The 72,089-nt window shown below is 42.9% G+C and overlaps 1 pseudogene; it reads right to left on the reverse strand.

Moving 5' to 3' along the window:
- Nucleotides 1–35,087: 35,087 nt before the first annotated feature.
- On the reverse strand, nucleotides 35,088–55,283 carry LOC134399635 (zona pellucida sperm-binding protein 4-like; annotated as a pseudogene).
- Nucleotides 55,284–72,089: the final 16,806 nt, after the last annotated feature.

Consider the following 72,089-nt stretch of genomic DNA (forward strand, 5'->3'; position numbering starts at 1 on the left):
ATAGAAGCAGCAAGGCGAAAGGGTGAGGAAAAGTCAGGGAAGGAGGATTTGTGTGTGGGGGGGGGAGAGTAATTGTGAGGCAAAGCACAAAAAATACCATAAATGGAGCAGGGGACCTATCTATCTAAAATTATTTTTACACAAGCTTTCAGGATGGAATGCTCCCAAGAGGGTGGAATTGGAGCCCCCTTCCAACTCCTTCCTCTTGGGAGGGTTTCAACCTGATAGCTTGTGTAAAAATAATTTTAGATAGATAGATAGGTCCTCCACTCCATTTATGATATTTTATAGGCTCCTCATAGGCCTCTTCCAACTCTACGATTCTATAAGATAGAATACAATAAAAACAAACAATACAAAACAATAACATTCAACAAAACAGTGCTTATAAATAGAATCACCATCATCCCAGAGATACTTTTTGAATGCCAGGGAGAATAGGTGGGTCTTCAGAAGACCTGCAAAGAAAGACCTCACAACGGAGAACTGAAAGATCCTCATTAAGAAATTTCAACCTCTACAGTATATGCATATGTATTTTTTGTCTTCTGCTGTGCTTTTTCTGTTTATCTTTTTGAAATGTGGGGAGCAGAACTAGACAACACATTTAGGATACGTGCATACTTCTGCCATAAAATTACATAGTGCCATTCTAATATTGCCTGTGTTATTTTCTATCGTTTTCATAATGGCCCCTAGCACACTATTTACTTTTTCTTGAGGTTGACAGCTGCAACGCATTAAGCCATTTTCAGTGTTTTCAGCAACAATGACTTAAAATTCTCTTTCCTGTGTAGTAACAGCTAATTTAGAAAAAAAATATTGCGTACAGGCAAGAATATGTTTCCTGTGTGCACATTAATTTATACTTATCCACATTGACTTTGTCTGCCATTTTATTGCCCAGCCGTCTTATTATATGGGATATTTCCGTACCTCTTCATTGTCTATTTGATGCAACTATCTTGAATATATATATTTTTGTCTCCCAATTTCTCTGTCCTAACCATTTCTCCAGGCCAATGAAAGCCAATGGATAACAAGATAGGTGCCTGAGAGAGCACACTGGACATGAGACACAGGTTGAAATCTCATTTATTTAAATGTGTCACCAGCATATGGATAGCAACTTGCCCTAAATGGTAAATATGCCCTGTCGGTATGCCCCAGATCCAGTGCTGTCTGTCAATTCTATTCATAGCTACAGGATGCATATTTATTTATAGGTGTTTTACTCTACCTTTCTACTCTCTTAAGGAATGATCAAAGCAGCTTTCAATATTTAAACGAAACAGTAGAATCATAGAAATCCAATAAACTAAAATAATCAAACTACAACAGGGAGACTAAAACTCAAAGAGAAGGAAAGCCTTATACTGGTTTTAAAAAACCCTTCAAGTGATACCATCACTGATGTGTCAAAGTGAATCTCTTGGATTGGGCACTCTTGTTTCCAGAAATTGCAACTTAACTAGTGGTGGGCCATGCAGAAGTATCTTTCCTGCTGAACACAGGGGCCATGTAGGTCTATATAGCAGGAAGTGGTTCTTTCTAATACATCCAGAATTTTAGTGAACACTTTAAATTATGCCCGGAAATCAACCAGTAAAGCAGGGAAAAGGGTGGAGTGACATGCTCTGAAAAATTGGCCTCAGTCCAAAGTCTCGCAGCCATACTTTGAATCACCTGAAGTTTGAGAGCATTCTTCAGCGGCAAGAGCGCATATAGCATATTACAGTAATCTAGTCATGGTATCATGATGGCATGCGTAATCATTGCCAGATCTGCCTTTTGGGAATATTGGTGCACTGGTGCACCAGCTGAAACTGGCCAAAAACACTTCTGGCTGCCAGCAGCTCCTGTAAAACCAGTTCCAGATCAAGGAGGACCCTCAAAGAGTAAACCTGGTGAATGCCATCCTATCCAAAACAGGCTAAATTACGCCTGGATCAGCCAACCTACTGACCAGAAGTGCATCTGCTTCTTCTGGATTGGGTGTCACCTAGTTTGCCCATGTCTGCCAGTTTGAGACACGGGTTCAAAACTTCCACAACCTTTCTAGCTTGAGATGAAAAAGAGACTATGACATCAGACTTGGGAGGGGCTGTAGCGCAGTTGCAGTGTCAGATATAGGCCTTGTACCTAGTGGTTAGATTTATTAGGAAATGCTTTGAGAATGTCAGATGTTCCCTGCAAGCTTATCTCTGTAAGCAGTTCCCATGGGAGTTGCTGGTTCGCTCCTTTGCTTCGGCCTTGAAGTGGCTGGTTCTCTGGGAACTTCAGAGTGTTTTGGAAAAGGTGGGGGCCGCTCTTCGAAGTGGGTTGTAACATCCTGCCCTCTTGGCATGTGGGCAAGGTTTACAGGTCAGAGGACCTGTCTGTCAAGTGGCTTTGAATAGGTCTTAAAGGCTGGTGCCAAGCTGAAAAAGCTTTGCTAGGTTTCATCTCTCAACGCAACACCTGCTTTGGATTCCATCTCCGCTTGCGACTTTGAAAGCACTCTGTACATGGATGCTTTGCTATTTGGACTTTGGATATCTAAGAACTGTGCCATGAAAAGTAGTGAGGCCTTTCATAGACTTGGACTTGCATATGCTGTGGATTCTGTGTTCATGCCCAGACTCAGGTGGCAAGGAGTTCCCAGTCCTTAGCAGAAGGATGGGACTTCTGGGCCTGAGGCTTAACCTTTCCTGAAGCCATGGTAATGGGGTCAGCTCAGTAGTGGTAGGCTGAGACTGACAAGTGCATGACAGATCTCTCTGCCCAGCACTGGTGGCTCAGAGCAACCTTTCCTGGCACTTTGTTTTAGGAGATTGACCATGTTCCTTTGAGATGCCAGCATATGCGGCGTCTGGAGAAGCTCAAGGCGGTTACTGGCGTACCCTATTCCTTCCCACCCGAGTGTTTGCCTCGAGGATCGTTTCAGAAAAAAGAGCCTAAAGCTTCCTAACCATCATTCAGCTTTAAGTGTGTTTTAGAGACTCTGTAACCATTAAATTTGTCTACCGCGTGATTTCCTCAATAAAAGAAGTTTCACTGATGTGAGTGTCTCATGTCAGCTTTCCTGCATGTGTGAATGCCAGAGGGAACAGGAAAGAACACAACAGGTAGAGCATCTGCGTTGGATGCAGAAGGACCCAGTTTGATACCCGGCATCTTCAGGTAGGGCAGAAAAAACTCCTGCCTGAAACCTTGGGCAGCTGCTGCCAGCTAGTGTCGATAATACTGGGCAAGAGGGACCAATGTATGAACATCATATGTTCCTATGATGTCTCTGGACCACCTCCTCTTCCAGTGGTTTCATTCATGTAGACATTCAACAGCATATGGGGCAAGAGGAAATGCTATGGGAGAACACAGGCCAAATGTGCAACAGTCAAGCAGGAGACCTCAGCAACACCTTCTAGAATCTGCTCTGCAGGAAAGATGGGAACCACAGCAAAACAGTTCCTCCCAACCCCAAACCAAAGAGGTGAACCAGATGGATGCCATTGCTGATGGTATCAAAAACCACCGAGGTCCAACAGAACTCAGAGGGATACACTCTCCCTGTCCATCTGCTAGCATAAAGCATTCGCCAAGGTGACCAAAGCTTATTCAGTGTCAAAATGAAGCCAGGAAGCCAGGTTAAAATGGATCAAAATAGCAGTTCATCTGCCAGGATGCCAACTTAAATGGCTGGCAGTTCACATTGTCCTTGAACAAGTTCAAACCCAAGAAGTTCATAAATGGAGAAAGCTGCGAATATTTATTATTTTATTTTATTTAAAATTTTCTTGGCTGCCATTCAGGGCAGAGGCCCTCACAAGGTGGCTTACAACAATAAAATATATAAAATATTAAAAGCAATAGAATATTAAAAGCAATAAAAGCACGATCGCAATAAAATAGTAATTAAAACAATGAAACTGACAATAAAACTAGCAGGAACAACAATAGTAGCAATAACAGTATACATAATGGGAAGGCCATGGTAAAATAAAAATGTTTTAAGGCCTTGAAAGCCTGAAAGGATGGTGCACGGCGGACCTATGATGGAAGTTTGTTCCAGAGGTTTGGGGCCCCCACAGAGATGGCCCTCTCCCGTGTGATCACCCACCTAATTGCTCTCATAGGTGGGCAAATGAGAAGGGCCTCTGTTTCTGATCTTAAAGTGTGGGAAGGCTGATATGAATGAAAGCAGTCCTTCAAGTAACGAGGTCCCAAACCGTTTAGAGCTTTAAAGGTCAAAACCAGCACTTTGAATTGGACTCAGAAACATACCATAATATTTATGGTGAGCATGTCCAGCTGCCATTGTTTTGTCTCTAGATTGGGCTCATGTCTTCACCGAAAGCATTAGACAGTCCATCAACAATAACGATGGAACACTAGTTATTTTCAACCCAGGGGGTGTTTTTATGATGCTGCTTTGCTGCTTGTTTCCCACAATACCCTGCAGCATCACAGCTATGAGGTGGGAATGATAAATTCCTATGGCAAGAGGGAGCATGGGCTATCCGGCTGGAAAGGTCTCAGTGCCAATGGCCATTGGGTTCATCAAGCCCACCCCTTGCCCTCTGCCCTGCCTTCTTGTGCTTACCGAGACATACCGTGGGCTTTGATCCGCCCCCAGGGATGCCCAATGGCTCAACCTGAAGTGAGGTCAGCATCGATAGGCAGAGGAAAGAACATGGAGCAAAAGAAAAAGTTGCAGTACACCAACACTTTTTTAAAAGCGCAGTTTTGTGGGGAAAGCCCATCGTGACTGCGAGTTGGCGGCTGCATCATATAAACAACACAGCGCAACTGCACAGCCAGAATGGGCTAAACAGGGCGTACAGATCGAACACATTTATTACAATACATCACAACGACATTTTGTCATGACCCCCTTGGGGCGATGGTTTTGAGGAGTCAAAGGAATCTAAGTTCAGAGCTGAATTTATTTATTTATTTATTTATTTATTTATTTATTTATTTATTTATTTATTACATTTCTATACCACCCAATAGCTGGAGCTCTCTGGGCGGTTCACAAAAATTGCAGTGACACTTTGCGTGGGGCTGAAAAATACAAGGGAGAGTTTTAAAGTCTCGCTTGAAATGCAGAGCAATTTCTCCCAAAGCCACAAAACCTGAAAAACTCTCTCTAATGTTTTCTGAGGGTTTGTTACAGACAGTAATAGAAAAGGCAACACGTCCAACTATTTCATTGCTGATCAAAACATAAGGAATGGGAGTGCTATTGCTCCTCTGGTACAATTGAGGTTGACACAGCTTATCTCCTGGTCCCGGGCAATCTAATGCCTAAGGAATGGGGACAGTAAGGGGGCGTGGCATTTGCCAATCCCAATCTCGTTTTTGGGCTGTCTCTCCACTAAAGCTCCTATCCATTGTCACTTATTTTTACTCTTGACCATCATTGTTCTGGAAATAATCTTTGCACATCTCCCACTTGCATGTACTCAACCCAATAAATTTCATGTAATGTGCTAAAAAGGAGTGGACTATTGAGACAAAATGGAGAAATAAGGATTGGAGAATAGTGGTCTTTGGGAATAGCATTTTTAGCTTCTACCAAAAGATGAAATGAGTATGATTTCTAGGTCAGGGGTGGGCAGAAAGTAGATCTCCAGATATTTTATGTTTCAACTCCCAGCAATCCTGATCACTGGCCATCATTGGCAGGAGCTTCTGAGAGTTGAAGTCCGAAACACCAGAAGTTCTACATTCTCCCTACCCCTGGTCTAGGGGATGGGGCATAATGGCACAAATCAGCGCATATTAAAGAAAGAGGAAATGTTCTGAAGGAGGAGAGATGGGCAATGGTTAGGAAAGGAAAGTGTAAAAATACTAGGCATGTGCTCCGCTCCGATTAGAACCAGAGAATCAGAAGCGAATTGGCCTGCTCCGCCTTGCCCAGAGGCGGAGTAGAAGCAGACCGCGGACCCCTAGAAGCAAGGCGAAGAGAAGCACCCATTTTCAGAGCGATCCTCTTGCCGCGGACCGCTCCGATCGCCATTTTGAAACATTTCGCCCATAGTATTGCATTGCGGAAAAGAAAAGGGGATAACTGTGTTGTTTTTTAAGCTATCTTTCTGAAACTTCTTGGGCTTAGAGAGTCATGGCTGGGGGTCATTTTGAGCCTACTCTCAGCTCTCTGCGTGGTGCGGTTCGCTTGCTAGAATTTTTTAAAAAGTAGGGTAAAGGCGGGAAAAAGATTACCTTTTTGATTGCTGGGGGGCAGGGTCAACTCCCGGTCATGATCACATGATCCCAAAGTTGGAGGAGGGGATAGGCAAAACGGGTAACTTGGGATTCTGGGAAACTTCTCTTTCTACTCTGAACGGAGTTTTCCCAGTGTTTTTTTAAAACAGTAGCTCCACCAAATGCACAAACACAACCTGAAATCATACTAACAGATAGGAAACACACAGCAGTGCTACCCACCCTAACTTTGGAGAACAACTGAATACATGTGGTGCAAGGGGATGAGCTCCCCTAGGGCATGTGGACGTGCCCTCACTCTCCTGTACTTGGAGGGCCATCAGAGCCCTCCAAAAGAGTAACTCAGTGGAACAATGCCTATCATGAGTTGAAGTGAGTGTGTGCTTCTTAAAAGACTGATACCTAGACAGGACCAGTCAAATGGTTGATGCTTCCCCCTTTGGGCACGTCCACCCCCCGCTCTTACTGGTAAAAGACAGATATAGCCTTTTTAAAAAAGTTCTTCTTGTTGTTTATTCAGTAACACTGCTGCTTTTAATTCCACCCCTCCTTTGTTTATTTATTTATTTATTCCATTTTATATGCATTACTGGCTTATCCTTGGCTCACTTCCTTATGCCCCCAGAAATGTCTGCTGCCTGCCTGCCTTCCCTCCCTCCTCCCCTGCCCACCTCGCAGGGATGGTTTGTGTCTGGCTTTGACTCAGGGGAGAAGTCCTTCCTGCGCTCAATTAGACTTTTGGAAGTTCCAAATCCATTTTTCAAGTGTGGAAGAAGATTCATATTTAGGTTGATCTCTCTACTCCCCAATTCACGGCATCTTGGGATTTCCTTTGAAATGGCCCCATTGAGCTGTCTGCAGGTTTAAGCTCCGCCAAAAATCAGGGGATGATGAGATTGCCTTGTACCTTGGCATGATTGTGGGTTTAGATGGCATCTGTGAGTGTGCCCACTTCCCTTTTTTTAATCTGTCCAAATGTCAGAGAACAGTCCACGTCTGCAAATGGGGTGCCCGATTTTCATAAATTCTCCAAAAATCAGGGGATGATGGGGCTGCCTTGAGTCTTGGCATGCATGTGTATCCCTGGATAAGCTATCATGGTGGTGAGATTGAGGTTTTTAACGTGCAAATTGACGGAGCTATCGAAAGGGGTGTGAATGGGGTGCCCGATTTTCATAAATTCCCCAAAAATCAGGGGATGATGGGATTGCCTTGAGTCTTGGCATGCGTGTGTATACATCCATGAGGTGTCATGGTGCCAAACTTGAGGTTTCTAACTTTAACAGAAAAAAAGTTGTATACTTTTTAAGCTTAAAGCAAGCCTATGGGGGGGGGGAAACAGAGCTCTGATCCGGATCCGGAGCTCCACAGCGGAGCGGAGCGGACATAGGCGGAGCGGGGGTGGACCAAAGCGGGCTGATCCGCAAATCACAGATCTGGAAGAGAAACGGAGTGGGGGGTCCGTGCACACCCCTAAAAAATACATTATGGCCAATTGTGGCAAAATCTTATGTCTACTTGAGAATATAAAAAGAGCCCCACTTGATCAAACCAAAGATCCACCTCCTTCCACATTTTCCCTTCCACAGTGGGCATACTGTCTCTGAATATCACAACTAATACCCATTGATAGAACTATGCTCTGTGACTTTGTCTAATCCCCCTTTTCAAGACATCTAAACTAGTGGCCATAACATCTTCTGGCAGAAAATTCCATAAATTGATTACATGTTGTGTGAAGAAGTACTTTCCTTTGTGTGTCCTGAACCTACTGCCAGTCAGTTTCATTGGATTACCCCAATGAGAGAGGGAGAAACCTATCTCTCTACCCACTTTATCAACACTATGTATAATTTTATAAACCACTGTCATGTCCTAGCCTGTATCCTTAGTTTTCTTTTTCTAAACTAGAAAAGGCCAAATTATTTAGGCCGTTGCTAGATGAGGGTTTAGCCCAGGCTCACCCCTGCATCCCCTGTGCATGCAGATGACGCACAGGGGATCCCGGGATCAGCCTGGGCTAAACCCTCCCTTGACCCGGGATAACCGGATCTGCTTGTGGCCCTATTTTTCCGCGGCCCCGCAGTCTAGCTGCTTCCGTGGCTTTTCCTGGCTACACGGCTTGCTCCTATGGAGCGCTGTGCCCATCGGGCTGGGGGGGGATTGCGGGGGGGAGAGATGGGGGCCAGGGGGGAAGAGCGGACCCGGCAGGAGAGATGGGGGTGGAAGAGCGGAGCTGGGTGGGGAGATCACGGCCAGGGGGGTGGATGGGGCATTGGACATAGCGAGCAGGGGACGGACATGGCGAGCGGGGGATGGGCGGGCGAGTGAGCAGGGGGGGCATTAGACATTGTGGGGGGGAATCGGGGGAGTGGGGAACCCTTTATTTTTTTAAAAAAAAAACTTACCTTTTCATTGGTGTGCTCCTGCGCACATGGCCGCTTTAAGATAAAAAAAAATGGCCGACATGATGGGGCTTTCCCTTACCCCATCGCGTGTTACGTCTAGCTATTTTCGACAGCCCACGCTAGCTGCAGTGCAGCTTCGCCCCTACTCCCCACCGGATTATCAGGTAGGTCTAGCAAGGCCCTTAGTCTTTCCTCATACTGAATGTGGTCCCAACTCGTTGCTCCTTATCTTGCCCTTTTCTCCACCTTTTCCAGCCCTATGACACACTTAACGCTTTTCAAGATGGGATGTTCAAAACTGTACATAGTATTTTGAATATTGTATTGGTAGAACAATCCAGAAAGTGGAAGCACCAGACACAATTTGGACTGTCTGTCCTCAAGTAATTACCAGGTTGTATGAAAACATATGTTTCAAATTGTGATGTTATGTATATTTGCAAAAAGACCTATAAGATACTATATGAAGGGATGAGAGAAAATCTTTTTCTGATTTCATAGAATCATAGAATCATAGAATGGCAGAGTTGGAAGGGGCCTACAAGGCCATCGAGTCCAACCCCCTGCTCAATGCAGGAATCCACCCTAAAGCATCCCTGACAAATGGTTGTCCAGCTGCCTCTTGAATGCCTCTAGTGTGGGAGAGCCCACAACCTCCCTAGGTAACTGATTCCACTGTCGCACTGCTCTAACAGTTAGGAAGTTTTTCCTGATGTCCAGCCGGAATCTGGCTTCCTTTAACTTGAGCCCGTTATTCCGTGTCCTGCACTCTGGGAGGATCGAGAAGAGATCCTGGCCCTCCTCTGTGTGACAACCTTTTAAGTATTTGAAGAGTGCTATCATGTCTCCCCTCAATCTTCTCTTCTCCAGGCTAAACATGCCCAGTTCTTTCAGTCTCTCTTCATAGGGCTTTGTTTCTAGACCTCTGATCATCCTGGTTGCCCTCTTCTGAACACTCTCCAGCTTGTCTGCGTCCTTCTTGAATTGTGGAGCCCAGAACTGGACACAATACTCTAGATGAGGCCTAACCAGGGCCGAATAGAGAGGAACCAGTACCTCACGTGATTTGGAAGCTATACTTCTATTAATGCAGCCCAAAATAGCATTTGCCTTTCTTGCAGCCATATCGCACTGTTGGCTCATATTCAGCTTGTGATCTACAACAATTCCAAGATCTTTCTTGTTTGTAGTATTGCTGAGCCAAGTGTCCCCCATCTTGTAACTGTGCATTTAGTTTCTATTCCCTAAATGTAGAACTTGGCATTTATCCCTATTAAATTTCATTCTGTTGTTTTCAGCCCAGCACTCCAGCCTATCAAGATCACTTTGAAGTTTGTTTCTGTCTCCCACCCAATTTTGTGTCATCTGCAAATTTGATCAGCGTTCCCTGCACCTCCTCATCCAAATCATTAATAAAAATGTTGAAGAGCACTGGGCCCAGGACTGAGCCCTGCGGCACCCCACTCGTTGCCTCTCCCCAGTTTGAGAAGGTTCCATTGATAAGTACTCTTTGAGTCCGATTCTGTAGCTAGCTGTGGATCCACCTAATAGTTGTTCCATCTAGCCCACTTTTAACTAGTTTGTTAATAAGAATGTCATGTGGTACTTTGTCAAAAGCTTTGCTGAAGTCAAGATATATGACATCCACAGCATTCCCACAGTCCACAAGGGAGGTTATCCTATCAAAAAATGAGATCAAATTAGTCTGACAGGATTTGTTCCTGACAAATCCATGTTGGCTTCTAGTAATCACTGCATTGATTTCAAGGTGTTTACAGATTGACTTCTTTATAATCTGCTCCAGAATTTTCCCAGGGATGGATGTCAGACTGACTGGTCTGTAGTTCCCAGGTTCCTCCTTTTTGCCCTTTCTGAAGATAGGGACAACGTTAGCCCTCCTCCAGTCGTCCGGCACCTCACCCGTCTTCCATGATTTTGCAAAGATAATAGACAAAGGTTCTGAGAGTTCTTCTGCTAACTCCTTCATTACTCGTGGATGCAGTTCATCGGGCCCTGGAGATTTAAACTCATTCAAGTAAATTAGGTGTTCTTTGACCATTTGTTTATCAATCTCAAACTGCAATCCTGCCCCCTCAACTTCTGCTTCACTTTTTCCAGGGGGGTCATAGACCCGCTTTTGGGAGAAGACCGAGGCAAAGTAGGAATTGAGCATTTCAGCCTTTTCTTTGTCGTCTGTTATCAATTTGCCATCCTCATTAAGCAGTTGAACCACCATTTCTTTCCTCTGTCTTTTACTACTCACGTAAAAAGAAAGCCTTTTTATTGCTTTTAGCATCCCTCGCTAATCTCAGCTCATTCACAGCTTTAGCCTTCCTGACACCATTTCGGCACTTCTGCGCCACTTGTCTGTACTCTTCTTTTGTAGCCTGGCCTTCCTTCCACTTCCTATATGTATCCCTTTTTGTTTTCAGGTCATCTCTAAGCTTTTTGTGGAGCCACATTATTATTATTATTATTATTTATTTATATAGCACCATCAATATACATGGTGCTGTACAGAGTAAAATAGTAAATCGCAAGATCCTTTTCTCCTTGTTGGAATTGTTTGTAACTGTGCCTTTAAAATTTCATTTTTTAAATACTCCCACCCATCCTGCACTCCTTTTCTCATTAGGCTCCCTTGCCACGGGACCTTACTTATTATAGTTCTGAGTTTATTAAAATCAGCTTTCCTAAAATCCAGAGTATGTGTATGACTACGCTCGACTTTCGTCTCCTTCATAATCAAGAATTCAAGTATGACATGGTCACTTTCCCCCAGAGTTCCCGTAACTGCCACTTTATCCACTAAGTCATCCCTATTGGTCAATTACAAGTCAAGGATTGCCGATCCTCTAGTTCCTTCCACCACTTTCTGTAGGAGAAAGTTATCACCCATACATGTCAGGAATTTCTTGGAAGGGCCGCTTTTGGCAGTAATGGTCTCCCAACATATATCAGGGTAATTGAAGTCCCCCATCACTACTACATCACACTTCCTTGAAACACTGGCAATTTGTTTCTCAAAAGTTTCATCCTCGTCTTCTCCTTGATTGGGTGGTCGGTAGTAGACTCCGATTATCATATTCTTTTTATTCCTAGCCCCATTTATTTTAATCCAGATGCTTTCGACGGGGCTCCCAGTCTCATCCGCCTGTATTTCTGTGCAGGGATAGGTATTTTTTACATATAGTGCAACTCCACCTCCCTTTCTATTTCTTCTGTTCTTTTTGAACAAGTTATATCCTTCAATTGCTATATTCCAGTCATGGGAGTCATCCCACCAAGTTTCAGTTATACCTATCAAGTCGTATTTGCCTTCATGTAATAAGAGTTCAAGTTCATTCTGTTTGTTTCCCATGCTCTGGGCATTAGTATATAGACATTGTCCATTGAGGCCAGAGCACTCTGCTTAACAAGGACTGAGAAGGAAATAGCTTTGCTCAGGTTGTTGGTGCGTTAGAGTTCATCTATATCCCCATTCATCAGGTTATCTGTTTCATTGTAATGCCAAAATAGCAGAGTCTTGTGGCAATTATGGCATAAACTTTTGTTGATTAGAGTCTGCTTAACCATAACTCTTATACCATCATACATTTGTTAGCCTTTAAGATGCTACAACACTTAATTGTTTTTGCTGCTATGTAGACTAACAGCGTCATCAGACGGGGGTGGTGGAAATTGCATTTCCTTACTGTCGCTTTTCCCCCGCTTCTGTCCCACAATACTTCCTCTTTCTTCACACAGGGGAAGAAAGAGGAAGTAAACAATGACCATGTGGCCCATTCAGTGGCTCACAGCAGGAAATGTTGGGATGTTTCAATTTTAAAAAATCGGATTTAAAGGGATCTATTTTGTGACAGAAAGAAGGCCAAAAGGAGCAGGAGATGCATGGGAGGCAGACATCATTGTCAAAAGGGCCCACGAACATCCACAAGTGGAGACTATGAATTAAAAGGCTCATGTGATGATGCTCTGACACAACTATCCTTTCAGAAATCATCAGTGAGGACAAAAAACACCAAACTGAAGGACTCGTTCGTCGGAAGTATTGTTATTCGGTAGAGAAATTTGAAAAGTTTCAGTTACATTTCTTTCTTCTAGCTTAAGCCTCTCAGCCACAAAACACCACAGTATTCACAGGAATGTGATAAATTGTTCAAGCAATTACTTGAAAGTTTCATCAATCTTTTCCCACATTTGGCCCTCATCCCAAGTAAAGAAGCTCAGCACGAAATTCATAATAGATGTTACTCAGCGAGTTTTGGCTCTAAAATGTGTGCATGGCAAAGGTCAGCGTATGTGTTTTCTTCGAAATGGGCAGATCTTTGAATACGTCACGCAATTTTATTTTCTCCATCTATTCTAAGCTGTGGCCATGGACATTCAAAATCCAAGGAGAGCATAATTTGTGCCAGCACTCAGCTCCAGAACTACTTTTCAGCATGTGGGCAGTAACAGAGGAGAGAGTAACTTTGAGCATGTACTGAGCCGTTTTCACCCATCACTATGTAGCCACCACCAAAGTCAGTTGCTTTAAATCCAGATCCCAGAGGAGTTGCAGGGAGTAGTTCTCAGTACGGAATATAATCACTGAATTTCACTTATAAATATATTGTGAAGTTGGTAGGTTCTGCTTTAGGTGAAACATCTACCTGTAGGAATCTCAAAATTAAAGGGGATTTTGCTTTTTATTAGAGTTGGTGAAAATTCTGGCTGCAGGGAGGCAGTTGTCACATATTTCTGCCATTGTTCAGGTGATTTGGTCTTATTCAGTCTGAAGACCACCAGAGGACTTTGTGGGACTTCCAGATAATTCTGGTTCATATAACTGTGGCTTATTAATGGAAGAAATGCATAGATGCATAGCTATCTCCACCCAAAATCACAGAATCCTGAACTGTCCTTCACTCTATGTAGGTAGTTTCCTTCCCATGGAGGGGCAGGATGTGGGTCTGCTTACTGGCCACATCTTCACTGTCATTTCCCTCCACCATGCCCTCCCCAATCGTCCACACATTTCAGAGAGGTCGATAAAGAGGAGCCTGCTGCATACGCATAAGCTCTCCCCATGATAGGGAATTCTGCACAGAGTTCCCAGTCCTAATGAAAGCCTTCACCTGCATACATCAGGGTCCCCTTCTCAGATGCCAACACAACATGCTTTTATGCAAATAATAATAATTCAACATTCCGATACCATAACATAAAAAGGACTGGCCTGAATAGGGCTGTTTTTGTGGGCCATGCAACTGGGGGCCATTTGGCACGCCATGAAGAAACACCCGTAGATGACCTGGGAGTGATTGCCTCTGAATATCATATGAATGCATAACTTCTCCTAGTGTGGGTTCTATGGGGCTTAATTAGAACAAACCTGCGAAGAATATAACAAAACATGTCTTTAGTAAACATTCAAACACAGAAATATGCCACAACCTGTCCTTTACACAACAATAACAAGAACAACAAAACATGGATCTCTTGCTTGCAGCTCGATCCTGTGTGGTGGGCCAAGTACTCTGGGAGTCCCTTTTAGTAGACTTTTTCAACTTTTATTTCCCAGGGCAATCCCCAAGGAGTAACAAAGCATTTCAGAGTATTAGCCCTTATACAAGGTGATAAGGGCTTATAATTAAACAGAATTCTCATAACAGTCCACTTTCAGCAGAACTGGTTCTCTTTCTTTCTGCTGTTTCTTCTCTAGCCCCCCCTCTGAGTGAGAGCCCCGCCCATGGGACTAAACCATCTACTCCATATGGGTTACAAATGCACCAATAAGCCTTGTAGGGAGACATCGGTGTTCCTGATGTGGGCTCATATCTCCCAGTGTGGGTGATGCACACATTCACCATTGCACATAAATGTGGGACAAGGATGCCCAAATCACACAAGCATCGTCTATTTCTGTTTCCCTATACTACGTAAAGTGCCTCTGAGAGAGAGCAGGGTCCAATTCACACACTCAAGGGGCTACCTTCACGGCACCAGGTTGGCGCTTTCCCTCTCCTGGGGCAGTGTTGGGTAATCCGAATGCTGAGAAGGGAGCGTGGAGTTTCTGGGCAGCCATTCAGGTCCCCCGGACTCTTCCTGGGGGAAGGCATCCAATCGCTGGTTGGATGCCTTCCACCAGTTTCCACCTCCAGGTTGGGCCCGGATTGACTCTGAAGCAACATCACACAACATCGTTCCCTTCAACCCCTGACTTTTTCAAATCGCAGCATCATGGGGAAACCCCACGGCAGTTGCAAAGCTGTGCTTGCATTGTCTAACCGATGCAGCACAGATCCACAACCACTGTTGGGCTTTCCCTTCATTTTTTAAAATTATTATTGCATTTATATCCCACCTTTTCCCCCAAGGAACCCAAGGTGGCATACATAATCCTCCTCCTCCTCCTCCTCTCCATTTTATCCTCACAACAACCACCCTGTGAGGTGGGTTGGGCTGAGAGTCTGTGACTGGCCCAAAGTCACTCAATGGGTTTCCATGGCCGAGTGGGGACTAGAACCCGGATCTCCTGACTCCCAGTCTGACACTTTAGCCACTACACCACACTGGCTCTCACGTAGACACACCCCTGGCAGAATCAAGGAGGAGGAGCATTTCCTGGACTATGCCACTTCAGACTGTGTTTGATTGTATTTTTTGCTAATAAATAAATAAATTAAAACCCCTGCATATTGAAAACTAGCATTCCAGGGATCCAGGTTCAGCCTAGCTTTCTTCCTGGCTTACTATTTTATGTTCAGAGACTTTTTTTTCTTTTGGGGATGTAATTGTTAATCATGCAGTGTCACACCTGTAACTTGAAATGGTATAGCCCAAGAAAAGCTTTACTGATACTGTTGAATGTATTACTTGGCTCTTAGTTATAAGCACTGAGATTTCAACAGAATTTTTTCCCCAGACAAAGGGAGACTTAAAGGAGCCCTTTGATATTTTAAAATTGTATCATAGGTAGCAGAGCTCAGATTCATCAATGAAATCAGATTTGTGCTCCTCTTTCAAGCATTCCCTCATTCACTCGCAGGATTGATTTTTTCTTGAAATCTACTTTTGTCATATATCTAAAAGCTCTGGCATAAAAATGGATATTCTCTTGACTTTGGCTACTTAATACCTGTCATATTTCTTTCCCAAGATTGACTTCCGAAATGACATTATTTAAAATGCAGTTATATGCTGTGACTCTTTACCAAGTGGAACTCTTCCATCACTCACTCTGTACTCAAGAAATGAAAGCCCCCTGCTCTGCAAACCTCTCTGCTCGCTAGCAATAAGCAAAGTGCTAGCCCTCTCACAAAACACAGGGAGAGCCACTTAGCAGATGGAGCATGGAATCCATCATGGACTATGTAGCAGGCCCTGGAGTTGGCAATGGAGGGATCTCCCTGGGCAAAATGTAATTCACTTCAAAACTAGTGGAAGGATTTGTTTGGGGCCTACTGCAAACTGATGCCTCTTTTGGGTTACTATTTAACAAGTGAAGGCAAGGACTGCCTCCATTTTGGCCTCTTCTTGAGCCTGTGGGAGACAATAGAATCACAGAATAGTAGAGTTGGAAGGCCATCGAGTCCAACCTCCCGCGCAATGCAGGAATCCACCCTAAAGCATCCCTGACAGATGGTTGTCCAGCTGCCTCTTGAAGGCCTCTAGTCTGGGAGAGCCCACATCCTCCCTAGGTAACTGTTTCTTCTGTCGTACTGCTCTAACGGTCAGGAAGTTTTTCCTGATGTCCAGCCGGAATCTGACTTCCTGTAACTTGAGCCCATTAGTCTGTGTCCTGCACTCTGGGATGATTGAGAAGAGATCCTGGCCCTCCTCTGTGGGACAACCTTTCAAGTATTTGAAGAGTGCTATCATGTCCCCTCAATCTCCTCTTCTCCAGGCTAAACATGCCCAGTTGCTTCAGTCTCTCCTCATAGGGCTTTGTTTCCAGAACCCTGATCATCCTTGTTGCCCTCCTCTGAACACACTCCAGCTAGTCTGCATCCTTCTTGAAGTGTGATGCCCAGAACTGGACGCAATACTCAAGATGAGTCCTAACCATCTTGGGTGGAGGGGTTTGGGTGGTGTCTTTTTCACATGTCATGCTGACGATGGAAGAATCTGGACTGATCCTTCTTCAGCTACCTGCTCCATGTGTGTTAAAGAGGGTGTATTGGTTATTAGGAATGTTTGGGGCGGTCTACTCCAACATGGTGCACTCCAGATGTTGTGGACTTCATCTTGCACTAGCACCTGCCAGCCTGGCCAATGGCCAGGAATTCTAGGAGTTGTCATCCAAAACATCTTGGACTACACACAGAGGAAGGGTGGTTTAGGAATAGGCTCTATAATTTAGATATCTGCTGTGGCTCTGGTACATGCTGAGGGTATGATTCTGTTGACTGAGCAACATAGTATACTGCTGGTGTGTGGTGTTTGTGTTGCTATAACGAGGTCTCTTTTCTCAGGATTGTGTTGCCATCTGGTGTGAGACAGGTGGCAATAGGCTAGATTGAGAATGTTCATCGTTTTCCCAGTTTTTTAACCTCTGATTTCTTTATTTATTTATTCAGCTAGTGATTGTTTTTAGCACTGCCTTTTACTGTTGTAAACTGTTTATTAGTTATTGTAAACCATCCTGGAAAAGTTTTGATTTGAAGGGTGATAACAGAACCTATTAAAGTCCTGGAAATGGTTATAAATTTGTTAAAAGCAGCTAACATTTCCATTGCTTTCTATTAGAAAAGGAATATCACTCTTGCTTTATCTGACTGGTTGTTGCCATTATGATGAAACTGACTTACTATATAATGGCAGGAGAGAAGAAGACGTTTGAAAATAGATTTATTGAGAGACAGATTGTCTCTGGAATGATACATTTCAGGTTGGTATTTGTCCGTACTTTATTTTCATTGATTGAAATGTATGTGAGTATGCAAAGAATTATTTACTAATTTGCTCAAATGTGTTATTTTTTTTAACAGAAAGCAATTAAAAGAGAAATGTTATACATAAATAAATCAAACTGTGCTAATTAATTTATTTTATCCTTTATACTGCTGCTGCAGTATCAGTTTTATTATTTTATTGTTAGCTGTTTCAGTTTGATTGGTGGTTTTTCATGTTTTCTAAGTCCACAGGGAACAGTCTTTTCATTTCAATGGAGCTTGCATATGATAACTTCTTAGTAGGGTGGCCATTTGCCCTACGTTACAGATGGCAGTCCTCAATTTCAAGGGTGGGCGAAAGGCAGTCTGTATTTGAAGGTACAGTCTGTCCAGTCCAAGTCCAATTTGAAGATAAAGAACCATAAAAAGGAAGAGATGGGGGCTTCAAATTGCCCAACAAAAGTTAGCTCCTGGCTAGCAGACTGAGCAGGCAGATGGGTCACCTAGTCACAGGCTTTTCCACTATGGTGGGATATCTTGCATTTCTATTTAATTTATAATTATTATTTCTAAATATGCATAGATATGTATGAATTAACATATGTACATTTTGTGTAAATCTGTGTCCTCCTTTAACCTCTTTTTGGTGATGCATTCCCTCTTTTTTCAGCAATGGATAATCCCTCTTTGTTAGTGGATTGTACTCTATTTTGATACAGTCTTTTAAAAAGCACACGCGCACTACCATTGGGTCAAATCATTCTTTTAAAGTCCCTAACTTTGTAGATCATCTATATAATATTGCATTCATATTACTTAACTGTGGGGCATTCCCACTATACATGCAAGAAGCCCATAATGTTATAATTTTAGCTTGTATGGTTTTGCATGCTGCCCAGTCCTAGCAGCGGCTTTTGTTTTGTGCTTTCAGTCACTTGACCACTTACTTGATCAAATAACAACTGAGGAAAGGTGGCTGCTAGTCATCAGATATTTCCTCATCTATCCCCCCCCCCGCCCAACAAAATCTCCTTGCAGCATTTTTAGAGTTAATCAGCATCACAAGAGAAAAGAGAAATCTCAAAACTGGCATTTCTGATGTATAAAAGTTGCATCTTTCTGGGCTGTAAAAGCCACACAACCAGTGAGACATTTGTCATGCAGCTTAATTCTGCCATAAAATACTAATCAGTCTGTGCAGTCACGTCCCCCTTGCACCGTTATCTTTTTATGAGCACATTAACATCGTCATTAAGGAGAGGGGACTCATATGGACACAAACACACTTAGCATTCATTTATTCTTCCATTTGAGTTCGTCCCTGGAGACTGACCTGTGCCTAGGAAGCTGCTTTTGTCTCCTTGGTTAGGGTGAAGGTGGACTGGTATGAAAAGAAACAAAATTACTCTCGTTGATGCCCTAAGGTCATGACATATACTTGTGCACATCTTGATGACGTCTCACCATTTTCCAGTACAAATATGCGTCATTACACTGAGATGGGCTCTTAATTCTGCAAATGAATGCATGGACTTCCATGCTAATCTAGATTTTGACATCTGAACCACAGGAGCAACAACACTGACAGAAAGCCATAACATCATGGCATATTTCAGACAACACATATCATTGCATTATCACATACAATCACAGAGAGGCAGTTGTGGGGCATGTGAAAGTGCACGTCACACTTCCTGAACACCCCCATGTGTCTTCCATTGGTCAATGAGGAGGGAAGACATAGTCCCTATGGTACAAGAATCTCAACATAGTACCAGTTGAAGAATTAGCTTGCATTAGTTCGTATTGATAGAGGCGCTCTTCTTTGGTCACTGCTGGATGGCAGGGAGTGGAAAATGCATGCACATCCTCCTTGGCTGGAAGTGCAGTGCACATCTTTGCATGGGACCTAACTGCCTTTCCATGAATTACATTGTCTTTTATATTATGGTTTTATACTGTTGTTTTATATTTTGAATAGTTTTAATTTTTGTGAACCGCCCAGAGAGCTCCGGCTATTGGGCGGTATAGAAATGTAATAAATAAATAAATAAATAAAATAAATAGATGTTGCCCTTGTCAACCCTCCTCAGTAGCTGCTGGAAAGTGAATCATGTACCCCAAAGAGACCAAGAGAGGACCTTAGTGTCCAACTCTACATTGTGGAGTCAATCTCTACCCTCTGATCAACACATTCATAAGGCTGAGACATACAAGCAACCCTTTCATTGGACAATAACATAACAACTGTAGGCATGGAAGTATTTTTCATGTTGGAAATGGAAATTGGATCTGTGGCAATGGGGACAGTCCTCTCTGTAATCATTCTCTTAAGAGAAAGCAGCATATAATTACTCCCTGAGGAGTTATCATTCCGCACAACACAGTTAGCAACATCCGTATGTGTAGACCGGGAAAAGTCCACAACTACATTGATGATCTTGTATCGTTCTTTATTTTTCCCCATCAGTCAACTGTGCCCTTCCCTATTTCATATCTATGTTCCATCTCATTGTATGCAAAGCACAACCCCCTCCCTCTTTTCTCCATTCAGCTTTATTTTCCTGAACACTCATTAACTACTCACAAAAGGCCATGCATGGCAGAATGGAGTAAAATTATCTGCTGGTTCTGACCTGTGCTTAATGGTCAGAGATTAGTATCAGCAGTAATAATGGAGTTTGGGATGAAGCCTATTCAGTGCTGAGGATCTGACAAGGACTCAACTGGCAGTTTGAAGATGAAGGAAAGGGATGCCTTTGCTGCAAAAAGTGAAATGCTTTCAAAAGGTTTGGAGAAAAATCACACATTTATTGTTGGGTAGATTCTGAAATAACTTCCAGCTTTTCCCTTTCAGGGCCAGCCCTACCATAAAGCAGAATGAGGTGGCTGCCTCAGGCAGCATATATGGAGTGCCATGAAAGGGCAGCAAATGGTTATTTATTTATTATCACATTTTTACAGCCAGGGATGGGGAGATATGCCTTTGAGATTTTCTGCCTCTGATGCCAAAATAAAATGTTTGGCTTTGGGTACTATGCACCTTGACTTGGGAACAGGGTAACATTCAGTGCTCTACCTCAGGCAGCAAAACCTCTTAGCCCAGCCCTGCTTTTTTTTTAAAAAAATATGTTTTTTATGCATATTTTCCCAAATGTACACATCAATTTTGCACTTTGAAATGTATGCATTTTTCTCCCATTGATTAAAGCATTTTTTCTGAGGATTTTTCAAAAGTGTAAAACTTTTCATGTGCATTTTTTTTCAAAGGTATGTGTGCAAAACACATGGCATGAAATGTACAGACTTCAACTGCAGTTTGTGTCCAAATCCATGTTCAGTCCAGATAGTGCAAACTGGGTAAACCCTGATCAAAAATGAACTGAAACAAATTTCTCATACATCCCTCCTGAAACTGGAAGGCTTCTGAGATCAGGAACATCCATAGGAGATGGGTTCTGAGCTTTCACAGCGTCTTTCATTTAGAAACGTCTCAAGGAGCAACAAAACAAGATGCAGTTTAAATAAGTCTGATTTCTGCTGTATCTAATCACTCAAGAGCCATGTCTTTGGTTGTAAGTTCCCATGCAGTTACTGTAACAGCACTGTCAAATATAGTACATAGGTGAAAATATATATGTTCAATTCATGTGAAACGCTAATAAGCAAGAACCCTGCTGACTTCCAGTGATTCTGTCATGATAGACATCTTGATGAACTCTCCTCCTGGCTCATTCTCTGTATTGATCTGCACCCCTTGCCCTTTCTAATATAATCACTTCCTTCGCATGCAGGTGAAAAGCTATATGGGGGGTTAGAGTAGGTGGCATAGGCCATATTAATCAGCATGGAAGCTGGAGAGTCAGAGATAAGTACCAAATATGTCTATGTCCAATGGCCTCAATAATAAAAAGTGTTGCCACTTGATGGCCTTTCAGAGATCAAATTGGAATTAGTTCTGCTGCTGTGATCTGAAAGGCTGCCCACAGGATTTATGGGACAATGAGGAGTCAGCAAGCAAGGCCTGAGATATGAACAATGGATTATGCTTCTGGTACTATCCTGCTTTTTATTACTTCTCCAGACATTACAGCCTAGGTCAGGACTTTGTAGAGAGAAGCATTTATGGTTCAAAATCAAAGGAAAGGGGCTCCCTCTTCACATCAGTGCCCTGACAGAACATAGATCTGATTCTCGGGAAAGAAGGCCTCAGGTAGGGATTTCCAAGGTTAGGCCAACCAAGAGGGTTCAGTCATGGAAACAGGATAGAAGCTTTATAAGTAGAATGGTCCCAGGTTTAAGATAGTAGCAAACAAATCAGGACCTGCCTCAGGTGGGGGGGGGGGGAATGGAGTACCATTAAAGGGCACCAAATTATCATTTTTAAAAAAATATTATTTTAGATAGATGGATGGATAAACACAGACAGATGGATGGACAAACCAACTCATAATTGGGAGGTGCTTGGCTTAGGGATTCTAAACATTCTCTAGCTCTCTGTTTGAACTGTAACAGCAGACAGTAGACATTGTGGTATTTCAATGTGCAGGACTGAAACCTCTTTAGCAACTGCATTTATATTGATTTAGGGTAAGTTTCCTTTGCTGTTTGATTAAATTATTGTTTAAATTAAGTATTGTCTAGAAGTCATGCCAACTAAGGCTAGATCTATGCTACTGCTTTATAGCAGTATTGGAGTATGCTGATAACTGTTAGGGCATAATCCACATTCCATATACCACTTTCATAGTGTTCTATTGCACATTCGTGATGATTTGATACGAGGTGTAGATTTGACCCAAGACATTTCTTTCCTCCTCCTCCTCCTCCTCCTCCTCCTCTTCCTCCTCCTCCTCCTCCTAGGTAAACACGTTAATGAAATCAGCAGTTTCTGTTCTAACACCTCATCAGAATCCAAGGGAAGCACATTAAACAGATACCTGATGGATACAACATGTTCCTTGGGTCATGTACAAAGAAAGGGCCATGGATATCAATGACAGAGTCACCAAAGAAATAAGATTGATTTAAAAGAACTTCACAGATTTTATGAAACATTCTTTATATGTCTCATTTAAGGAAATTGCCAATTTGTGACCTGTGACTCATCTGCCTCTTCTGTTGCAGAGACACCATATATCTTTCATTGTACATCCTCCTGTAGGTATCATTTGGCTCTAGAAATCAAAAGTGATTTCACATACGTACACACACACACATCCAAAAAAGAATCTCCACATATGCATTGCTTAACTATCCAGTGAGTGAAATGGGAGGCAGTCCTCTTTTGATGTTTTGGTAAGGTAGGAGCACATTTCACACCACCTATTTAAGTGCCACCCATCTGCACTAAAGAATGTCACAGCGTTTGGGTGTGCTAATTAGAACCTGCCTGGGCTGGCATTAAAAGGCTAAGCAGCCTTGGACGTGAGTCCTTGGAAGGCAGACACTTTTCCTCTTCTTCCCATATTGGATTTGGAAAGCTCATTGTTTTATGCACAGCAATCGTGCATAAACGATCAAAAAGTAAGACATGGCTCTAATTGATCCTTATAACCGAATCCCTCCACATATTGATTTCCATTTTGTACCGAGCAAAGTACGTTCCAATTATTACAGACACTGCAGATATGTTTTGCCGGTTTCACCATTTAATGAACCACATCACAGCAATCTCTCTCCAAAAGCACTATGAAATGAACTAACAACTCATCCTATTTGCCTTTTCTTGCCCACCCCTGAGTAACTACATCTTACTGCAGCCAGGCAGATAATTGCAAAATGGTATTACAATATTTTCCCCAATAAGATTTTATAAAATGCTCTTTGACTCACAGACTTCCCGCCCCCGCTGCCTTTTGTCTCCTAAGGGAGAAAGAGTCAGAAACCCAAAATGTATAACAGTTTTTCACTCCCCTTCTTCCAAGGAGTTTAGGGCAGGATCTACACTACTGCTTTAAAATGGTTTATAACAGTTTTGACAACTGTTGAGGCCCAGGACACACTCCATATACAGCTTTCAAAATGTTTTCAAAGTGCTTTATCCTGCTTGGTGTAGATCTGGCCCAAGACAATATACACCCCCTTCGATCCAACCCAGTTAGGCATGCTTGAACTCCTTGGTTGTGATGTGCATGAGCACATATGACCCAGTGTCAGACTTTGGCCATTTTGCTCTCCTCCTAACTTTACTGTCACAGTCTGTAGACTTGAGTAGGGCCATAGCTAGACCTAAAGTTTATCCCTGGATTGGCCAGGGGTCAAACCTGTTCACCTAGGTGACACACAGGGGATCCAGTGCTCAGGCAGGGGCGAACTCTGGATGATCCCAGAATAAACCTTAGGTCTAGCTGTGGCCTAGATGTAGGAAACAATACTGAGCTAGATGGCCCCATGGTTTGGCTCATCATAAATTAGCTTCATCTGTCCTTGGCACTGAAGGCTTGTTCAAGACTCTCTTGGTTGGCACCCCTATGTTAACAGCATTTCCAACAGATATTTGAAAGCACCCTTAGGGGCCTGCAGAAGAGATGAATGAACCGTGAGATAATGGTAAAAGGGGGGGGGCTCTCTATGCCCTCAATAGTAACTTTTAAAATATTTGAAAAGAATTGCCATTAGCTAACCTCAAACAATTTTTTAAAAAAGTTTAACCGTGTCCACCACCACCACCACCACCACCCCATGATACAGGTAAAGTTATTTCTATCAAATTAGTGTTACCCATTCTTGAAATATAATGAATTAAGCAGTTGAGCTCAGGCTCAAAGATACACAAGATATTCAAGTGAACAAACCTTCCTAAGGCACTTAGTTGATCTTAGCCAAATTCTTTCACATCCCCCTTGAAATTCCTCAGATTTATCCATTGTATTTATTTACAACATTTATACATACATCCAAACAGATTCTGGAGCAGTGAACAATAAAAGATAAAAAGAATAAATCACCATATTAAAAGTGCTTTACCAATAAAAAACACACACATGGCTGTCAATCGAGGAACACTTCTTGAAATAAAAATGTCTTTAGCAGGTGCCCCAAAACAACACAACATTAATGCCTGCCTGACTTCCAGAGGCAGGGAGTTTCACAGAAAAGGACCCACCACACTGAAGGCCCTACTCCAGATGGACTCCAATCAGGCCATAAGTCGACGCAGAACCATGAGGAGCATCCCATCTAACGAATTCAGTGACCGGGCAAGTTGTTAAGGAAGAAGGTGCTCTCTCAAGTATCCTAGTTGTTTAGGGCTTTATATACTAGTAGCAAAGTCTTAAACCTGGCCTGGCAGCTGATGCAGTTACATGTGGAGAGGGGCAGTTCCATTCTGAACTAGTTCCAGCTTCTGGACCAGCCTTAAGGACAGCCCCACGCAGCTGTTTCAATTACACTTCAAATTTTGCTTTATGCAAAATCCAAAAACAAACTAAGGATGTGCAAACTCTACACACACACCTCCAAGATGGTTTACTATTTCCAGGGAAATTATTTTGATTTCAGTCTCAACATGCATCAGTTCTTTGGCCGAATAAAAAACCCCTGAATTCATTTCAAATTTCACTTTGCCTGATATTTCAGTAGAAACATATGTTGCATTTCATTTTCCTTTGCAAAAGAAACAGAAAAACATATTTGCCCTATTCCGCTGGAACGTTCCCATTGATCTGAAGGGAGAAACTCTGGCAAGCATAGCTAAGCCACAGAGTCAAGAACAGCGCCTCTTGCCCTGTTCGGTGCATTTCAAAAGGTTTTGTTATCAAAGTCTCTTGGATTAGTCTGTCAGTCTGATGCCACCTATCTCCTATCTTCATGCATGCAGCATCTTGACTTTCAACCCCTTGACAAAGCAGGTGGACATCTCAACAAGTGAACCACTCCTTCTGCAACTGTTTGCTATGTTTGGCCCAGCACAGCCTAACATAATACCAATTTCAGGGTTCCAGTCATTTAAATGAGTAAGCAAAGAAATAAATCACAAAGAAAGATGTGGTAGTCCATTTCTTCTAGGAATGATGAATCATGGTCCGTGACCCTGACACATGTTGCAATGTCCCTTTATTTTCTCCTAATCCCCCTGCACTTTCTTTCACCACTCCTACCGGGCTTAGGTGATGTGCAGTGGTTTCAGATCAGTACTTTAGAGCCTTTTGAGTCAAACCCTGGTATCCTCAATATTTGTTCCCAGCATGTAAGTGGTGCCTCATGCTGTTCCCCTCTGTGACCTCAATATCCAATTCCTGTTCCCCTTCGTTGCTTCACTTGCAGGAATAATGCCTTCTAGTAGTACAGATAATACCCTGCAACATCTCACCAATACATGAGGTTGCCCTGATCTCTTCCATCACACACCCAGAGAGAACACTCTGCTGATAGAGGTGCTTTGTACAACCAGCACGTTCAGCTAATACAAAGGGCTGAACAGCATGTCTTTTCTCTGAATTATTCTGTTTGTTCCTTACCCGTTTTTGCTGAAGGGGTTACTGTGGACAGTTGAGATGTGGCTGCTGCAAAGGGGTGAAACATATGGAGTCATGTGCGTCATGTTCTAACACCTGTTGTAGTTAGGTATAAACAAAAATATGCCCATCATAATTTCTTCCTTTCTCCTTCCAAACTTAATGGATGTGTACAGCCATCCCCTCATATTTTGTTCAGTGATGTTATTCTGCAGTACGTTTCCTTATCATCGGTCATCAACATTTCAAAACATGATTAAACTAGAGAGAACAGAGGCAAGCAATGCTGACTTCGGAGTTCATTCCACGGCATTGGCATATACAACAGTTAATGCAAAGTAATTGATTTCTGCATTAATCAGTTTGAAGATTACTCTGGTATGGTCTAAGATAAGCCTTGATTGCATATAGCATTTTAGTTTTTTCAGTACAGGCTGGCAGGGAAGGGGAGAGGAATTAATGGCAATGAAAAGATATTGCAGAAACTATTCCAATTGTGCCTTATGTTTAAAATGTATTTTCCCTTCAATTTTAGCATTATTATTATTATTATTATTATTATTATTATTATTATTATATCCAGAGAATGAGACCCAGGTCATGTGTGCATGTTCTTCATCCATTGATGGTAGCCTTACAGAAGGATGTTCCTGTGTGAAAGTGCCAACATAGATAAATCACACTGAGAGAATACATCATGTTGTCTGATGTCATCTCAAAACATAGTGCTTTTCAGTAAAACCACATGTGACAGAGACTCGTAGTAAATCCAAACAATGAATACCGGGTAATGAAAGATCAAATGATATAAGCAGAAGTGTGAATCAGCTTTCCCCAGGTTCAACAGTTATCTATATATCTGAGGATTATGGGCCCGATACAGAGACTGCCATTAATCATCCAATGGCAAATGTATGCCAGTATATACTCTTGCTCAAACACATAGACTTGCAAGTATGTACTGCAGAAATTCCATTTAAATCCAGCTCCTCTGGATTTAACAAGCAGCCAATGGGCTTCATCCCCTATCCTCCAGTGTGGCCCCTGCTACAACTAAGAGAAAGAAACATAGTATTTATGAAACTAACTGAAGTTAACAACCACTTCATTATTTTAATGTGCAATTCTATGCATCCTTACCTGGATGTGAGTCCACTGAACTCAGTGGGACTTACTCATGAAGATTACTCATGAGTAGATATGCAGAGGATTGTGTGGTTAATCCATTTTCCCCCCTCACAGATAGAGTAACAGCAAGCTATAAGTAGGTATCTTAAATTACTACCAAGGTATACTCCTGGCTAGGATCCATTGGAGAAAAGCATGATCAAAATACATCAAGCAAATAAAAAACAACAACCACATATTCAGATGATTCCTACAAACATATTAAAATGGTAAAACCATCCCGTTCCAATTTAAATTTGATTCCTTCATCCGTAAAACCAGAACCCCATTGATCTATTTCTATAATCTCTCTTTTTTAATCCCACCCTTTACAAAATCCTATTTGAAATTTCCCTGACAACACTCATTTTTCCCCTTTTGGGGAATTTGGCCTGAAGATTTAATGTAGAGATGGAGTTAATGCTGTTGCTGGACTCAAATTCACCCTCTGCCAGCATGGCCAATAGTCAGGGCTGATGGGAGTTGTACTCCAACAAAATCTGGCAGGTCACAGGTACTCACCCTTGGTTTTATGGTTTCTCATTGTCAAAAGGTTGGATCTAGGCTTAGTCATACTTATAGAAGACCTACTGATGTCAGTGGGACTTATGTTAGTCATGATTAACAACTCTCATTTATTTCAATGGGTCTGCTCCACATATGGCTAGGATCTGAGCGCATGTCTTTGCTACTTCTCTTCATCTTCTTCATCTTGGACCATGCAGAATTCCCATATGCAAAATCTTTGAGAACATCAATGGTCTGCCACTGAAGAAGTTGCCCATCCCTGCTCTACATTGAGGCCACAGCTAGACCTGGGATCATCCAGGGTTCACCCCTGCCTGAGCACTGGATCCCCTGTGTGTCACCTAGATGAACAGGTTTGACCCCTGGACGATCCAGGGATAAACCTTAGGTCTAGTTATGGCCTGACAGGCAGCAGCTCTGCTGGAGCCTTTCCAAGCCCTACCTGGAGATGTCAAGGACTGAACCTGGACTTTTTGTATGCAAAACATGTGTTCTAACACTCCAAGTTCCCAAGAAGTGTTTAACCCTTGTTTGTCTTCAAGCAGTTCCTTACCACAATCCAGCTGGAGGCATAAGATGTGCAGAAACAGGCACATCATATGTAGCCGTAGCTGGATGGGAAAATAGGTGCAGAGGGCTCACATCCCCTTTCTGCTTCAGAAGCCAAGATTGTGCAAGCAGACTAAGCTTTCCTTTTAAAGCTGACATTCTGACCATCAGCTGTTCGCAAGCGAGGGAGGATGCCAAGCTTTGTTTCAGTTCCCCTCACTTTGCCATACATTTACTGAGCAGTGAAATTTTCATTGTATGTTTTACTTGGCTATGTTAAAGACTTCAATTTAACCTGTGATTTGGAGCTTAGTGTTAATCTTTTAGCAGTTAGTAAAATATTGATAGCTTCTTTCTGGAAGAAGTTCAAGATCCCGACTAATGAAGATTGGTTCCAGAAGGTCTGGGGCACGGTTCATAAGATAAAATTGACTTATTTAAGAAGATATAAAGAAACAAGGCCCTGTAAACAAGAATTCTGTATTCCGAATTAGTCCCTTTCTGTACTGTATTGGAACTCTAAATTCATGGACAGTGCGAGTCCTTATGTTATGTCTGCAATGTTGTAAGCTTCCCTTCTTTTTCTTGTTATGAAAATAATAAAAAGGAATCTTAAAAAATTACAAAAAATTAAAAAGGGGCTGATCGATGTGCATTTCATGGGATTGGGGTGCTTGTGTGAACATATTCTGTTAACTCTGGGATGGGAAACTTACAGCCTGCTGGTCAGATGCAACTCCTGCATGTTCCCCATTTAGCCCACAAAGTTCTTCTGTTGGTTTGTTGGTTTGTTTGATCTCTGATCACTCTTAAATGCCAGCATAGAAGTGAGTTGTGCTTTGCAAGCATGATTAATTGTACTATATTTCAGATCTTATGGAATACTTGTTTTAGAATTGATATTTGACACCAATATTTTTGAAGCCATTAATAAATTTTAACATCAACGTTCTCATGCTTAACTACTGTGCTCAAATCTTCAAGTAAAGTGTTTACAGGATTGAGAGGGAAATCATATTTAACCACCAAATTCATTGGCATATACATTTCCTCACCCCACCCACCCCAAAATTTAATTTTAGGACATCTTCATCAGATATGTGTGTGTTTTAAACTGTTTTACACTGAACATTGCATCATTGCTTATGTATTCTATTTGTATATTTAAGGACATAGGTTTCAACAGTCAAGAATTTTGTACAATTTTCTTTTACATTAATACATAAGGAGGCTGCAGGGTGTCTTGTAAAATGTGTTTACTAGTTGATGTCCAAAATTGGCACACCAACTGTTTTTCCACTTAGCCTTAAAATTTTACCCATTTGAATCACTGCATTCTCATAATAACTGGTATTTCTGAGAAGCTGTGCTTTCCTCATTTCCCCCCTATGTACAGTGAAGGTTTCAAAAGGTGTCATTACGTCCTTCAGTTTCTCATTTCTCAAATTAACCAAAACAAAATTTCTCTGGTAGCAATATTGAAATCATTGGGGGTATTCATTTTCTATTTTATTTTCTCTCAAAGATATTCAATTTTCTTCTCGTGTCACATCCTTGCATCTTGAAATATCAGGTTTAACCTATTTGGAAGGGTTATCACTTCTACAAAACACTTTGGCCCCATTCAGAAGACACCTTAAACCATGGCTTTAACCATGGGCGCTATGCCAGAAAGCCAGGCTGTGTTATGAAACCATGACTTTAACCATAGTGAATAAGCCTTATTCACCATGGTTAAAGCCATGGTTTAAGGTGTCTTCTGAACATTGCTTGGCTTTCTAGCTTAATCACCATAGCTTTAAGGGGTCTTCTGAACAGGCCCTCTGCTATAAGCAAAAGGCTATAACAATGACCCTGTTCAGATGACACACTAAGCCATGGTGGTTAAACATTTTAAGCTAAACATTATGGCTGAGCATGTCATGTGAACCATGATATAGCATGTTGTGTAAACCATTCCTAACCATGGTGGCTACATAACCACAGTTGAAACACACTCACTAACCATTTGCTGCAAAAGGAATAGCACCCTAACCATGGCTTAATGTGTTGTCTGAACAGGCCCAATGAAATAGTTGGACAGATTGTTGATTAAATGGATGTGTGTCATTTCTGTGACATTTCTGTTGAAGTGTGTAATTATTCAAGATCTCTTTTTTTCTAAACTTCATCGTACTTCATGCTTTGATCCTGTACACATATCTGAAATTGTGTCATGTTGCAGCTGACCAAGGATGGGTTTAGACATGCATTATCCAAGCTGTTTTCTCCCTGTATGCACATTTGTTCATATATCAGCGTGGACCAGTCATTGTGCATGGCCTTTTAATTTACACTGACATCACCAGAAAAAATACAGGTTGGTCTATACATCCATGTTCACAGTAACATATTATTGTGATTTGTCTATGTGAATGGCCCATCACAGATCTAACACTACCAACAGAGGTTTCACAGCACTTCAAACTCAATGTTTTCTATGGAAATCAATCCATAAATTCAGCTACTAGTAGTCATAAAGTGTACAGAAATCAAGTGATGCACATGCAGGCTTCCACATTTCCACTCAACTGTGCAGGAGGGGTATAGGCAGTCAGGTCTGACCCAGAGTCTACCCTGTGCAAGTTGTCATCAGCATGAAGTCTGGCACATTGAAAAGAGATCCACTGCACAGTTAAAGCTGCAGGTGCCCTGCCCTCTTTTAAACCTGGTCACTCTAGTATAGCTCCTGCTGCTTTAACTGTGGTGATGAAGAGGGAATTTCACCAGGTCCTCCATATATACAAATGACACCTGCAGAAATCCCCTTTTCTATGCAACTGTTAAAGATACAGGAACCCTATCCTGCTTTTCATATGGTCACCCTAGGCCATTCGGCTTACTGGCCCGGCCCGGCCCATTTGGGCACATGGCGACCAATCAGGGTTCGCCATCTGCCCAGACATGCTCCCAAAGCAGCTCCTGAGCAAGGCGATAGATGGCAAATGCTGTAGTCGCCTCACTCAAAGTGGGAAAAGGTGGGGTAAGTCCTGAACTTTTTAAAAGCGTAGCTTCGGAGGAAAGCCTCAAGACCGCTCTGCGATGGTGGCTGCATCATATAAATGACCTGGCACCGCTGTGAATCCACCCCAGGGCAAACCCCTCATCAAGACAGGCCTCTGGCATCTGATTTTCCTCTAAATGAAAGGATAATGTTTACAGCATGGCAACACTGCAGGAAGTTCTGCCTCATTTCTCTTTCACAGCCAATCAGGGGCACATCCAAAGCATAACAGAAAGAGGATCTTGGATTTTGTTTCCTGTGTACTTAGGAGAGGAGGGGGGAACCCAGCTGTGAATTTAGTGATGCTCCCTTAAGAAGCTGTGGAGCAGTAAATTCCACCTTCATGGTGCCTGCTAATTAGACATTTATTTAACTTTGTTGCTTTTTTTTAATGACTCGCTGCTGCTGTTTGAAGTTCGCTGTCTATTATTTGTAATAAAAACCTCTGTCACTTTTTCGCCTCATTATTCCTAACAAATAGTGCATTTCGCAGCCCCCCTCCCCCACCACCACCATCTCACAGACTACAGCTCCCAGAGTTTCAAAGACCAGCTGTTATCATTTTGTCAATGGAGCGTTTTTGAGAAACTTCTGTCGTGGTCTCAGGCACAGCAGGGGCTGCTGAATAAAATATCAGCCCTTCAAAAGGGAATTAAGGCAAAGAAGAAAAGCCGCCGGGAGAAGGAGGAGGTGAGAGGCGGCCAAGGCTAGAACGTCCCTCCTTCCCAGCCGGTGGTTCGATAGAGGGAGCCCTTAAGAGCCTCTGAGCCAAGTAAGGCTAGATAGAGTCTTTCCCTCAACGCAAGTCCTGTGAAAATCAGTGGGTTTTACTTCCTTATAAACATGGTAGGATTACGCTGTTAAGTCTATAACTTTTCTTTTGAACACTTCAATAAAGGCTTATTATCTACTCTCCAGCAGCCACCTCAAGATCTTCTTCTTCTTCTGCCTGCTGCTGTTTCCTTCAGGGCCAGACTAGTGAAGAGGCTGTGTGTTCCTTCTTCAGCAGAAGGAAGTTTTTCAGCCCGCCATTAAAATTGCCCAATGGGCAGAGGAGTGAATGCTCATTCCCCTGCCACCTTGTATTACCACACCTGCCTAATGGCTAAATCAAACCAACAACTGAAATGAGCTTCCCATATCAGTGTATCTTCATTACAGATGCATGAGACATTTGTCTCAGTTCATTTTCAATCAGGATTTACCCAGTCCACACCTTCCAGACTGAACAAACAGAATCTGCAGTCGAAATTCATCCGTTTAGGGATTTGTGCAGGTTAGGTTACCACATTTAAAAGTAGCCGCCTATACATGTTCCAATAGGATGAAAAAGGCCCACAATTTCCAGCATGCTCCAGTCATGCTGAGAGTTGTATGCCATGTTTTCCTAAGGGTCTTTTCCTCTGGGTAATTCAATAGGAGACCGTGGGTACGAAATAGAAGTAATACCTTGCATTTATTAAATTACCCTAAGGAAGGACCCTTAGGGTCTGAAACGCTTCAGATTTTTGGTTTAGAATATTTTATTTATTTATTTATTTCATTTATATACTGCCTTATAACTGAAGCTCTATGGGTGGTTTTCAAAAGTTTAAAACAGGGAATATTAAATAACCTACATCTTTAGTTTCTCCCCTTGGCCTCTGGCTTTTTGTGCATCTCCATTGGGGTTTTACTTTGGGGGGGCTTTGGGCCTTTTTTTCCATACCTGTACATGCATAGGTTTGCACCTTTATAGAAACATAGGCCATAGCTAGACCTAAGGTTTATCCCTGGATCGTCCAGGGGTCAAACCTGTTCACCTAGGTGACACACAGGGGATCCAGTGCTCAGGCAGGGGTGAACCCTGGATGATCCCAGGATAAACCTTAGGTCTAGCTGTGGCCATAGTGTTGGAAGGGAACTTGGAGGTCTAGTCTAACCTCCTATTCCATATAGGATTCCTATACAGCATTCCTGAGAGATAACCATCTGTGTAAATACCTCCAGCAAATAAGAGCCCATCACCTCCAGAAGCAGTCTGTGCCAATGGTGAACAGTTCCTACTCTCGCAAAGTTTCTTTCAGTGTTTAACTAAAATCTGCTTCCCCGCAGTCTACACATTGTTCTAGTTCTGCCCACTGGAGGAACTATAGGCGAAGGGGAATGAACATAATAGATTTATGAGAAAGAAAGAAAACCAGAGGACACCCACAGCCTTCTCCATACTCTGTAACTCAGGTGGAGAAAAGCTTTCAGAAGGACCAACAAAGTTTCTAGTCCCAAGTAGAACGAGGATAGGATTGCACCTTAAATTGTGTATGGCATACACTCAAGACCTATATTTCACAACAGCTGTTGCTTTTAAATGTGGCAACCCAAACTGCACAAATCACTAAACGCATAGACTTCAACCACAGATTGTATTTCTTCGGCCTGAAAGGTGTGAACTGGGTAAATCCTGATTGAAAATGAACTGAGACAATTGTCTCATGCATCTCTAATGAAGATACACTGATATGGGAAGCTCATTGAAGTCGTTGGCTTGATTTAGCCATTAGGCAGCTGTGGTAACCTGAGGTGGTGGGGGAATGGGTGTTGGCAATTTTAATGGCTGGCTGAAAAGCATACAAAAGGATGAATATTTTTGGCTGGGAAGACTGAGCAGACATCCATTGGAAATGTTTTAAGCCTAGGAAGAAGTTAGAGCACATGCATTTAGTAATACCACATACATTTGCAAATAAGATATATTATGTTCTCTCATTTTACACCTCATAGGAATTTTAAATTTGGGCTACGCTGGCTTGTCAATTCAAGATACAGAACCAAATCTAGCACAAAGATTGGATAGGTATTGTGCATAAGGAAGTTCACAGGGGCTGTCCCGTTTAGCCCAATGAATAACTTTTCAAAAGTCATTCATAAGAAGGGGCATTGAGAAAAATGATCGTTACACTTGACATGCAACCCAGCTGCCCTTTTCGCCATGATTTCTCTGTTCAAATCAGCAATACATGAGTGGCACTAGAACCTTCTGTCAACCATTTCACCATAGAAACAAGCAAGCATTTCTGTTTAGAGCAGAGGTACACAACCTCCTTGGCCCTTATGACAGGATGATCCTCTGGCGGGGGTGTTGGTGCATATGTCTGCTGCACGAAGCCTGGGTTTCTCTTGCTAGCACTAGCTAAGGAAGCCCTTCACCTATCTCCAGCCTCTCATCAGAAATTGGAGATAACGAAGGGATTACCTTGCTATGGCTAGCACAGAAACCTCCAGGCATTTCTGCCACGACTTTTATAGGTACTGAGCTAGGGATGTGTGAATCAGCAAAATTCAAGCTTGCTGAAGATCTCTGAATTCCATCTTGAAGCTCATTCTGACTCAGATCCATATCAGCTTGTGAGCTCTGCTTTATTACCTTTTCACATGGAAATCTGTGTGCGTTTCTGTGTGTTCTTCCAAATGCATGCACCAATTGGGCCCATCTTTGACATGCATGCACTCTTCTCCCCAGTGTATTTACGTTCATTTTTTGAAGTATGCATTTTTATGCACATTTTTCAAATGTATGCATTTTCTTAAATGCATTTTTGAGGAGCCATGAATTGCATTGCAAGCTTGGAAATGTATGGACTTCAACCACAGATTGCGTTCATGTCTGTGTTTGTTCTGTAATCTGCAAACCTGGTAAATCCTGATCAAAAACAAACTGAAACAATACATCCCTAAAGTAGTCTGGTGGCCTCCCAGAACCTGCTTGGCAAGCTGCATGAGGCCTATGGGCCACACTTTCTTCACCCTTGATAGGTTGTGTAGGTACAAGACAATAACAAGCACATTCCTTGAGTCTTGGTCTTTATTAAGGATTGTTAGCCTGTTCATATTTTGGTCTTCTCCAATGTTTCCTTAATCCTAAGAGAGTCCATACAACAAAGAGAGCCCCCACTGCAACTACAAGTGCTCTCTCCCATTCTTTTGACAATATTTGACTAGTCTGATAGGAACCTGCAAGAGAAGATTGTTAGTTACTAACTTTCATAGGACGTTCATTGACTTTCCTTAGTCAGCCATAGCCAAGAGTTATGCAGGCTTCTTTTATGCAGCTTGCAGCATTTTCACATACTCCAGCATACTACACACCACTTCACATTCCGCTACCATGCTCCATACTTAGCAATTTCATACACTCCATTTTCACTTCACGTCAAGAGTAAAGATACAAGGCTAGATCTGCACCACCTGCATTCTTGCCCACACAGCATGCCTGAAGGATATGCCACAGATAGCTGGTGGACTCCAGACTTCATGAGAAGCATTGATTTTCTGAAGCAAAACTCCTTTAAAATTAATTAAAATCTCATCCATACAAGCCTCGTCAAGATTGTTGTCACTGAAGTCTTGCTGCTTAGAAAGACCTGGCCCTTATGCCTTATTATTCAGATTTCCTCAAGATAAAGCCTTCCAGCCTGCTGTTTCTCCTTCAAAGAGAGACAAAAAACTAAATACAAAAATTTCCTTAGTTCTGAATCCAGAAAAGAATGCAGCCATTTTTAGAATATTAAAAATGTAAGTCTATAATAGAACACAAAGTCATATGTCACTCAGAGGCAGTTTCTAGGTGATGCCCTAGGCAGAAAAAAGATCTTCAGGTCCTGGCATTCCAAACCATTAGTTATGCTGGTTCTACCTTCTGCCCACCTCTACCCTGGGATTAGGAGATGAGGAAGAGAGTAGTACCTGATGCTTCAGCATATTCCATAGAAATAATAGATCTGTTATGCTTGACAAATTCATGTTCCCATCATCTTGATTGCCACTTCTCCTTACCTTCCTGCTCGACATGATTTTGAGCTTTACTCATCTGGAAGTTACTGGTCCTTCTGCTGTTACTAGACGTCTTGGAGTGACTTGTAAGGCCTGGTTCTCGGGTGTTCTCCTGGCTATTTTAGGAGAAAAGTTAGGACATACATGAGCATCCAGTACAGAGTAGGAGCAGTGAAGGCCCTAAACGGCTTGGGGCCAGGCTATCTGAAGGAACACCTCCTCCCATATGTACCTGCCTGGACCCTAAGGTAATCCTTAGGGGTCCTTCTCCGCGAGCCCCTGCTAAAGGAAGTGAGGCAGGTGGCTACCAGGAGGAGGGCCTTCTCTGCTGTGGCACCCCGCTGTGAAATGAGCTCCCTAAGGAGGTTTGCTTGGCACCTACATTATATGCTTTTAGACGCCAGGTGAAGACCTTTTTATTCTCCCAGCATTTTAACAGTCTATAAATAAATTTTAACTTGGTGTTTTAAATTCGTAATTTTGCATTGCTGCTGTTTTTATCTGGTTGAGCTTTTAAATTGTATTTTATATTATGGTTTTATATTGTTGTTTTATACTTTGAATGTTTTTAATTTTTGTGAACTGCCCAGAGAGCTCCGGCTATTAGGCGGTATAGAAATGTAATAAAATAAATAAATAAATAAATAAATAAATAAGTCAATAATTGTCTCTGCTGCTGCTCCCGTTCTGCATTTTAGCTAGACAAGCTATTTTGCCCATCTAGCTATGGCATATCAGAGAGGGAGGGAAGGAGACAGGAGAGGCCTCAGAATAGCTCACATCCTGGCCTCTCCAGTCCCCTCATCTCCAACTGGAACGCGCCCTCTATCCCCTCTCCAGGGTCACTTTTGCAAAGTCGGAGAAACAACCACCATGGATTGGGGGCGGCGGGCAGAGAACACAGATTCCAGCTCCAAGGTCTGAGCAACATCTCTGACCTTGGATCTGGGAATCCAAAGTATCCTATGGCACACCCCGATGCTGTCTAGGGGCCATAGAATTTCTCTCCCCAGTATCTTTACACTACCCAAGCTATGAGCCATTGCAAGTTTGTTTAGTTCTGTACTGGTAGAAGGTACCATGAATATTTTCAGAACAGGATATTCCCCAGAATAGGAAACTCTCTATGTTTATCCCTATTTGGTTAGGGAACCCTAAAGCTCAGTTTTTTCTCCTCAAACATATTTCTATATTTAGTAAAAAATAATAATAATAATACGGACCAGGCCACAACATATTTACAGTCTTATTACAAAGTTAAGTCAGCTCATGTCTAAAAGACTTTGGGCTTATCTACACCAAGCAAGATATTCTGGTATGAGAGCAGTATATAAAAGACAGGAGCCACACTATTGCTTTATAGCAGTATTGAAGTGCACTGCAGGATCTACACTACTGCTTTATAGTGGTACTGAAGTACACTGAGAACTGTTGGGGTTCATGACACATCTACACCAAGCAGGATATAACACTATGAAAGTGGTATGAAAGTGTCATATGGTATGTGTCAATGGGCCCCAACAGTTGTCAGTGCGCTTCAGTACCGCTATAAAGCAATAGTGTGGCTCCTGCCTTTTATATACTGCTTTCATAGTGGAATATCTTGCTTGGTGTAGATGAGCCCTTTGTTGAGTGGACAAGACTGGGCTTGATTGATCACAAACTTTCAGAAAGCCAAGCCACATGCATAGAAGTTTTCATCTACCTCCCCAATGAGCAGTTTCCTAGCAAGTCCTGCCTCCCATGGAGGTGAAATCAAGAAGAAAATCACAGATCACTAGCCTGAAGCAAGGCTATATGCACATGCTGGCAGAACAATGGTGATCTATTTGGAAGCCGAACCCTAAACATTTCCACAGTGCCTCATTAAGTCAAGTTTGGGGGAAGTGGGGAAGAACCTTAGCTAATAAGAGACAAGATGTGAATATTTTTAGTGAACTGTAGCCCAATTACCTTTCAACTAAAGAAAATGTGTGTGCAATGGTGTCCATGTCAGCCTATTAGGCTATTTGGGTTGAAAAGATAATCAAGCAGAAATTAATATGGTTCTCAGGGCCAAGTAGTTCAGACTATAAAGGAAAACAGTTTAAGTGTCTCTTGTAAGTAGTGAACATGTTCTTGCTCAGCTCAATAGGCTCTGAGGTTTGTCAGTAGATATATTTTCCCAGAAGATCCAATTCGCTTGACCATCTCATCTCTGCTTCTGCACCAAATGTTCCTAATTAATTGCCAGCACTGAACTACTAGAGGACAACTTGCATTGCCATGAGACAATGCATTGCCATGAGACTGAGAAGTTCTCTCTAGAGAAGGGTGACCCTGGATTTCATCCTAAGTGGTGCTGCTCAGGACCTAGTGTGAGATGAATGTTGTTTAACCAATTGGAAAAAGTGACCGTAGTATTATCAAATTCAAGTGTAAAGTTTGGCTGGTGGGGGGCTGGTGGGGGGGAAAGAAGAACAGGGACTGCTGGGGCTTCCCTCTGCAGTCTCTCCCCTCACCTGCTGGGCGTCAGCTGACTGAGTGCTCCACCTCTCCCTAACAGGTACATCTGCAGCCTGCCAGAGGCTGCGCCTCGGCGACGCGCAGAGTGCGGCGCCGAGTGCGCACTTGGCGCCGCACTCTGCGGCGCACTTAGGAGATACCATACTACTGTACCTGCAAGATCTCCAACCAGCAGCAAATTGTAAAATACATTTTAATTACTTTTTAATATGTGCCTGGGGAGCTCTGGGGGATATGGGGATGCCCACATAACTGTGGTCACGGGTAGGGGGAGGTATGGTGCTAGGGGAGGAACAGGCCAGATGAGGAGAAGAGGGGATAGATTCCTTACAGCTATTCCCTCTTCTGGTTCCTACCCCAACTGGATAGTTCCTGGTGGCCATATCAGCTTGCTCTCAGGTCTGGTGGTGCTGCTGCTGAACGCCAGGTCAGTCCAGAATAAAATCTCCCTCATCCATGATTTGATTGTGGATGAGGGGGCTGACCTGGTATGCATCACTGAGACCTGGGTGGGTGAACTGGGTGGGGTTGCTCTCACCCAGCTCTGCCCTCCTGGGTACTCGGTGCAGCACCAGCACAGACTCGAGGGCCGGGGAGGGGGGGTTGCCGTGGTCTATAGGAATACAATCTCCCTCTCTAGGCTTCCTGTTCAGTCGAGTGCTGGTCTGGAGTGTTTGTACTGTGTGTTGGGTACTCGAGACAGATTAGGGATTCTGCTGGTGTACCGTCCACCCCGCTGCCCAACAGTCTCCCTGCCTGAGCTGACGGAGGTTGTCTCGGACCTGGTGTTGAGGACCCCCAGGATGGTGGTTCTGGGGGATCTCAACTTCCATGCCGAGGCTGCTGTATCCGGAGCGGCTCAGGACTTCATGGCTGCCATGACAACCATGGGGCTGTCTCAACATGTCATCGGCCCAACACATGCAAAGGGACACACACTTGATCTGGTTTTCTCGACTGGACAGGAGGATGGTGATCTGGAAGTGGGGGAACTAACATCTACCCCCTTGTCATGGTCGGATCACTTCCTACTGAGGTTTAGACTCTCGGCGGCCTTTCCCTCTGCAAGGGTGGGGGGCCTATTAAAATGGTCCGCCCCCGGAGGCTAATGGACTCCGATGGATTCCAGAGGGCTCTGGGGGATTTTCCTGCTGATATGGCCGGTGCTCCTGTCGAAGCCCAGGTCGCTCTGTGGAATGCAGAGATGACTCGGGCGGTTGACACGATCGCGCCCAAGCGTCCTCTCCCTCTGAGCAGAGCCCGGTCAGCTCCTTGGTATACATCTGAGCTGAGGGCGATGAAGCAAGAGGGGAGACGGCTAGAACGCAGGTGGAGGAAAACTCGTGCTGGGTCTGATCGAACACGGGCTAGAGCTCACTATCGAGCCTACTCTGTGGCGGTGAGGGTGGCAAAGAGGCAGTTCTTTTCCACCAGCATTGCGTCTTCTCGGTGTCGTCCGGCGGAGCTTTTCCGAGTGGTTCGTGGCCTGTTACACTCTGGGCCAGGGCGTGAGATAGTTGAACCCTCGGTAGCACGCTGTGACGAGTTTGCACGGCACTTTGAAGATAAAGTCGCTCAGATTCGTCATGAATTGGACACCACACTTAATGCAGCACCACTAGTAGAGGCATTCAGAGCGCCGTCCTGCTCAGTTTTATTGGATGAGTTTCAGTTATTGAGGCCCGAGGATGTGGACAAGGTGCTTGGCCAAGTCCGGTCGACCACCTGTGTGCTTGACCCTTGCCCCTCGTGGCTCATTACATCAAATAAGGAGGGGATCGCCGGCTGGGTCCAGGAGGTTGTAAATGCCTCCTTGAGAGAGGGAGTGGTGCCGGCCTCTTTAAAAGAGGCGGTAATTAGACCACTCCTGAAGAAGCCTAATCTGGACCCGGAAGATGTTAACAACTACAGGCCGGTGGCTAATATCCCTTTCCTGGGCAAGGTGCTTGAGCGGGTGGTTGCAGGACAACTCCAGGCACTCTTGAATGAAACGGATTATCTAGATCCATTTCAATCGGGTTTCAGGCCTGGTTTTGGAACGGAAACTGCCTTGGTCGCCCTGTGGGATGACCTCTGTCGGGAGAGAGACAGGGGGAGTGCGACCCTGTTGGTTCTCCTGGACCTCTCAGCGGCCTTCGATACCATCGACCATGGTATCCTTCTGGATAGGTTGTCTGAACTGGGAGTTGGAGGTACTGCGTTGCAGTGGTTCCGCTCCTACTTGGATGGCCGATTCCAGAAGGTGGTGCTGGGGGATTATTGCTCTGTGCCGTGGCTCCTAAGCCATGGGGTTCCGCAGGGCTCTATTTTATCCCCTATGCTGTTTAACATATACATGAAGCCGCTGGGGGAGGTTATCCGGAGATGTGGACTGAGGTGTCATCAATATGCGGATGACACCCAGCTCTACCTTTCCTTTTCATCAAACCCAGGTGAGGCAGTGACTGTTCTGAACCAGTGCCTGGGCACGGTAATGGACTGGATGAGGGCTAACAAACTGAGACTCAATCCAGACAAGACGGAGGTACTGTTAGCGGGTGGTTCATTTGTCCGGCGAGGTGATGTTTGCCCTGTCCTGGACGGGGTTGCACTCTCCCTAAAGGATCGGGTCCGTAGTTTTGGGTGCTCTTCGATCCAGAACTGTCACTTGAGGCACAGGTGAACTCAGTGGCAAAGAGCACCTTTTATCAGCTTAGGCTGATATACCAACTGCGCCCTTATCTGGACAGTGATAGCCTAGCTACAGTTATCCATGCTCTGATAACCTCTCGTTTGGATTACTGCAATGCGTTATACGTGGGGCTGCCTTTGAAAACGGTCCGGAAGCTTCAGCTGGTACAAAACAGGGCAGCCTGTTTACTAACAGGGACTGGCTGGCGAGATCACATTACGCCAGTCCTTTTACAACTTCATTGGCTGCCAGTCCAGGTCCGGGCCCGATTCAAAGTGCTGGTATTGACATTTAAAGCCCTAAACGGTTTGGGGCCAGGTTATTTGAAGGAACGCCTCCTCCCATATGTACCTACCCGGACCTTAAGATCATCTACAGGGGCCCTTCTCCATGAGCCCCTGCCAAAGGAAGTGAGGCAGGTGGCTACTAGGAGGAGGGCTTTCTCCGCTGTGGCACCCCGGTTGTGGAATGAGCTCCCCAGAGAGGTCCGCCTGGCGCCTACACTGTACTCCTTTCGTCGCCAGCTGAAGACCTTTTTATTCACTCAGTATTTTAACACTTAATTTTAACTTAAATTTAAATTATACTGTTTTAACTCTGTATTTTAACCTTATATCAATTTTGCTGCGTGGTTTTATCCTGGTTGTGCTTTTTATATTGTATTTTGTATTTGTATTTTTAACTTGTTGGTTGTTTTATGATGATTTTAATTTTTGTGAACCGCCCAGAGAGCTTCGGCTATTGGGCGGTATAAAAATGTAATAAATAAATAAATAAATAAATAAATAAGTTGCCAAGGAAGTTTAATGGTCACAATTGATTGCAAAAGAGGACATTTCTCTAAAAGAAAGGGACTGGTAAAATGTAAGTTGAAAGGGAAAGTAAAGGGGGTCACAGCTCCAAAATTCTTAAGGGTTTACTTAGAAGGGCAATAATACAATCTCAGCTAGAATATATACTTCAGATCAGGCAAGGAAACAGTAAGTCCAAGAGATCAGCATGATTAAGAAGCACTGTCAAGGTTATATACATTATATTGTGTACATATGTGTGTGTGTGTATATATATATATATATATATATATATATATATATATATATATATATATAATTTATTTATTTAATTTATATACCGCCCCGTAGCCGAAGCTCTCTGGGCGGTTTATGAAAGTTAAAAACAGTGAACATTAAAAAGTATACAAAATGTAAAACCATCAAAAACATAAAAGCAACAGTATAAAAACAACGGTATCCATTTAAAAACAACTACATATGAGGAGAGGAATACTGTAACAGGGTACTATAATATCCTTCTATTTATATATATATATTCCAGCATCTGTGCGATATGATATATGAGAAACTGTTAGCCAATTACCACACAGCATCTTTGAGAATGACATTTATCCCAATCATTGCAAAGAACAACCTTTTAAGAATGGGATGTGACTGGGATGTGTTCTTAGGATGTTGTTGTTTTTCAGTTCTATTTAAGAAGGTTCAGCATGAGCTGGATTGCATGTGTATAGTTTGCTGATACCTTTTTACCAAGTTCCTCAATTGTTAAACTGCTATCTTCAGTCTTGGTGGATCTACTGCAGGTGCACAGTTAGCAGCATCTAACTGATTATAGTCCTCTATTAAATCTGACAAAGATGAAAGGGCTTCAGAGAAACAGCTCTGCTCCATTCCATCAATGTGTAGGTAATGATGAAGATGAGCTTTCTTCTTGTACAGCTTTATGAATCTCTCCTTGAGCTCTATAAAAGTCGGCTTCACACAAGTGTTATTTGCCAGTGCTAACAAGGAGTGAGAATGGCCTACAGGAGGTACTGAACATAAGCCAGTTTTCCATCCTTCTTGATTCCAAGAGACAAATTGAAGTGAGGGTTTCAACCTTTCAATGTTTCTACGAAGAAATATATATATATATATATATATATATATGTATGTATATATCAAAGCTGGGAGTTGGTTGGTCATTTCGTTTTGATTGCCTTCCTGTTGACCTATTCTTATGATACACACTTCTTTGGAAAGCTCTTGACATGCAGATTCCATAAATAACAATAGTTTTTACTATAATTCAAAGTTGGTTGTTTTTGCTAGGGAGGCTAGGCAAGGAATCAGCTGGACACTTGGGATAGCATCCAATTGGGGCCTTCCATGTGCAGCCAACCTCACTGGTTCTGGCCTGTGTACAGCCAGCTCCACCAGCCCTGGTCTGCCAGTGCCCTCTACAACTTGTGCAATGGAATATAGCACTTCTGGGGGCAAGCCATGAAGTGAGTCTCCAGAACTCTGCCCCTTCCAGGAATAAGTGCTTTGGCTCATTTTGAGACATTCCCCCAGAAGCATTACATCATGTTGTACAAACAGTGCAGAAGGCCCTAACTGGATACTGCCCTTGGATGACAAGATAATTAAGAAAATGCTAATTTTCTCCGCTGTGGCACCCCGGTTGTGGAATGAGCTCCCCAGAGAGGTCCGCCTGGCTCCTACACTGTACTCCTTTCATCGCCAGCTGAAGACCTTTTTATTCACTCAGTATTTTAACACTTAATTTTAACTTAAATTTAAATTATACTGTTTTAACTCTGTATTTTAACCTTATATCAATTTTGCTGCGTGGTTTTATCCTGGTTGTGCTTTTTATATTGTATTTTGTATTTGTATTTTTAACTTGTTGGTTGTTTTATGATGATTTTAATTTTTGTGAACCGCCCAGAGAGCTTCGGCTATTGGGCGGTATAAAAATGTAATAAATAAATAAATAAATAAAGGATAAGGAAATTGCAGAGAAGCTAAATGAATTTATTTATTTAGCATCTATCTTCACTGCACAAAATGTAGGATGCACACTCATGCCTAAACTGGTATTTTCAGGATGGGAGTCTAAGAAACTGAGGCAAATAGTGGATGGCTTTAAAAGGAGATTGGACAAGTTTATGGAGAAGAATACTATTGGTGGCTATTATATGCTGATGGGACCTGAACTGGCTGTGACTGACCAAGAAAGCAATGTGGACTAGTGGTGGATAAAATGGACCACTGAGGCCACTGCAGAGATTTAATGCTTGCTGTGGTCCAGAACTCAAGAGGGAGAACCAATATAATGTTCGAGTCCATTCATAGCACAATCCATACTTCTAGGGAAACAGTATCCTTCAGGAGCTTGACTATAGGGTAACCCCTGTTAGCATAGTAGCATAGATAGACCTGCAGGCTAGATAGACCTTTCAGTTGACCTAGCAGAGCTCTTCTTGTGTATTTTCAACAGTTAGGGAAAAGAACAGAATGGGAGCTGGATACCTAAGATGCCATTACCTCTGATCCCATGACAGTTAACCATGTAGGATTCCATTGTGGATGGGACGCAAGCAGCAGCACTGCAGTGGAAGTAAACCTGCTAAAAATATACAATTAAGGTAGACTTATTGTTGCAGCTTTTAAATAACAAAACTTGTATTGTAAAAAAAACAAAAACCTTTATACTGAAAAGAAGAAACCTTTACTTGTAAATGTGATAAAATATACAATTAAGTTCTTGTATTACTTATATTATATGATGCACACAGTGTGTGTGTGTGAGAGAGAGAGAGAGAGAGACAGAGAGAGAGAGTATTTCTTCCAGAGCATTTGCAGATCATGAGTTCAATTACTGTTTTTAAAGCTCAATTGAAAACTTTTCTTTTTTCTACAGCTTTTAGAACTTGACTTTGTTCTTATTTTCACACTGTTAATTGCCCCCTGTGCCTATTTGGTGCATTCTCTTCCCTTTCTTATTGTTTTATTATGATTTTATTAGAATGTAAGCCTATGCTATTTTATTCTTTTACTATGTACAGTACCATGTATGTTGATTGATATATTATATAGCTTATACATATATAATCCTGACCCACTGAAGTTCATCCCTAGTCATACTTCCACATCCCTTTAATGGGCTTACAGTTTTACAAATTCCAATGAATTGCTCCACACAAAATCTGAAAATCTGATGTAATAGGATTTAAACAGACTTCAGTAGGCTAAGGTGGAGTAGGTGAATATTCCCTGTGGATTGGTCCCTGTGGAACACAAGCCACTTTGTTCTGTAGTTCCGTTTGCAGAGTTCTACCATCCCAACATCTCTTTTTCATATATGGTAGAAGCAGAAACAGTCTCTTTATAGAAGGCTGTGTATTTGAACATTTCCCTATGACCAGCTCCTTAAGACAAAGACGACCTCCATAATTGATAAATTTGTGCAACTCTTTTATGATGTAGGACTACATTGAAACAGCCCTAGGATACATGCATTTATTATTATTTTCTAGGCCATGTCTCAGTAATCCAGTTTAGTAAGCTTTTCATGTATAACCTCTGCAATTGAACAGATCTTACAGGTCCAGTATGTGCCTCTTGGGAATTAGAGTCTACAAAGGTGAAAATGCTGACAATGATGCATGGGTAGTGAGATGTGAGCTCTAGCCCTGAAGCTGTTCCAATAAGGACAAACTGAGTCTGGTAATTGTCACCCCCATATGGACACCTGCAAGAGACAGAACTGCTTCAATAAGATAAGAGCTCTTCAGTAGCCTCAAATTTCCAGGTCCTCCTGAAGGTCTCACCTGTTCACCAAGATGGGCCAATGACGCTGCTGCAGAGTGTTAGTGCTTGGTGTGGCCCAGCACTCATGAAGAACCAATTCAAGGTTTGGGTCTGTCCATTGTAGAATGAGTACTTCCAAGAAAACAGGATCCTTCAGGAGCTTGACTACAGGGTAATCCCTGTTAGAATAGTATTCACTGTAGTGTTGATCTGCAGAACAAGATTCCAAAATGCTACTGAAGAATGAAGTTGTGAATGAAGGATTCAATACTGGGAGCCAGCCAAGAATGTGCATGCATCTCCTCAAGCTTCTCTCAGAAGTCATGCTTTCCTTATGATTTGTAGGCAGATGGTACATCTGTACAAGATGGTCATCCCAACCTCTTACAGTTGGCCTGCCAAAGTCTTCCATTGTGCCTAACTAGCCTTCTTCCAGATATCATCTTCCAAACAATGGCCATTGCATTATTTCCAGGGAAGATATCAATAGATAACATGCAGTCATATTTCTCTGTGCATCATGAATTGCTATTCTTGGCTATATTTCCTATACTTGCAAAAATGATGATTACATGTCTCCATTAGTTCCTTTTTATTTCAGTCTGGAGATTTAGTTACATTTCAGTTTTGTGTATTCACTCTACTGTACATGGGTGGAGGCTCTACTGAACACTTCATACAATAAAAAAAGACACAAGTGAAAACTAAATGTGTCAGGAATGATGGAAGCCACTGAATTTTATCTTGCAAACATAATGGCTTACTACTGGCAATTCTTAGCTCTAGATTGAGTGGAACATACTGGGTGAGTTACGGTGAAGGAGACAGCATGAAGACTTGCACAGCAAGTGGGAGGAATCCTTCTGTTGAATATCTGCAGCTGATATGCAGCCTTGTGAAAAGGAAAGAAAGAAATGTTAAGTATTTGGGTAGGGAAAAGAAGACATTATAGCAGACTTCCTCAACCTGGTGATCTCCAGATGTTTTGGACTACAACCCAAACTCCTAACCATTGGCCATTCTTATTGGACTGAGAAGAACTGTAGTCCAAAACATGTGGAGGGCACCAGATTGGGGAATGGCTGCACTAGAGAGTGCTGAAGGTGCTGTCTCATGTGATAGATCCCATGTTCCAGTTTTGGACATCATGATGTGCCACCAGCTCATTGGCATATATGCCTTGATCTCAAAATCCCTGTTGTTGTTTTTAAAAAGCACACAGATCAATTTTGTTTAAACCAATTTAATCTTCCTGCATCTTGTTCCTTCACCCAGATGAAGAGAAGAATCCCAACAACGTTAAATACTAGGATTCTTCTAAATTGAAAGGCTTTTATCAATTTAGATAAAGGCCTTAGGTTAACTTTCTCTGCTTTTAAGAAATTCAGTAACTGTTGACCCATGATGAGATGAAGTCAAGGCCAGTTCACATGACCACCATGCCCCAATTGGAGAGGGAGGGCTCATGTGAGATACCAGTTTCAGCCGGAAAGCACTTGGGGGAGGGGAGCCATTTTGATCATTTGCTTCTATGAAAATATTGCAGTATAGAGAAGTTTAACTTCTGTCTTGTCCAAAAAGGCTGAGTGGCCAAGCACACCTATATTCCTACACACACATAAACAAACAGAGCTAAATTGCCTAGGTGACATATAGGAGAAGCTTCCTCATATTCTTCCCCTCTATTGCCACTATTCACACATGCACACCATTTCTTCTACCTCCACTGCTTCACCTTACACAGGAGGATGTTTCAGCTCCACCTGTCTAGCAACCCAGCAGAGATTCCTTCCACCCCATGTATCCTTTTGGACCAGAAGGAACTGTTTAGCAATACAAGGACTCTGCCTTCCGCAACAGCTACAATTTTTGGTGAACTCTGGGTCTTCTTCCCACTATGCCTACAGACCTAGATTATGGAGTGGCCAATTGATTCCTACCTGAAAAGTAGTTCCACAGGCAGAGAGTGGGAAGTTGTAGAGCACAAAGGCATTGTTCTTGGTCACTGGAAAACAACCACTGCCACGTCCACTGACAAGATGAATTGAGTCCAGAATTAGTGATGGCAGAGTCACATCCCTAGATATTGCAACTGAGAAGTGGCCATCTGGTGTGCAGTGAGCAGTCACTGAAAAGTGAAAGCCAACTGCATTAGCATGGAATCCCACCATAGATTTCTCATGGTTCCTATGAGTTACCGGCCTGCTTTTTCCATCTGGTCAGCTTCTTTTTCCAAAAGGAAAGCAACATGGTATCTACTGTGGTAGAAACTCTCTTGCATCAAGTGGGAATACCACAGCCAGCAATGCAAAATAATCCACTCAAGGTTGGATTCCCAACCTTTCCCAAAATCGAGATCAGCCACATCCAATGCTAAACCTTGTGGCCAGTGACATTAAGAATCTTTTTCCTTGCATTTACTTCAGCTCAAGTGATCTCTTCTCCACTACCACTTAGGTCATGAAGAAGAGTTTTGTTTTGTTTTTCCAATAGAAAGTGCCTTGCCAGGATTTGCAGAATGTTTAATTAGTGCAAAGAATGCCACAGAGATGTGGAATCTTGCTGTGAGAATGAAAGTTGTTCGCTGGACTGAAAATTCAGTTTCCTTGACATCAATAACATGACGTGTTTTTATCCTCAAGCCAAAATGCAACTCACACATAATGCAGCCTTCTACCATCTTAAGAGCTCCCAACTTACCTGTATTACCATAGTAACAAGGAACCTGAGGTTCACCACGGGGATAGCAGCAGCCTTTTTCTTCACATTCTCCCCGAGATACAGATGGAGAGGCACAAGAAAACCAATCTTGCCTCTCTACCCCCAGGCATATGCTGCTGCTTGGAGCATCTAGAACTGAAGGCCAATGTGTTAGGAATGATGCAAGTCCAAGAAGCTCCCCTAGGAACACACCTATGCTATTGTTGAACTGCTACCTATCCTATCGCGTGCCTATGAATTAGGGTGATTACAATCATTGGTATTCTGGATGCTTAAGATACCCATTTATAATAGTCACTTAAGATGAAGGATTTATAGTGGTTTCATGATTCTTGTATGAAGTGAGATGAATGACTTGGTTGATTCACCTCACTTCATACAAGAATCATCCAAGATGCATGAAGACATTAATGCATCCATCATAACCTGTAGTTGAGACAAGATGTCAAAGTGTCTTCTTCACCAGCTCATTTGATGTCCCTTTTCTGCCAAATGGTCTCAGGACCAGAAGCTAGAGGTTGGTGGATTACAAAACTATAATGTGAATTGGACATTGCAGGTTCTCTTCAAGGAGGAAGTCTTTGCCAACAGCATCTTGTCTTTCAATTCTGAGTGTCATTAGGAAGTTGCCATTCTGTATTAAAAAAAAACAGGCAAGTCATGATTAGAGGTTTCTGTTAGTCAAGTCAGGACAGAGAAGGTGCCCATAAGTATGTTTGTATTCAATGTTGTACCCCCCCTTTGATCCAGAGGGAGAGGTGGGTAATAAATATATTATTAGTATTAGTATTATTACACACTGTTGCTAAATGACTATTTTCTACTATGTGGGACCATTCTACATGTTATATGACTCCTTATAGGCCACTTCCAACTCTACTATTCTATGATTCTATGAATGTGAAATTGATCTTCCATAGATCTACACATTGTTTTGCATCAGTTCCTATATAGTTTGCCCTCCTTTTTTTTAGCTCTTTTAGCATGTGAGGTTGCCTTAAAGTAACCAAGCCCTGAAATATAACAGAAGAACTTTTTGTAATCAGGAAAACAACTGGAATGTATGAAGTACTTCTGTTATAGATACACCTTACTGCAAATTATTGCTTTCCCATTCAAATCACTGTGTACCACTGAGACTATGAGCTTCTCTACATTAAGGGAAATCCCATTGTTTATCCAGCACTGTTGTGCTTCCTGTTTCTTTGGCGGGATTGATATGAATTGGATTAAAAGGGAGGAGAGGGGCGAGGGAAGGTCATGCTGCTGTTTCCTGGGGCTCCTTTAAATGGCAGACACAGTTGAATCAAGGGAGCACTTTCCCTCACTCCCTGGTATGTGTGCAAAGGGGGGGGGGTTCTTGTTGTCTGTTTCCTCAGCCCACAGGAAAGCCAAGACTTATTCTGAGTAGAAGTAAGATTTTGCTGAAAGTTTGCAACCCTTGTCACACGTACTTAGGAGTAAGCCTTATTGAACACAATGGGACTTACTTCTGAGTAGATACATGGGAATTGGATCTGCCTCTCTTTGTTGCAGGGAGGCATTTTACCCTCTTCTCCCTCCATTCAAAGTCCTTCCTCCCTTCCTTGGTAGGTTCATAGCACAATGCCAGCTTTACATGCTGCCAATTTCATGCCGTTATGGGTTTATTCCAGTTTATCTGTGATGTATTTTATCATGGAAGGGGGAGGAGTACAGAAGACCTCCTGTTTGATTACTGCATCATTAAATTGACCAGAAACTTCCGTGAGTGGCCAGAAACTAGCATAGCTAGGGTGACCATATGAAGAGGAAGACAGGAGGCTATCTATATGCAGGGAAAGCCCCACAGTGGCTGCGGATCTGTGCTGCATCAGTTAGATGATGCAGGTGCATCTTCACAGCCAACACAGGGCTTTCCTGGATTAAAGAAGTCAGGGGTTTATTCCTACTTTTTCAATCAGAGCGATGTCAGTATTGCTTTTCTTCCCTCTGACTTGACTCTGGGGCCAATCCAGGGGCAGTGGCTGGTCGTAGGTGGCCAACAATTGGTTGCCTTCCACCAGAAAGAGTGTGGGGGGCAGCTCCAGTACCTGGATAGCCACCCAGATTCCCCGTGCTCCATCCTCAGAGTCCGGATTACCCAACGCCACTCCAGGAGAGGGAAACCACAGGGTTTCTGAAGGAGGTGGCACCAACCCGGAGCTGTGAAGACAGGCCAAGGGTAAGAAATATGCTGCTGCTCATTTTCCTTGCCATGAATTTGCTCCTACAGCTTAACTGTGCTCTTACTTTATAGCCAGCTTTCAGTTTGTTCTTCAAAAATAAATATGCTGTGAGTCTTGAAATCTTTGTAGCAACAACAGTATTGTGATTCAGACAATCTGGTGGCCCATATAAATTCCGTGATGTTTGCCTGCCTGCCTTCTTTTCTCTCTCTCTCTCTTTTTCTCTTCTATTTTTAAAGCTCAAGCATTCAGACCTCATGGTTGCAAAGAAAGGCAAAGGGCAAGTTTTTAGCTGCAGGCTTACAGAATGCTGTCTTGTCCCATTTCCCCCACTTCTTCCAGGACTGTCCGCCTTTTAGACCCCCAAACCTGCACATACCAACCCTTGGGTATGTCAGTTGTTAAGTATCCCTGCAGAAATCACTGGTTCTGGAAAGGAACAGAATATCTTCAAATGAAGGGTGGCCCTTTGTTGTAAAAGCAGAGCAGAAGAATCCATAGGAAGGAAGGAAGGAAGGAAGGAAGGAAGGAAGGAAGGAAGGAAAGAAAGAAAGAAAGAAAGAAAGAAAGAAAGAAAGAAAGAAAGAAAGAAAGAAAGAAGTAGCAGGGTAAGTACGTTGCAGCAAAAACAAATGAATCATGTGGCACCTTAAAGACAGCCAAATTTATTATAGCATTAGATTACATGGGCTAGAGTTCACTTCATCAGAAACATACACACACAGTGAAGAGGTTACAGGGGAATGAAATGCACAATATATGTGCAGTGATAGTTATCACTATTAAAAATGGAATTATCAGTGTCTACTTTCTTCATATTATTTCACTGGAGGTCATTGTTTATTCAACTATGTGAACATGCCTATAACTCAGGATAACACTTCATGCTTCTGGTGAACTGCACTGTGTTGCTATTTTATAATCATCATCATGAACACTAGTATTTTGCATTTCTTTCATTCATATGCACTCAGATTGAATTTTACTATTATAAGTGTTTTGCATGGATGGTTTGGGTCCATTTGCTGGTGGATAATCTGTATATTGAAGTTCAAATACATAAAGTACTTCAGGAATGTCTGAAACCCTTGAACAGGAACCTAAATCTTCAACCCAGGTTCATAGGCCCGCACTCTATGGTGGGGCGCCATCATTTATTTACACACACACACACACACACACAAAACTGAGCTTGCAATTCCAAAACACACTTACAAGAGTAAGCCCCTGTGAATGCAATAGAACTTTCCTGTGGGTGATCATGCATAGGAAAGGGTGGGGAGGAGAGAAATTTTCATTGTCTGCTCCACAGTTGAAATAATACACTTATTAACATATTGGGAGTGGGACCCGAAAGGCCCTTAGGTCCAGGGTCTAGAATTACATAGATGCACCAGTGGATAGGATTGTTCCATCACTCCAGAACACATGTTCCCAGATTGTACTATCCATGACAGCAAGTTAAACCAACTTTTATAGCTAACACTATAGACAATATTTATAAGCCACCTTGGTGCAATCCCTACTTCCAAGGGATGAATTTTAAACCTAAGAATTTTAAGATGCTGTAATTGTTATTTTAATATTGTATTGTATGCTTTTTAAACTAATTTTATGCATTATATTGTATTTGTTCCCCGCCTCGATCCAGAGGGAGAGGCAGGTAATAAATAAATATATTATAGTAGTAGTAGTAATACAATACCAATTGCACAGCAATTCCAAATCTCCATGACTTCCCGATGCTTATTGTGTTTTCACCTCCTAACAGCATTTCTAAGTAGGAGCTTTTCTACATGAGCCACTCATTCTCCACTCATAGTTGTTTATAGGTTCTTTAGATGACAGCATGACCCTCCAGTTTTGCTTCCATTTGTAATCTGCATTTGAGGCAAGTGTGAGTGTGTTTAAGAGCAGGGAAAATGGGGTATTATTTCTGATGGCAAAAGAAAGTGGGATTTCCTCTTGCGTCTTTGCACTATTCTGCTGTATCACAGTACCACTTACAGGTTATGTAGCAGAGAAGCAGTAAAGGAAACACTCCCTGCGTAGTGTTCCAATCTCAATTCTGGGATGAAACCAAGTAGAGATGCAACAGATTAACAGCCTCATGTAGAAAAGCTCTGAGTTATTCCCGTTTTACGGGAAGACTTCCGTTCTGCCTTCCACACCAGGAAGCTCTGTTCCTCTAATAGCTAGAGACAGAGTTTTGAGTGGATTATTAGAGTATCTCCTGTTGAATTGCTGCCCATGTTAAAGGGTCAGAGCTTCCATCAGGAAAAGAAATGAGACCAAGATAGCAAGTCACTCATGCCCACATAATAGAACATGTATTAAGGTCTCCCAGCACTTTGACACCATCTGTTAAGTTTCTCTAGATCTCATAAGATTGTTTCCCCCTATGGCCCAATCGCCCTTTGAATCTCCATGAGAATTTTAATTGCTGTATTGATGCATGCAAGTTCCCAGAATAGATGACCCTCTTACCTAGGGTAAGAAAGTGTTTGCCCTGTAAACAAAGGAAAATGTAAGGGCAGAGATAATGATTCACTACAGCTATTTTGTCCATTGTGAGTTGAATTTTCTGTTAACATGCCAAGCACAAGTTAAAGCAGGGAGGGCCACCATTTGAGCAAAAAACTTAGGAGTCAATAATGCTGTCAAGCCGAGATGAGCTACACCCTTTCTGGTCCTATACACATATTTGCTTAGAACAATGTGTGGCCCTGTAGGTGTTTTGGTATACAACTCTCACAATCCCTTACTGTTGGCTATGCCACCTAGAGCTGATGGGAGTTGTAGGCCAAAAGAGCTGCAGGACCTCAAGCTGCCCATCCCGGCTTACAGGAATGCAGCACGCTATGTTCTGTGAGAGACTTACAAGGGGGTAAATGTGGATAGACTAAAATCTTTAGTTTGGCATACTTAGGGATAGAAAATAGGGCTGTGCGCCACCACCCCCAAACCGATTTCGGTCAATCCGACCCTCCCCTGATCCGCTCCAGAACCAGATCCAGAGGGCCGGATCGAGATTTGGACCCCATTTTGCCCCCCCTTCCCCACTTACTTGCCTCCGCGGTGGAGGCAGGTAAGTGGGGAAGGGGGGACAAAATGAGGTCCAAATAGATCCCCCTCCCCCCTTACCTGGCTTTGCCATCCACCGCCACACAGACTGCACTGCTGCCGCCACTGCCACCAGGTCAGCCCCCCTCCCCCCCACTTACCTGCATCCGTCACAGTCCGGGTGGCAGCTTCAACTGAGGCCAAGGCCTCAAGGCAGAAGCAGGCCTGTTTCCACCTTGAGTCCTGGGCCTCAGTTGAAGATGCCGCCCGGACTGCGATGGACACAGGTAAGCCCCCCCTCTCCCCTGCCCTGGCTCCGCCACCGTTGCCGCATGGACTGTGGCAGCGGAGCCAGATAAACCCCCACTTACCTGCATCCGTTACGATCCAGGCGGCCGCTTCAACTGAGGCCGCCGCCTGGACCGTGACGGAGCAAGGTAAGCCCCCCTCCTCCCTCCCCCTTACCTGGCTTGTTCCCTGCCCCCTTACCTTACTACTGTCGCCGCACAGGCTGTGCCGCCCCCTTACCGCTGTCGCCGCACAGACTGCAGCACCAGCACCAGGTAAGCCCCCCTCCCCCCACACACTTACCTGGCTCCTTCCCGGTCTGCGCGGCAGCTTCAACTGAGGCCCAAGCCTCAAGCCAGAAGCAGGCCATGGCCTGCTTCTGCCTTGAGGCCTGGGCCTCAGTTGAAGCCGCCGCCCAGACCGTGACGGAGCCAGGTAAGCCCCCCTCCCTCCTTACCTGGCTCCACTGCTGTCGCTGCACAGACTGCGGTGGCGGCAGGTAAGCCCCCCTCCCCACTTAGCTGGTTCTGCCACCATTGCCACATGGACCGCAGCGGCGGCGGATGGGGGAGCCAAGTAAGCTCCCCTCCCCCACTTACCTGGTCCGGAGCTTCGGAACGGTTCAAATCACTTCAGACCATTCCAAACCGCTCTGAACTGATCTGCACCTCTCCCGATCCACTCTGGAACTGGGCATCAGAGGTCAGGATCGGCCTTCTCCGCTTCGGATTTGGGGATCCGAAACAGAGCGGAGCTTACCCCTAATAGAAAACACTGTCAGTGAGGGTAAGGACCAGAGGCAAAATATTGTAGTTCAGATGGATTGGAAAAGTTGCACTCAGTATAGTCAAAGGCAGGGGAAAGAAGTGTATTTTAAGAATAGATTTCATAGTATGATATGAGTATACAAGCTTCGGTGGAATGACCGTTTGGTCTGCTACAGAAGGGACAATGCCTCCACCGTCCTTAAATAGTACCCGTGGTAAGAATCTTCTTCACACAGTTTACTTACGTAAAACAGTCAGAACGGGAATAATATCTCTATGATCTGCAGGTAAAGTGAACTGCAAGCTCTCCCTACCACAGTATCGTAGACTGCTGTTCCACAATCCTGACATAACTTTAAAACTACTGGGATCCCCCAGAGTTACAGAAAGGAACCATAGAAAAACCCAGGACGCCATTATGCCCAAAGGGGCCCAGAACCACTTTAATGCTGCCATGCTGACTTAACAATAGTCACTATAGCCGAAGGAAATCTTTATATAGGCTTTCACTAAGCTGTGATTAGGCAAAAGCTCTATGGTCCCTTAGGGTCAGGTAAGACTACAGCATCTTCTTTGGAAGAGCAGAAGGAATTCAATTCACACCTTTCTCTTACTTCCCCGTTTAAATTCCAGCAGCACCTGTTCCACATTTATCCAGTTTTATTTGTTCTGAAATTAGTTTTCTAAATCCAGCTATATTTGCCAAGGCAAAATAAACAAATTTCAAAATGGTAATAAAAGAGGCAGCATCTGAGAATCTCTTCTGCTCCTTTACTGGGCTGGAATAATAATAATAATAAATTATATGCATGAGTTTAAAACAAATGTAGATGAATGGGGGAAGGAAATAAAAGCTTTGGTTTTCACAAAAGCCAATGGTTTGAGCTGCCACCTTATGCAAGGCTGAACAATGTAACGTCTTGCTTGGGAAATGATCATTATAACAGAGGCCCATATATTGAACACATTACGTTTCAATGCATAGTACAAGTTTGTGATAATTTCATAGAAGATTCCTATTGTAATACATAAAGCAAGAGGGAAAATACATTTGCCATGGAAACTCTGCAAGTTGCTACTGAATCCTATGTGGAGTCAGGCATGCTAAAGCCCCTTGATTTCTTCAGGGAGCTTTGGCGGGGCTAATTTAACGTACAACTAAGGGTGTCAGACTGCAATTCTATACGAAGAGTAAGGGCACATGTGTTCAGTGTGATGTTCCGCCGAGCAAATATAGATAGGATCAGACTGCAGTGGGTTTCTTTCCTACTTCTTTCCCCAAGAAAGGCTAGTTAGCCTTTAACAAATGCATTTGCAAAAAGACAGAAATTCAATAGGTTTTGCTTTATGGCAAGAGAAGTTGTATTTTGTGGATATTTCATTGCCATACAGAAGTTAAAGAGCAAGAGGTCTCTGCCAAGAAAGGCAATAGCAGCCAAGTGATCTCTTTTCCACCTAGAGAATCAGAAGCAACTGTTCATGGGGAATCCCTGGCTGCAGCAGTTAAAATGACCAAGGTGTAACCTGGATTTGAAAATGGAAGTCCTGATTTCATCTTTCTGGCCAGGTAAGTAATCTAAGAGAAGCAGGAAGCAGAGCAATCGTAAGGAGACACTTTCCCCGCCCCCATCTGAAAGTGGCATTTAAAGCCTTACCTGATGAATTCAACTCTGAAAGGCATTTGTTTTATTTATCAGAAGCAGAAAGCCCATATACACCAGTTGCTGGGGAACATGGGTAGGAGGGTGCTGTTACACCATGTCTGGCATGTGGGTCCCTGGTCAGCAGCTCGCTGGCCACTGTGCATGGCTCTCCTTAAGTTCCTTATTTGTAACATTTATACACTGCTGAATGTAATAGAACCTCTCAGAGGTTCACAACATTTAAGTCTCTATCGGGGAAACAAGTGGCGAACCTAGAAACTGAAATGCCTGTCTTAAAGTACAATCCTATTTTCTTCTCTTCTTTGCTGCAAGGTAAGTGCTATCAACTGATTTCCAAGCAGTGGAGGCTGGTGGATCTGATTTAGGTGGGGCTGTGACTCAACTCTGGGTTTCAGCCAGGACTCTAAAGGTCCTATCCAAGGTGCTGAACCTAGTTTGATGATAGGGTTCAGCACCTTGGATGGCTCCTTTAGAGTTCTGGGTAGTTCTGACTGGAACCTAGAGCGGATTCCCAGCCCCACCAAAATTGGAACCAACAGCCTCCACTGTTTCCAAGTAAGTATGCACGCAGGATTGCCGACGTAGCATCTTGAAAATGGCATGGAACTGCGATTAGTCAAAATGTAATGCAGTTCCCATTTGTATTCCTTCATGCTCATGTAAACAACAGACGTTCATATTACACACAAGAAATAAGGCAGCCAGGAGGGTGCCAAGCTCCCAAAGATTAAGAAGTCATTTCATGTGTTATACTGCAGCAGTATGCCTTTGTAAGGAACATGGAGCAAAAAGCCAGGCACCTATGCCAAAGCATAGTTGAATATATATATTTGCTGGTACAAGCTGTGAATCAGAGTAGGAAATATGAGCACAGGAAGGTGGGGCATGTGCCAACGAAGAGGTTAAATAAAAATATTCAGGGAAGCAAGGTGCTAAGCAGGTGGGGTAGCTAGGAAAGGTGCTGGCAGTTGCCTGGTAGATCCCCTTCATCAAGTGCTATGCAGCCAGTTGCAGCCAATCAGTTGACAAGCTTAAGCTAATTCCTCGAGGACTTCAGATTAACTTTTTGGAAAAATAATGAGTCCTGGGGGCGGGGGGGGGGGTGTAAGGAAGGAAGGGGGATACAAAGGTGGTTTCTGTTGTCGTTTGCTCTTCAACACACACACACAGAGAGAGCCTCTACTTACTCGCCTTCCTCTGCAGTGTGAAACGAGAGCAGCACATACTTTGGCGCGCTCTGATCATGTAAAATTCATCAGCTTCCTCTCCTGTTTTGTGTGTGGGCTCCAAGAGAAAGCAATACAATTATGCATTTCTCTGGCAGAAGGCCTCCTGAACATTGCAGTCATTAGCATACTAGCTACAAAAGATAAAACGGGGAGAACTGCAAAGGGATCTGGTCATCAGCAATGTTCTTCAGTCAAAGTAACTCCACCCACACCCCAAAAAGCCCACCTAAAGCACTGATTAAATGGAGAGCTAAGGCTAATTTGCTTCTCCCCTCCACATGTAATATCCTCAAAATTCTTCTTACTGATATATTTGATTATGGTTATGATTTAAAATTATCTGGATGCTTGAACGTTTGTCAGAGATTTACAAGATCTGCAGTATCTCTATTTGATAGCCAAAGAAAGTTGGTTTCAATATTTGATATCCAACAGTTAATATTTGATTGTGTTTGGCCCTGATTAGATTTATATGCTCTCTGGTCTTGCCTGTAGTCAATGGGGGGGGGGGATAATGAGATCATACCTTCTTGTCCTAGCTACCAAGAAAGTGTGTCTCTCCTCCAACTCCCCCTAGACCAAGGCTAGGCAGAAGGTAAATCTCCAGATGTTTTGGACTTCAACTGCCAGCAACCCTAGCTATTGGCCATGCTGGTAGGCACTTATGAGGGTTCAAGGCCAAAACATCTGGAGATCTTCCTTCTGCTCACCTGTGCCCTAGACATCCACACATGAGTGTCACATTTGCCTAGGGTGGACCTATGTAAAATCCTATATGAATAAGCATGAACAGCACAGCCAATGTCTCACTTAACATCCGGGAAGCCTCCAAGAATTGGAATGTATGCATATTAACGCTGGTCAAGAGAAGGACAAGAAGAAGGTGAAACTGAGCCAGTAATTCAAGGAGAAACGTTTTTGTGATATGCCCCTACCCTAACTTTGTTTTGCAGATTCTTCAGCACGTGTACTTGAGAGTAATTCCCATTAAACTCAAAGGGACAGCAACCTGTGACATTTTTAACAAACCTGCTTCAATTACTTCACCTTTTAACAGGCCTGTTTCAATCACTATCCTTTCCTTGGAGGGGGTATTTAACACTGTATTTCTTGAATAACATGAACTGCTGGAGGAATGATCCCCCTGATGCTATCTGGTGCTAACTGTATCCAGTGAAGCTGGCCATGCATAGAACATTTTAACAAAAACACAAGGAACTCAGCATGTAACTCTAGCATGTAACACTGAATGGGCCACGTGCAAGTTGTTTACTTCCTCTTCCAAAAGAGGAAGTAATGACGGAAAATGCGCGGGCGGAGAAGCGGCAGTAAGTAAACACAATTTTCCCCTGTATGATGATGCTCAAAGTAAGGGTACAATCCTATGCATGTTTAGACAGAAAAATGTCCTACAGCCCCCAGCATTCATTTTTGGTCTAAACATAGAACACCCTTGGTCTAAACTTAGAACACCCTTGACTGTCCTCTGTGGCTTGCCCATTGCAGAGGACAATCAGTAGTGGCAGATAGACCTCCTCAACGAGGAGCCCCTAGCCGCATTAATGAGACCATTCTAACAAACCATTGCCTGTTGATTTGTGCACATGTGGAAATATGTGCCCATGTCCATTCTATTGTGTCTAGCCTGTTCTTCATCTCATCTTGCTTTCTTCTCCTGAAGGCTTTCCTTTCATTGGGGCAAGATGATATTAATTTTTTGCTCTACTAGTCAGAATATTAGAAGTATTAAGATGTATGCAGCATAACAATGTTTATTTTATTTTTTTATCAGAAAGCTAAAACAAATTAATTGGTGGGGAGAGAAAACAGGGCCGCAGCGACAACTGGGTTATCTTGCTGGCTGTGCCACTGGCTTCATTTTAATTGTTCCCAGATTTTATGTTTTGCTAAGCATTTCTTTTCTCAGTGTATCCCCAATATATATATATATATATATATATATATATATATATATATATATATATCATAGGTTCTTGTATGAGTGGCTTCAAATAGCCCCAGAATGAAGGAATATACTTTTACAAGTCAAATTATAGCCCAGGGTTGAATGCTTTTAGGCTATGTATTAATATACCAAGGTAAGAACACATTCACATACTTCAAGCTAAATTTTCCAGAAGTAAGAAAGATGTAAGCAGGCATGAGATGCAAAAGGCATATGGATCAAGGATGTGACGGAATTGATGTTTGATAACCCATTTTCCACTACCTTGCTGCCCCTGTGTCAGCTTACAGCCTGAGTCAAGGATACAGCAAAATGTACGGTGGCATTTTATACCCTCTTTGCAAAGGCTGGAATGCAGGGAAAGTAAACAAACAATTAAGTTGTTTTCAAGTCATTTTTGTTTGCTTGAAATAATACCCTGTGGCCCACTATCTTTTTGTCTTAGAACTTTATTCACATTGTCCCCATCAGATGTCAGTTGTAGTTGATGGGAATATTGCAACCTCTTTTGCAAGTTACTGGAGAGGGCAGTGTTGCAGTTATTTATTTATTTATTTATTTATTTATTTATTGCATTTCTATACCACCCAATAGCCAAAGCTCTCTGGACAGTTTACAAATTTAGTTAGTTCATGGGAATTTTGACAACAGCCAGCCTTAGGGTCTCTATAGCCTACAATGGCTGAGTTCTGACAACACAAATCAACTGGAGTGGGGCAGGGGGTTAATGAGAACAGAATGGGAAACAACCATTGATTAGCATGTCATCCGAACTCAGCCATTGTGGTTTCCTGTGGTTTCCTCCTTTTGCTCCTTGCCTTCCTCGCCTCTCTGTGGTCTTAGCTAGACCTACCTTTTAATCCAGGACAGGGAAGAGAAGATCTCGCTTTGTGTTTAATGTAAGATCCTTCCTCCATTTACATGTGAGGCGTGACGACCTCAGGAGGAGAGGCATCACGCCTGCCATTTTCTTTCCTAAAGAGGATGGAGCGCATGAATGCTTGTGCGGGTAAGGGGTTTTTTTTTAAGTACTTTTCCCACTCCCCCCACCCTAACCGTGATGGGCACTTCCTTCTTCTCACATCAGTCCGTTGGTTTCTGTTCACCACTCTGCCGCAAAGATCATCTTCTTGGCTCGCCGCTCTGACCATGTTACTCCGCTTCTGAAATCTCTTCATTGGCTTCCAATTCACTTCAGAATCCAATATAAACTTCTCCTGTTAACCTTCAAAGCTTTTCACGGACTAGCTCCTTCCTATCTCTCCTCTCTCATCTCACACTATTGCCCCGCTCGTGCTCTTTGCTCCTCTGATGCCATGTTTCTCGCCTGCCCAAGGGCCTCTACTTCCCTTGCTCGGCTTCGTCCATTTTCTTCTGCTGCCCCTTACGCCTGGAACGCTCTTCCAGAACATTTGAGAACTGCAAGTTCAATCGCAGTTTTTAAAGCTCAACTAAAAACTTTTCTTTTTCCTAAAGCTTTTAAAACTTGATGTTGTGCGAACTTTATATTGTTAGTTTTACCCTACCCTGTGCCTGCTTACCCTACCCTGTGCCTGTTGGCATTCTCTTCCCCTCCTTATTGTTTTACTATGATTTTATTAGATTGTAAGCCTATGCGGCAGGGCCTTGCTATTTACTGTTTTACTCTGTACAGCACCATGTACATTGATGGTGCTATATAAATAAATAATAATAATAATAATAACAGCTCCCGGCGAGGAATCGCGTGGAGCCGGGTCAACCATGGCAACGGGCCACACGTTCCGCGGTCTAGGGCTCAGCCCAGGACCGTGGAAAAAGCGGGTCCAAAGGGGAGGGGTCGATCCCGGGGCAAGGGAGGGATCATCTCTCCCTGATTCCGGGATCCCCTGTGTGTCATGTGGACACACAGGAATGATCCTGGGTTTCGCCTCGTGATAAAGCCCAGTCTAGCTAAGGCCTCCGACTTCCGTCATTGCTAGGAGCACATTGTTTGCTCTCCCTCTCCTGCCTGTGTGATGGATCACAAAATGGACTGAACGAACTCCTTTTGAAATTCTATGCTGTACATGTATATGCAAGAATATTTGTGAGTAAAACTTCTTTCTTTATTTATTTATTTCACTGAAGAAAGGTATGGTTTCAGTCTGAAAGGTGTTCAGTCTGAAAGGTGCGCACTGGGTAAATCCTCATTAAAAAACAAAATGAAATGCTCATACATCCCTAACCTCACCATAGTGGAGAGGACCGACTTGGCAACCTGTGTGCCTGCTCAGTCTACTGTCCAAGTTGATGGGCAACTTCAAGGCCCCTGCTACTCTCCCTCCTTATGGTTATTTATCAGACTTGGACTGGAAACCTCTCCAAATAGAGCACTGTCCTCTGCCATCTCAACAAAGTGGAGGACTGTGAAGTAGGACACCTGACCACACTATTAACTCAATGATGACAGCAATTTACACTGGGATGTTCGTCATGCAAAGCATGAGCTCTTTCCCATTATATGGAGCTCTTGTCCTGCCCAGCGATGTCATAGGCACTGCCTAACATGTACCACCAGCGTCAATCATCCAGCCGTCATTCACACAGTACTTCCAAGCACTCCCGTTTCTCTTCGTCTAGGCTACAATTCTTTCCATTATCTTAGTTCAAGATGTGAAGTGGCAATGCTTTCTCTTCTTTTGCGAAGGACTCTTTTGTGAGATGGGGGGTTGCAATCCTAGCCATATTTGTTGTGGAGCAAACCCCGTTAAGCACAGTGGCATTTACTTCCAAGTAAATATGCATAGAATTGTGCTGTGTTTGCTCCTAGAGTTGTACCTGCCTATTACCCAGCAAGAATGAAGGAAATATTCTATTTAAATGTAATCTGTGTGAGAGGCATGAAAGCAAGGGGGGGAATTCAATGTGTTTGTGAATGTCAAACATGATAGATGGAGGCTGAAATAAGCCAGTTCCCAAGAATACAGCAGTGCACTGTGCTCCCTGCTTTAGTTATGTTTAAATAAGACCAGAGAACCATTAACCCCACAATCAATTTTGGGATGTGATGTTATAAATACAGCTTGCCGTCTGGAAGCCTACATATACATTCCTGGTTTCCGTTGAAAAATCTTCCCTTCACAAACTAAGCATTCTTAAAGTACATGAAAGGGGAAAGCCCCACATGTATCATGCATCCCCTTTCACAGATTCACACCACACAGCCAAATAGTAGCTACCTGGCTCTACCCACTGCCCCTTGCTGTCTGCGTGCTGCCATGTAGAAATGCCAAGTTTTACATCTAGGAAATAGAAACCAAATGCACAGTTACAAGATGGGGGATACTTGGCTCAGCAATACTACAAACGAGAAGGATCTGAATATGAGCCAACAGTGTGATGTGGCTGCAAGAAAGGCAAATGCTATTTTGGGCTGCATTAATAGAAGTATAGCTTCCAAATCACATGAGGTACTGGTTCCTCTCTATTCAGCCCTGGGTAGGCTTCATCTAGAGTATTGCATCCAGTTCTGGGCTCCACAATTCAAGAAGGATGCAGACAAGCTGGAGCATGTTCAGAGGAGGGCAACCAGGATGTTCAGGGGTCTGGAAACAAAGCCCTATGAAGAGAGACTGAAACAACTGGGCATGTTTAGTCTGGAGAAGAGAGGATTGAGGGGAGACATGATAGCACTCTTCAAATACTTAAAAGGTTGTCACACAGAGGAGGGCCAGGATCTCTTCTCGATCATCCCAGAGTGCAGGACACGGAATAACGGGCTCAAGTTACAGGAAGCCAGATTCCGGCTGGACAACAGGAAAAACTTCCTGACTGTTAGAGCAGTACGACAATGGAATCAGTTACCTAGGGAGGTTGTGGGCTCTCCCACACTAGAGGCATTCAAGAGGCAGCTGGACAACCATCTGTCAGGGATGCTCTAGGGTGGATTCCTGCATTGAGCAGGGGGTTGGACTCGATGGCCTTGTAGGCTCCTTCCAACTCTACTATTCTATGATTCTATGTCTGTTGATATGCATATAGCCATTTTAATCATGCTCATGGGCAATACAATCCCTGAGATGATAGTAGAACAATGTTGCTACAGAATCTGCACATTTTGCTATAAGCATCTGTGTGCAATGGCGGTGGTGGGCAGTGCGTACAGATGGTTCTAAGCCAGGGATAAGGAACCTCTTGTCCTTAAGCCTTAGGGCCGAATTCATTTCAGAGAAGCTGTAGGGGGGCATCATTGCAGTAGTGGTGTTGGGACAGAACCAAAGGGGTTGGAGCCAAATGCAAAAGCGGTCGAGCCAAAAAAATCCAGCATATCATTTTACTTTCAATAACTATAACTTAGGAACAGCATTTCAACCTCTTAGAATGGTGAGGAAACTGCACAAAAGCTGGGAAGCCACAAAACTGTTGGTAGTTGGGGGGAAAGGAGGTAAGGCTGGGGGAAGAGGGAGGGTGTGTGGACATGTGGGGAACCCTGAAGGGCCAGATTGGGACCCCAGGGAAGCTGGATTGGGGCTCCAGGCCTGAAATTCCCTACCCTCATTGTAAGCTCTTTTGTGATCAGCTATGCCTATGAATGTTCAAATCTAAGAGCTACTTTTGGTGGAATTTGCTACCACAAGATGTAGTGACATTGGATGGCTTTAAAAGTAGTTCCTGGAGAAGAAAACTAGCAGTGGCTACTAGTCCTGATAGCTAAATGCTACCTCCAGTAAGGGCAGTATGGCTGTGCACACGAGTTGCTGGGGAACACATGTGAGAAGATGCTCTTGCACTCTTATCGTGTGGCTGGCCACTGTGTGTACAGAGTTCTGAACTAGATGGACCCTCGCTCTGATCCAGCATGGCTCCTCTTATGTTCTTAACCAAAAGAACCGAATCTTACCTGAAGCTATGTGCACTGCCATTATCAAAACTGTTCTTCACCACAGTCCCACACACAATATAATATATGAACACCAGTATTTGGGAGATGGTGTTCCAGCCCCAAAGACCCTCCCTCACAGTAAACCAATATTTCTCTTTGTTGCTGGTGAAATGGCCTCTTTAGGGCAGTCTAGATCTCTCTGCAGGCTGCACAGTTAAGGTTTCTCTCTCCTAGATCAATCTCTGTTTTCTTAGGCCATATTGTCCTCCTGTTTATGGGGGCCGAGGGGTTTGGGATTTTTACGCAGAGGCTAACTATCACTATCGTAAGTATATGTTTTGTATAGAGATATGTGCGTGCTTTCCTGAAAATTACATTACAGACCTGTTAATCTGACAGTACTGTAAAGATAATGAAGTTTCAAGAGGTCATGGAAAATAAACACCACAAAGCTTATCCAAAGAATCTCAAGGGAGGTCAAGTAAAAGTGTGTCTATTGTTGGTAACAAGGGAAGGGAGAGTGACGGCATTGTTATTTTCTAAGAAGTCATTCAATAGTCTTTTGAAAGGAATGGATCATGACAGGAATCTATGTTCTGTGTGCAATGGCTCCAGTATTTGCATTCACAAGGAACACAAGGTCCTCCTGCCTCTACATCAGAATTCAAACAGTGTGGTTCAGTTGAATGGAGGGAGGCCTATCAGAAAGATGTACACATTTTTACCTTCCTTAAGGACTATTTATTTATTTCCATTTATTGAATTGTGCTGTACCTTGTGTGTGTGTGATTATTTTCTATTATTTATGCAGGGGTTTGGGTTTGAGGCATATGCTAGAATGTCTCCTGTAAGTTGATAGGAGCTGCCCCCAACATTCCACCCCACACATGCCCTGACCTCCCTGTTCCCAAACAAGCAGCAAGTCCTGAAAGAGGTTTCTACTCACATTGGTTTCATCAGAGTTCCCAATTATGTGGATGGGTCTACTCAGTGGAGGCTGGTGGCTCTGATTTAGGTGGGTCTGTGTATCCATTTTGGGTTTCAGGCAGAAGCAGACAGAACTCTAAAGGAGCTATCCAAGGTGCTGAACCTTCAGCACCTTGGATGGTTCCTTTAGAATTCTAGCTGGTTCTGAGTGAAACACAAAATGGATTCACAGCGCCACTGAAATCAGAGCCACCAGCCTCCATTGGTTCTACTCACATTCAAGTGAACACAAGTAGACTACTTTCAATCTTGCTTTTCAATATGGAAGTATTTGTGGCAGAGTGCTCCTACTATTTGCCAAGGAGAGACCATATTATCTGGCAACTCTTTCTGGAAAAACACTCTCCCTATTTTGTCCTTTCTTTGGCTTTGGGAAAGATGTTTGGCCTCTAGAACAAATCAGAGTGGCGAGAAGATGTGCATCAATGTTCTCACATGGATACAGAACGCCACACAGTGCTTCCCTGACTAGACACCTTATAGTAACCTAGCTGATATGCTCGACGTTGCTCGGGTCCATGAATAATGTTTATAACGTTTATTTGATAAATATCAATTTTTCTATGCAATTTATTCATCTTTAGGTTGGTTGGGTTTTTTAGTTTGGTTGAGTTAGTAAATTGTTTTGTTAGAATAAATGGAAAATTGTGTTAATAAGAACTGTATTTTAAATTAGAGCTTCGTGATAAACCACATTTTTTGTTTTACCTGAAAAGCCTACACCTCCCATCATGCCTTGGCTGGAGCAGCCATCTAAACTTCGGAAACAATCAGGACATACAACACCCTTTCTACCAGCTAAAAAAGACGCAAACCTAAGAATATGTTTTCAAAATATACCCAGCATTGCCCAGATATCTGAATAACGTATAGTAGGGAAGCAGATCCACCACCTAAGGGTGAAGGCTGTGCATGTGCTTGCCTCAGTTTCTGAGAAAACCGATATCAGTACGGGGTACCTTTGAGCATGTCCAGAGTTCGGCCTCTCAAAGACACACTGTTTTATCTAGTTATGATTTTAAAACCACACATGGGAGGTGGGAAGCGGCACCGCAAACAGATGCAGCCCATTTATGTGGGTTGTTTCCTTTTATGTGGAATTGGGTTGACTGACTTTAGGAATCACAATGGCCACCAAAGGCCAGTAAGTCTGGCCTCCTACCCAAGGCATGCTGGGAGTTCTGCCCAAGGCATGCTGGGAATTGTAGGCGTAAACCTGGTTTTTTATTAAATTCTTTAAAAATACTTAAACCCCCAAAATTCATGTTTTTAGATTTTTTCTGATCCATGTACACAAAGTCCTGTCTGGGTGAACAGCATTAAGGCAGCACCATATGTGGAAGTGGGTAAACATTTCCAGACATACTTGACACACAAATACTTTCCACTTTATAGGTAGAGATGGAATGTGTTTGAATTGTAGCTGTACTGTAATAAGTACAAGATCCATTTTGTGATACTAAACATTCTTTTGAATATCTTTAAGGTGTGTTATTGTTGTTGTTAAAGTAATCTCTTTGTCAGTTTAATTAAGGTACAGCAGCTTTGAGAAGAACCTTCATCAATGTCCCAGGGTGAATGAAAGGCTTTCTAGCAACAATCCTTACAGGAGAACAGGCTATTACAAAAACAGGCTATTACAAAGATATGGCTATTACAAGTAGCCATATTTCATCTGAGCCATATTGGAGACAGAAAGGAAGCTTGAAAGCAATGGAAGAGGGAATTTAAGATAAAGCATAATTTGTTGGATTGGGACATTCTCTGAGTTATCTGAATGGGAAAAGTTTGATTGGGATTTCAAAACAAAGGAAACATAAATTTGAGGTTGCACAAACTGGATTCGTGTGCAATTTAGCACAGTTTCTGAAACACTTTTAACAAGCAAACCCTTTTACTTTAAATTGCCAAGGAAATGTATTTCCATTAGAAAATAATATTGTGACATGAGAACAGAATGATAGAAGTGCACATTTACTTAAAGAAAAATATCCCTCAGAATCAAGTTCTCTTTGTACATTATTTTTCCCCTGAGGATATTTTTGTATCACCTATTACTGCTTGATCCAATCCATGGCCATAATGGTCTGTTGTATATCCAGTAGGCGTTCTTTTTAAATAAGAAAAGAGCATCCCTCATGTTGAGAAGCTGTGCAGAAGGAAACCCAGTCCAGGGAGTCACATATATAGCATTAGGTATGTTATACATTTGCTTTCCCATTCAGGGCAATTATTTCCTTTTTCCATTTGCATAATTGCTCTCATCATTAAAATAATATAAAAGAGAAAGAGAAAGAAAATGGTGCCTGATAGAATGCAAAGCTATTATGTCTTGAAAAAGGAAGGTCACATTAAACCCAGGATGATAAGAGTCAAGGTCAGTAAAGAGCACAGTGGCTCAGCATTGCATTCATTCAAATAAAGGGATGGGATTGACACACCACTCTCGCTTCTCCAGACACTCATTATTAACTCTCATTTCTAGTATTCCTTCCATCTACCGCTGCCTCTCACTGGACCCCATATCTCTTTGCCACATTCTGTCTTTGAGCTGATGAAGCTTAACAGGTGAACAAAGGCAGGAACAGAGTTTATGGGAACATTTTGGAGGGCCTATTTAAAAAGAGCCTTCATTTAAAGATAAGCAGTGGAACAACCAGAGTTTCAGGCTCAACTCTATGGAAACTCGGTCAGATCCTACTTGGTAAAAGCAATCCAAATTTTAATGCTGAAAAGGATTTTTGTTCATTTGTTTTCTGGTGGTGGTGGTGGTTTTAGAACAAACCATACTCCAAACATGAGCTGGAAGAGAGTTTAATGATTTTTAAGTTCAAAATGTCTTCAAGTGAAATGTGAAACATATTGTTTCTCTCATCGTAAATATGGAATGAGAATCTGGGGCTTCCACATAAGCACCAAGGGTTTTCATCACTCACCCTTCCCATTAGGGGTGTGCACGGACTTCCTGGTTGAACCACGGGCTCAATTGAAGAAGCGGACGGAGGCAGGTAAGGGAGAGGAGGGGGGATTACCGGGCCCTGCCGCTGTTGCCGCATGGGCAGCAGCAACAGTGGCAGGGCCCGGTAAACCCCACTTACCTTTCTGGCGGAGCTCCGGATTGAGGTGAAGGATCCGCCTTCCCCTCGATCCTCTTCGCCACGCTCCGCCGGGCCCCCAATCCTCTTCGCCTTCGCCTTAAGGGCAGGCGAAGCACCCCGCTCTGCTTCTAATTCGCCGGTCCGATTAGAAGCTGAGCACATCTCTACTTCTCATTACAGCTTCTTGTACCTCATCTAAATAATAATAATAATAATTAATAATGATAATGATGATGATGATGATGATGATGATGATACTCTAGAAAATGCATGATAAAGGTTGAGGAACTGCAGTTGAAAGCTGAAACCAGATAACCTCCAATGAGTATATAAAAGCATTTGGGTGCAGACATTGGAAACTTTGGATTGTTATTATTTTGCAATTAAGGATCTCTTTGGGCAAAATGCGCATTTAGTAACAGAGAAACATTTTTGTTAGCAAACCAATTCTTATGGATTCAACATTCTATTTTAGTTAGAGCTGTTCTGGAACTTCTCAGAAGAGGGTTGTTTTTCCTGAGAAAATTTTGGGCATTTTCTTTTAAAAATGTTCCTCATGTGTGGGTGTGGGTGTGGGAGTGGGTTGGCTACCATTCCCCCCATCCTCACCTCCCTCCCCCCCCACATGTATGCATACATACAAACACACACACAAACGCACACACACACACAGCATCCTGGAATTATGCTAAGTCTGAGGCATTGTGGGGGATACAAAATGGTGGGCAGGCTGCCAACATAGATGCTGCCATTGCCACTAGCAGAAACATCAGTAAAAACAAAAGCAGATAAAACAAAACAAAAAACCTCCAGGGGAAAAAAGCCATGCTATGACTATAGCCCCACTCCGAAAAATACTGGATTTGGGGTTAGAAGGGAGAGATACTGGATTTGGGGTATCTTTCCCCTCCTAGATTTTGGATCTGATACATCACTGCCACCACTGTCCAGGATCCAAACGGCTCAGAAATGGATCCAGATCTTGCGGTCAGCAATGCAATCCTCCTTATGTGGAACCTATCCTTCATATGTGCTAATTACTCATAAGCTGGGTAGGGTTCCCTTTATCCACAGCATGAGAACTGCAATAAGAACTTGGTCCCTCTATGTGCCTGTGTCTTCATGGTGCAGCCAGGGTCTGTGACCCTGTGACAACCTAATGGTGGTGAATGGACCCTTTTACTCATTCATGTAAAACATTATATACTCTTCTTCATTGAATAAGATTTCAGGGTAGTGTCCAGATATAAAAAACATAATTCAATAAAAGAATAATCTGAAAAGGCAACAGAGAACAATTTTAAAAGCATTCATGCATTATACTCTATTTTAAATGGCTCTGTAAATAACAATAGATCCATGCTGCCATAATTAAACCTAACAGTGTGATGGCCATTTAATGATTCACCAAAGAATCATACAAAAGAGGACACCAATTTGCATAAAATGTTGTTATGTTAAATTACAGTAATATTACAATTATATGGAGTGAGCACTCCGCTCAACAAATCTGAGGGTCCGTCGGAGGTCCAATCTCCAATATTGGCCATTTTTAAAACCGTTGGATCCCTGCGGTGCGGAGCAAAGCTCCAAAGGTATCTGAAGCATCCAAAGGATTTTTAGGCTTTGTGAGGGGTCATTTTAACTTGATGGACTAACTGAACACTTTTCCATATTAGGAAGATGCTGATGACAGTGGGCAGGAGGGAGGGGTAGTTTTGAGATTAGCCACAGTGTCCTCACTGTCCCCACTCCAATCACAGTGCTTAGGGGGAGGGATTGCAAATTATATAACCCATTTGTCCCTACCCTGGAACTCATTCCTTTGCTAGCTTGTGGAGCATTAAGAAGGAAGAGGCAGAGAATGAGAGAGAGCTGCTGCCTTCTTTGCTGTTTGTAGTCTCTCTCTGTTTCTTTCTGCTTTTCTATGATTCTTGTATGTGATAGTTCTTCTTGTTTTCTCTATTCCAAGTTCCACTCTCCCATATGCACCTGATCTTCTCTCAAGAGAGCTTGCAGAACTTTCAGAAACTAGAACATCCTGCGAAAATCAAAGTCCCCCATGCACGTGTGTTGACTTGGTACCATATACCATACGTTTAAATTATGGGAGCTGTGTCTGAACTAGAATGAAACTACAACCAATTTTCTTCACTTCTTGCAAAATTGATGTTGGCTGAAAGGAAGGATTTGGAGAAAATGGCTCACATTATGAAAATAATGAAAAGTGATGACGACTGCTGCCAAGCAGGGTAGATCCATACAGTCTCACAAGCCAATATTGTAAAGATAGAATCTTGTGCCAAAGGCTGATCTGTGTACTGCAAGTATGGATGCAACTCAGCTGGGCATAAAGTCAAGAGAAGGGGTGGTGAGAGAAATGTTTGTTATAGTATTATCTCCTGCTTTCAGGACAGGAGTCAACTTTATATGCTTTGAATATATATGTATGTATGTATGTATGTATGTGTGTGTGTGTGTGTGTTCTTGTCTGACCTCTCAGTGTCATTTGTAATATGCTGCTAGCTGACTGATTTTTTTATTTTTAAATTTCTTTTAAAAACAAACAAACTTGTATTGCTCAAGGTCCTAGACACCAAAGAGGAGATTTCACAAACTTGAGTTTGAAATTTTAAAAAAATCCTAAAAAAATCAATGGAAGAAGGGATTTGCTTCTAATTTGGCATAGCTAAATGTCGACTTAAGAGCTACCAGGGTGCCAAGTTTCATCTCTTTAGCTTTAAAAATGACAGTGGTTTTTTAAAAATAATAATTTTAAAACCTCAAACTTTAAAAATTTCTAAAACTAAAGGGATGAACCAATCTGTTTTAAACTTGGAATGTCTAAAGCCATACTTGCGAGCTATCACACTGCCAAGTTTCATCTCTTTAACTTTAAAAAGAACTGTAAGCATATTTAGTTCCCATAGACTATAACAGAGCAGTTATCCGAAAACAGAACGGTTCTCCAACGGGTAATCTGACAATGCGGAGAGACAGAGCCACTGTCTCATTGGATCACCTCATTGGATCTCTGCTCTGAATTTCAGGATGGAGCAGACCCGCTCCACATACCATATATCACAATAGGGTTGTATCCAATATTAGTTCTACATAGAAAGAAGACTCATTAATAATCCATAGTGCAGAAAAGTATGACCAGGGGACCTATGTCCCTTGCTCAGAGTTCTGTCCCAATGTTAATAATTTATGGGTAATTTTTGGACTCAACTCTTTCTTCTGATGGTTCTTTACCTTTAAACAACTTGGACTGGACAGCCCTTTGAACAGAGGACTGCCTTCTGTAAATGAGTTCACATGGCCACTCCTCCTTCAGGGTCTGCCATGCAGGGATGACACCAGCCTTGTATTTTACACCCTACAGGCCCAATCAGGACTCAATCTTGAGTCTGGATTACGTTCCCCAAGGTCCAGA

Source organism: Elgaria multicarinata, chromosome 5, assembly GCF_023053635.1.
Source record: "Elgaria multicarinata webbii isolate HBS135686 ecotype San Diego chromosome 5, rElgMul1.1.pri, whole genome shotgun sequence".
NCBI classification, from domain to species: domain Eukaryota; kingdom Metazoa; phylum Chordata; class Lepidosauria; order Squamata; family Anguidae; genus Elgaria; species Elgaria multicarinata.